Raw genomic sequence first — 60,948 nt, 5'->3', positions numbered from 1 at the left:
AATTTGTTTCTTAAGCAAAATCTCAAAACCCTTCGACAAAGTAGGTATTATACTTATAGGTCTATAATTAGATATCTCATTTCTACAACCTTTTTTAAAAATAGGTGTTACCTTAACAAACTTAAAAGAATCAGGAAAAACTCCAGAGTCTATACAGCAATTAAAAATATGGGCAAGAGGCTCAATAATGTATACCGAAGCAATCTTCAATATTTTAGAATTAATGCCATACACATCAAGACAAGGGCTATTGTTCATACCTAAAATAACATCATAAATTTCATCAACACCAAAATGTTTAAAAGCAAATGTCTGAATAGGTTTGACTCTATTAACTAAAAAATCTTGAGCATGGTGATTTTTTGTGAGGTTATTAACAATGAAATTAACATTATCAATAAAAAAATTATTAAATTGGTCAGCATCAATATCTGATGAAGAAACTTTAGATTTAGACTGGCTGTTTGTAAGACTAGAAATAATTGACCAAGTCATTTTGGTTTTATTATTAGAAGCATTAATTAAATTTGAAAAGTAATTAATTTTTGTACACCTTAAATTTCTTTTATATAATTTTTTCGTTTCATGATAGATATCTTTAAACTCATCAATACCTTGATAAACATATAAATCATAAAATAAAAGACATCTCTGTTTAAGATTATGGAGCTCATTAGTATACCACTTATTATAATTATATTTCCTCGTATTTGGCACGATTGTATTATCAACAAAGGGAAAAGCTTTGTTTATTACATCAATAAAAAGTGAAAGAAAATAATTAACTTTATCATTAACATTATCCAATGTATATATATTAAACCAATTTAAATTCATAAGTAAATAAACAAAATAAGATATACTTAAGTCATTAAAAATACGTATAGGATTTGAATACATTATACTGGGTGTTCAGTTCAAAGTGTGTCATAGCTCGATGTATGCCGTCGTGTGGCTAGCCGATGAGCCTAGAAAATTCAATCTTCCTACACTTCCGCAAAGGTGTATTACCTAGGAGGCAGAGAAGTTGCCTAGCAAGTACGGCGTTCATTCTGAAGAGTACGTACCGATGCGTACGATAACGCCGGTAGTGGCAGGAATGTGAACTGTTTGGAAATACGTACTGTCGGGATATGGGGAGAGGGTTAAGACGATTACTTACGTATTTGTTGACATTAACTTCGACGGTCAACATGGACAGGGAGTATTTGTTTTTTGTTGTGGAATGTTACCGTACGCAACCGATGATAACAAATACCCTGCGTACGACTTGCCGGCGCAAAACACAGTTCGAAAGAGGTTATGGTAGCACACAGACCGTACAGACCGCCATCTGTTGCTACGACGTTCAAGTTATACCATACATGTTCTCAAGTTCAGATTGAAGAACGCCTTGAATAATAGGCAACTTCTCTGACATATAAGCTGAAACTCGCTTCAAATCGGTGACTCAACAACAGTGACGTCATGACACACTTTGAAATGAATACCCAGTAGTATTATCAGGTAAAAATTTATAAGTACTATTTATTTTAAAGCATATCGCCTCATGATCAGAGAATATAGTAGGAACAACACATGCTGTACAAAGATTATCATCAACATTGGTAACAACATTATCTATACATGTACCTATATTTCCATTATTACCAGGGCGAGTTGGTTCAAAAATCGTAAGTCTAACACCAAAACTTATAAATAAATTAATGATATCTTTAGCATCCTGATTATCAGTGCAAAGAAAATCAATATTAAAATCCCCAGCTAATACAATATTAATATTTTTATCAATTTTAAAAGTTGATTCCAGAAGATCATTCAAACTATTATAAAATATATTAAAATCAGTTCTATTACAATCAGGAACTTTATAAAAAGCCACACACAATAAGTTCATAGCAGAAATGGACGTAGAACATACTTCAAATAAGTAAGATTTAATCACCGATGAAAGATTAATTACACTATCAAATTTTAGACTTTCTTGCACAAAAATAGCAGAACCACCATGTTGTTTCGATAGAGGTCTACAAAAACTATCAGCCAAAACAAAACCAGGTATATTCACTAAAGACAGTTCTTCACGATTTAACCAGTGTTCAGGAATACATAAAATATGAACATTGTATTCCTTAATAAGAACAGAAATATAATCAATCTTATTAGATAAACTTTGTACATTCCAATACAAAATGTTAGTAGAGCCATTAGAGGTTAACTTACAACCTTGACTCAGTCACTCAGACGGTATCTGATTATTATTAGGTGGCTATTGTCACTACTACTGGCCTTACTATTGTCACTACTACTGGGCCTACTATTATCACTACTACTGGGCCTACTATTATCACTACTACTGGGTTTACTATTGTCACTACTGCTGGGCCTACTATTATCACTACTACTGGGCCTACTATTATCACTACTACTAGGCCCACTATTATCACTACTACTGGGCATACTATTATCATTACTACTGGGCCTACTATTATCACTACTACTGGGCCTACTATTATACTACTATTAGTCCTACTATTGTCACTACTACTAGTCCTACTATTGTCACTACTACTGGGCTTACTATCGTCACTACTACTGGGCCTACTATTATCACTACTACTGGGCCTATTATTATCACTACTACTGGGCCTACTATTATCACTACTCCTGGGCTTACTATTGTCACTACTACTAGGCCTGCTATTATCACTAGTACTGGACCTACTATTATCACTACTACTGGGCTTACTATTGTCACTACTACTGGGCTTACTATTGTCACTACTACTGGGCCTACTATTATCACTACTACTGGGCTTACTATTGTCACTACTACAGGGCCTATTATTATCACTACTACTGTGCCTACTATTATCACTACTACTGGGCCTACTATTATCACTACTACTAGGCCCACTATTATCACTACTGCTGGGCTTACTACTGTCACTACTTCTAGGCCTAATATTATCACTACTACTTGGCCTACTATTATCACTACTACTGGGCCTACTATTATCACTACTACTGGGCTTACTATTGTCACTACTACAGGGCCTATTATTATCACTACTACTGTGCCTACTATTATCACTACTACTGGGCCTACTGTTATCACTACTACTAGGCCCACTATTATCACTACTGCTGGGCTTACTACTGTCACTACTTCTAGGCCTAATATTATCACTACTACTGGACCTACTATTATCATTATTACTGGGCTTAATATTGTCACTACTACTGGGCCTATTATTATCACTACTACTGGGCTTACTATTGTCACTACTACTAGGCCTACTATTATCACTACTACTGGGCTTACTATTGTCACTACTACAGGGCCTATTATTATCACTACTACTGTGCCTACTATTATCACTACTACTGGGCCTACTATTATCACTACTACTAGGCCCACTATTATCACTACTGCTGGGCTTACTACTGTCACTACTTCTAGGCCTAATATTATCACTACTACTTGGCCTACTATTATCACTACTAATGGGCCTACAATTATCACTACTACTGGGCTTACTATTGTGACTACTACTGGGCCTACTATTATCACTACTACTGGGCCTACTATTATCACTACTACTGGGCTTACTATTGTCACTACTACTGGGCCTACTATTATCACTACTACTGTGCCTACTATTATCACTACTACTGGGCTTACTATTGTCACTACTACTGTGCCTACTATTATCACTACTACTGGGCCTACTATTGTCACTACTACTGGGCCTATTATTATCATTACTAATGGGCTTACTATTATCACTACTACTGGGCTTACTATTGTCACTACTACTGTGCCTACTATTATCACTACTACTGAGCTTACTATTGTCACTACTACTGGGCCTACTATTATCACTACTACTGGGCCTACTATTGTCACTACTGCTGGGCCTACTATTATCACTACTACTGGGCCTACTATTATCACTAATATTGGGCTTACTATTGTCACTACTACTAGGCCTACTATTATCACTACTACTGGGCCTACTATTATCACTACTACTGGGCTTACTATTGTCATTACTACTGTTCCTACTATTATCACTACTACTGAGCTTACTATTGTCACTACTACTGGACCTACTATTATCATTATTACTGGGCTTACTATTGTCACTACAACTGGGCCTATTATTATCACTACTACTGGGCTTACTATTGTCACTACTACTAGGCCTACTATTATCACTACTACTGGGCTTACTATTGTCACTACTACTGGGCCTACTATTATCACTACTATTGGGCTTACTATTGTCATTACTACTGGGCCTACTATTATCACTACTACTGGGCCTACTATTATCACTACTACTGGGCCTACTATTATCACTACTACTGGGCTTACTATTGTGACTACTACTGGGCCTACTATTATCACTACTACTGGGCTTACTATTGTCACTACTACTGGGCTTACTATTGTCACTATTACTGGGCCTACTATTATCACTTCTACTGGGCCTACTATTGTCACTACTACTAGTCACTACTTATCACTACTACTGGGCCTACTATTATCACTACTACTGGGCCTACTATTATCACTGCTACTAGTTCTACTGTTATCACTACTACTGGACCTACTATTATCAATACTACTATTCTACTATTATCACTATTGGGCCTGCTATTAACGTTACTACTAATCCTACTATTACATCACTACTACTGGTTCTATTATTGTCACTACTACTAAGTAACAGACTAAAAACATCTCAGGTTACAGTTATTGACTAAGGTTTCACTTAAGAAATAGGATGAATATTTAATTTCTTATCGTAAGAAGTTCTTATATTATCTTATTCATCATTTACATTTTCTGTGTTGTCTATAGCGGCATACTGATCATATCACGAGTAATTTGCTTTACTTACGAATGTCTTATGTTGATTCAGAATCCCTACAAGAGGGAAAGCAGATGGGTCCAAAGAATCCCAGTCCTTGAAGTTTGGTGACGACGAAGAGTAAGATAAACAGACGTTTTAAATGAAAAAAAATAAAAAAGACACCTCTTTACTTATTTATTGTGACCTATATGAAAGTACATAAGCTAGCCAATCAAAGCACGTTTTTCACATAAATATAAATGAACAATTTGACTTGTAATTTTTGATAATGATTTACATGGGTGGCAGTTATAAAATAGGAATGCCAATTAACAATAGAATTAAAAGAAAATTAAAATATAAAAGAGACATGTGACTTGTAATGAATCAATATTGACGAAAAGACTGAAATGTAATAAATCGATAATAAATTTTAGGATCAAATGAAAGAAAAAATTGATTTATTCCAGAATAATTAAAACTTATGTGCTTTGATATGAATGACTTAGATAATTCTTCTTAAACTTCGCTTCTGAAGGTTTTCTGTGCCGGAAGTAAATCAATTTCCTGACTAAGTGAACTCAAATTGTTTAACATTTTAATTAAATAGTGAGTTCATATTTTTTAACAATCAGTATAATTTATTATAAAAATACATATTAAGTAAATTAAAAATCCATTAAAACAATTACGGTATATAGTGTACAGTAGTGGCAAAAAAACCGGACCGACCCTTGTAGCTGATTTCATAGTCAGATTCAAATTTTTCTAGTCACAAAGCACATCCATCTTGTATAATTAATTATAACAATGAAATTTATTGCATATGTTCCATTCTTACCGTCTTTTGTTTCCTTCAGTGCCTCAAACTTACAGACGAAAGAACTTTGAGAGTTTTATTTTCATCTGGCATCAATATTACATTTCTACCTCTATTCGGCAAAGATAATTGCGTATTTTTACATTAAATAGCAGTACGTACATCTGGCTTCACTATCCATATTGAAATTACCACTATCCATATACGTACATCTGCCTTCACTATCCATATTGAAATTACCACAGTTTGACACAGTACACAGCACAGGATTCTTTTGTATCAGCTACAAGGGTCGGTCCGGTTTTTTTGCCACTACTGTACATTAAACAATAATCAACATGTTAAATATTAAAATAAAAAAATCATTAGTCTACATGAATCTACCCCCGTACGAGCAACGTTCATGGTCGAGGGTTCAAAACTGCACTGTACATAGGCCCTAAGCATAAAGAAGACGAAAGAATGAACAATAAATTTAAGTAATAATAGCAAGGACTACAAACAATAGCCTATATGATAAAATAAGTAATTACAATTGAAACAGGTTATAACTAATATTCATAAGCAAAAAAAAAAAAAAAAAATCAATATTTAGCAATTCATTTTCTAATCCTATGTTAAGTTTTTTAATTTCTTTAATTTTATGTTTATATTCCATCGTACTTATATTTTATAAATCAGGGTACTGAGAAATGAATTTATTAGGTAGGCTATATGGTTTTAAGCCATAGCTGAAACTATGTTTCGTACCCGCAGCCGCTAAAATTTAGGAGTCTGTGAAATGAAATAATACGTTCTCTTTCGTATTATAATGCCAATATGTGTTGAAATGTTTCTTGTTCTTATGAAAGAAAGTAATGTGTGTATGTATATATATACATATATATATATATATATATATATATATATATATATATATATATATATATATCTGCTCCAATTAGACGACGTTAAAATTCGAATAAAGAAGTTTAGTGGAGTAATCAGTGTACTTCTTAGATGAATTTTGATTATTCTCTTTTGCAGTAATTCCAGTGGCTTATCTTTTTTATGGATTTAGAAATAACTGCCTCAGCCGGCGATACCATAACGTAATACATTTTGCACCAAGAATAAATAAATACATTTTCAGACATTAATAGGGGGTAAGAACAAAGGATAAGAAATCTGTATATAATTTTGCGTAATTTATTACATAAAAATTCAATATGTGTGTGCCATCTAAGGTGCTGCCAATTAGTATTCCTTGATATTTAACATTACTAGAATTGGTTAAACGTGGACAGTCACAATTGAGAGAAAGTGTACAAAATGAGATTGTGAATTTTAATTAATATTGTGATTAGAGTCAAGATGTATGGCATTGTGTGATGCTAGTGGAAAGGACACAACCATTGTTTTAGAAATATTTAAAGAGAATGAGTTTGAATTTAGCCATTTTCATATTAGATGCTTTGTGATATGTTTCATTCCATGTTAAATCACTAAAACTAGATACGGTATAATCTGCGTAAGAATACATATTGCCGTTATTTTGTGATAAATCAAACATCAGTAAGTTGGTGATATATATTAGAAGTAAAATAATTCTAGAAGTGATATTGGATGTAGCATCGTCGGTACTGAAATTATTACGAAAACAAAAATATTTTGGTGGTAATAGGTCATACTTTTCTAAATAATTTATTAATCTCTTCTTGATACGTTTTTCTAACATTTTGGAAGTAACGGGCATTGAGATATTGGTCTGTAATTATTTAATTTTTTTCTGTCTCCATCTTTAAATATTGGCATAACAGTAGCTTGTTTGAATTTCTTAGTAAATATTCCTTTTAATAAGCACATATTAAATATATGTGAAAGATGTTTAGCGATTGGTTGTATTATAGTTTTTAATGTTTTGTATGTAATTCCGTCAAATCCTGGTGAAGTGTCGTTCTTTAAATTATTTATTTAATCTGACAGGATTAAGGCCATAAGGCCTTCTCTTCCATCCTACCAGATAGCACATATAAATACAAAAAAGAAATACAAACACTGATGAAAATAATACAAATTAAATTAAAGCCCTATAGAAGATCAACAGGGTCAAAAGAACACTATAGAGCTCTCATCGAGCTAATACAAGAAAAAAAAAAAGAAACGAAAAACAGAGATAGCAATGATGATAGTGATAATTATTAATAATAATAATAATAATAATAATAATAATAATAATCATCATCATCCTTCACAAATTAGGCCTCTGTAGACCTTTTTCGGCCCCATCTAGCAGTCTCTTAAAGGTCTTCCTGGTCGACGATGTGCTCTAGGTTTATATTGCATCATAATTTTTGGGATTCTTGTATTTTCCATTCTTCTTACATGATCTAGCCAATTGAATTTGTATCTGCTGATTTTTTCTTCTACTGACTCTATTTCTAATTGTTCTAAAATTTCTTCATTCCTTTTTCGGTCTAAAAGAGTATATCCTATCTTAGGGAAAATTACATTACTTTCAAGCCTCAAACAAGCAGTATGACAGATAATAATAATAATAATAATAATAATAATAATATAATAATAACATTACATATTAATAGTCAATTTTACAACAGCATAGTTACAATATTTACTATATGTCATTGGTTAAGCCGTAGTTGCGTAGCCTGACAGGTGTTCAACAAGCAATTCCATGAACTAGAATGTGATATTTTAATTAAAATTTGAGCTTTATATTGTCCGACAGTCTCTGACATGGTCAGGGAGAGAATTCCAGAGGCGTCGAATCGATATGCTGAAAGATGACGAGTAGAAGGATGTTCTGTGCAGAGGAATAGAGAGAAGGTACAGGTTCGAGGTAGTGGAAGGTAAACAAAACGTGATGCTAGGTAAGAGGGTGTGGAGGTGTAGATGATTTTAAATAGTAATAAGAGGGAGTTGAAGAATATTATTTCTTTAAGTGGATTCCAAGACAACAATTCTAGTTACAGTGTTACATGATCGAATTTTCTAATGTTACAAACGAAACGAACGCAGATATTGTGAACACGCTGTAGTCTATTTGTATGATAGTAGAAATTAACTCGATTTCGGTAATTGGAAAGAGCAACACTGATGATGCTTATTAAATAAGTTTCTCGATTTTGGGATATTGAATAGCAAATTTCTTCTAGATCTAACTGGAGAGATATAATGAAATCAGTTTCAATGTTTCATTGGAATCAATATTATTATTTGTTAATAGTTGTCTTAGAAATTTAATAGAGTTAGTGATTCTTCTGCCATTGAGCTTATGCAAAAAATCCTAATAATCTAGTTGGTAATTGGAAAGCAAGGTATTTTGAATGTTTTATAATATAGGACTCTATGGAATTCATTTTGTAGCAGTCAATTGAATGAACGTTGTCCTTTCAACGAGAATTCCAAATTAATGTAATATATTCCAACTTGCTTCTAAGTGGTTATAAAATACAAAAAAGAAGCAAATCAATTTTCCCTCTAAATTATACAAAAAAGAAGTTTTCACGAATAATTTCGAATTTCCAATTACAAGTCCCAGTGATTTATAAGCAAAATTAACAATAACTGTTATAATGTGGTCTTTGAAGTTTAAATAATATTGTCAAATTCTGTACCTAAATCTCTTATTCTTGAAATACATGAATATATGAATATTTCAGTGAATTTAATGTAAATAAATAATGTTTTCGAATACTGTTTATTACTATAGCTATAGCTCATACATTTAATACATTCGGTCATAAATTCACATGCAATTGAATCGATTTGTCATCTCTTTTCTTGCTCGATTGATAAGCTAACAGTCACCATATTGATACCAGCTGGAAACCTAACTAGGCCGAAGAGTTATAGTGCATATTAATTACCGTAAAATTTAGTGTGAAATATATTAACTTTCTGTCCATCACCTTACTAATTATACTTTTAATTCAAATTAACAAACAATAATTGATACAGTGAGATAAATGTTAACATGCGAATCTTAACACTTTTCAAGCATTAGAATTTTCTTCCATAGTTGGTACGCTCCTATAATAATTATTCACCTTCCGTGCCAATATGAAACCAATGACTATACTGACAATGACTGCTAGAATTAGTAAGAGCACGGAAAAAACTGTCCCAAGTGCTGTCCTCATCTTATTTTTAGGATTTACATCTATATTCGTAGTAGGAGTAGAGGTAGCATTAGCATCAGAGATCACTTCTTCTGAGTCAGCTGTGAACATCTGAGAGGAAGGGAGTGTTCCTGTTTTCGTTACACTGCTAGTAATCGTGGGTCTTGGTTCTACCGGGTCCTTGACAATAGTTTCTGATGGATAAGTTTTGACAGTTGTATCAGTAGTTGACTCAGCAGAGGAAGTTTGGTTGTCATCTGTGGTGTCCTCATTTGGTGTCGTCTCAGGGAAAGATTGTTCTGTATTGTCTACTGTCTTCATGTTAATTTCGAGCAAATTGTCAACAGTTTCTGTTTCAGGAGTAGTACTAGAGACCGGTCGAGTAGAGGAAGTGTCGCTGCAAGATATATCAAGCTCCGCCAGGTTGTAACTTCGTACATCGCGCCTCTTTGTATAGCACTGCAGTTGACCGGCTGATCTCTGTCGGAGCCAGCAGAGGAAAATGTTGAAATGGCGACCACAAATCCACTTATTTCTACGGAACGAGACATTTTTTACATGTGATAGTGACATCAGTGTGTCATTTGTTGTAGAATGTAATCGGTTTTCGCTCAAATCTAGGTTCCGGAGTTGAGGGAGTTTGGAAAATGTTTGAGGAGAAATGTTGGATATTTTACAGGAGCTGAGATCGAGGTACACCAAAGAAACTGATATCAGTATGGGGATGTTATCTGGCATCATGGATAGAGGATTGCTACGAAGTGATACTGATTTTAGATTGGGATTTTCTGCGAACATGTCAGGGAAAATATATGCTAGAAAGTTATTAGACAAGTCGACTGTCGTCAGACGCCCCAATTGTTGGAATGTGGTGTGGTCGATATTACGTATTCTGGCATTTCTGAGACTCAGTGTGTGCACGTTGAAGTAATGCTTGAGGGAGTGAGACTCCAGTTTACCAATGCTGTTGTATGACAAATCTAAAGAAACTACGGAACTCGTGGCTGCCAATGTGGGAATTTGGGTCAAATCTTGATGGCTGCAGTCTACTTCAAGAGTAAGGAGTTCGGCTTCTTTGGTGTGGCATGAACACAGTGAAGGACAAAGCGCGTTATTCTGTTCAGCCGTGATGTATAGAAGTTGGAATACCAAAATATATGCCATTGTCGTCAACCTTTGGACCACTATCATTTTATTTCTGAAAATATACCGACAGAAAAAGTAAATTAGTACACATAAAGAATTGTAATAGATTTTGTGCGAGATCGTGCGTATTTGCTTGGTTTCCGCACAAAACCAATCCGCGGAAAGTCTAAAATTCCACATTCAGTATTCCCAACCTAACACACATAACAATTTCCCTCTTCTTACCGCTTAAGTGACATATTGATTTTACTGCTTTAGGCTTTTAACATATTATTTTTAGAGACGTTCAATATAGTAATAATTATAAATTAGAAACTTACCACTGCAATTTCACCTAAATTGCACTGTTAATTATTGTTTTTAAATATTTGCAAAAATTAAGTAAACTCTACAACTTCACTAAAGTTACTGCATTCGTGATGCAAGTAACATTAAGGAAGCCGTGAAAAAATCAACAAGATTCCAGACTCATCGTAGACTGGGGGGGGGGAAAGACAGAGGTATATCACGGCCTGCTGGAGTATAGTAAACACAGAAAACATTTTAAAGGAACAATGTTGAAGATAGATATTTTTGTTTTGCAAATTTACCGTCATTGAACAGAAACCAAGATGGAGATTTCATTGCAACTAATTAGAAATTCCTCTTTCAGGCATGTAATAAACGATCTTCGCACAAAATAATGTACGATACACGAGCGGTATGTTTTCTTTCAATTCTCGGAAATTAAAAGAGCTCAACTACGTTTCGCTTTTTCAAACTTTTCCTCGAACATGAAAACTTCAACATACCGCTCTTGTAACGCATATTACTATTAATACACAGCATGATTTACGATGTTTTACTGACATCTACTGAGCTCATTTACGAAGTTATTTTCTTATGAATATGCATCCGTTTATAAATATGAAGTATTAACTGTAGACCAATCTATAAAACAATCAAACGTAGCCATCTTGCTTTACACAACGAAAATGGTTCTATCAGACAAATCCATAAGATTGTGATGTCTTGGATTGTTAGTTACGGAGAACTTTAAAACTTTGATATATTCAACTAATATTAAGATTTTATTAATTTGTCCTACAAAATAATATCTGTAATATTGACAATTAATATTTGAGGAGAAAAATTCGCTCCGGCGCCGGGGATCGAACCCGGGTCCTTGGTTCTACGTACCAAGCTCTTGGTACGTAGAACCAAGGACCCGGGTTCGATCCCCGGCGCCGGAGCGAATTTTTCTCCTCAAATATTAATTGTCAATATTCAACTAAGTTACAATTAAAAACTTCAAGACATTGCATCAAGTAGTAATACGACTTACGAGTAGTAAATAAAAGGTTGTTCAGCGTCGAAATTCAATTTTCAACAATTTATTGTGGCATCTACGTGCCATTCATACTCGTGCCATTTATAATGACTTGATTATATATTGAAGCTCTCCCTAAGAAAAATTGTTTCTTGGAAAATGAGATGTACAGAAAAATTATACAGTTAAAAAAAAAGAGGATGAGTTTTTGAACTCATCTTTACAATTTATATTTTTCTCTTGGTCTTATAATAACTGTAATTTCAAATTTGTTAAAATTTTTTCTAATGAATTTTATTTCTTATTTTATAATTAATCATTGTCTCGCATCGTAGCAGCCGTTTGTTTCTTTGTGAAAAACAGGTTTTAATTTGAAACAGTGTTTGTACGTTGGAATCTGGCTGTGTAAGTTGGCGTACCTTGCTGACATCTTCAGCAGACACATTGATGTAAACAAGGTACTCCAATACAAACTGTAGTCGCTATAAGATCATGCAGTCAGACGACTATAAATGAATTCTTGAAAGAACTTCGTATATGATCCATGATAAAGTAAAAGCACCGACTGAAAACTTGAATTGGCAGCGAAGGAAGTTATCAAAAAGGAATGTTGAAGTTTCATTATCTTGAAAGCTTTATTGAGGAAATTTTATATTTGTCTAAATCCTGAACTGGTGGTCTGAAATAGAGAAGCACTGCCATTAATTTAATTCAATATAATTTAATTTAATTTATTGTACTGCATGAGTATTTTACATCACCATTGTAGCTTTGAAATATGGAACAAGTAAATTACTGTACACAGATTTGTATAAATCATAGTAGGTAGATAAATTCAGTTTACAAGCATAAACGGGCCTATTCATCAGTTGAGTAGAAGATATGGATATGGAGAAATTTGGTCAATAGTGTTCTAAACTTTCTATCTCTATCCTTCAAAGTTTTAAGACAATTAGACAGTGCATTGAAGACCGTAATACATGAATAGTGAATTCATTTTTTATAACAGCTGAGACTAACAGACGATAGATGAGATCTGATTTGAATCTTACATGAAAATTATGAATATTTTGACTGGTACTAAATGTATTTTGATTTTAACAAGAAACAACATCAGGAAAAGAATGTACACACAATATATTGTGAAGGCTTTTAAATTGTCAGTTACTTTTTCATATGATGTCTTTTTAAGCACACTTAACGTAATTCATATAATTTCCTTTTGTAATATGTATTTAGTTTCAGATGAATGAATCTAGATTATTAATTAATATTGAATTTTAAATAAAAGTAATATACAGTATGACAGAGTTCTAGAGTTTATTTACGGAAAATTTTAATTTAAAGCTTTGAATAAAGAATCCATTTTTACATGCAAAGAAACCATTTTCCTTCAAACTTACTACCAGAGCAGACCCGTGCATGCTTTGCTCGTACGATCGTACACTTGCTCCTGAAGAAGCAATGAAGGTCGGCCGCGCAATGAACGTAGTGTTGCCATACCTACTGATTTAGCAGGAGATTTTCTATTTTTCCATTGAATCTACTGCTCTACTGATTTTTATGTCAAAAGTCCGAATTTCTCCTGCCTTTTTGGCATGCTGCAGTAACCTAGTTCTATGCCCGGATTTTCAACTCATTACTTTAGTACACATAGGCCTATATTATGTCATCATGTCTTATTTTTGCATCTTACACACAAGTCAATGCTTTCATTTGTCTCCCTGCTCATATTGCGTCGCCAAAATGATGCTTGCAAGAAGCAAGGAGACGGCTCTCGCCTGGAGTCCAGCGGCGGATTATGATATCAGCACACGGCAGATAAAGACCATATTTTATACACATGGCTCAGAGTTATGGGTCTCTCCAATCCACACGATAGTCTAAACATAATTACAGATCGATAGAGAACGAATGTTTGAAACCTTACCACGAAAGGATGCAAACCCTTTTCCTCACACACACACACGCACGCACGCACACACAGACACACAGGCACACAGAGACACACACAGAGACACACGGACACACAGAGACACACAGACACACACAGAGACACACAGAAACAGACACAGACACAGACACACAGACACAGACACACAAGTATATAATCTTCATGCAACGTAAGCATGTGATAACTGTCGTCAATTTGCAAAAGGAGACATATCGGAATTAAAGTGCTGGAAAATCGCAAAACTATAAGTTAAATTAAAATGTTCATAATTTTTATCTAATTAGATCACTATGGATACATATATTCAGGATCCATGAACATTTTAATATTTTAAGTTTATGATTTTTTGTAGCGATTTTCCAACACTTTGTTATTTTGGACGTATCCCCTTTTGCAAATCGACGACAGAATTAAGTTATTTCATTATTGTTTTGAGGACTCGGGGAACAGAGGAGGAACAAAACTTATTCAGTATAGTGAAGTTTGTTTCTGATTGTGTGCACGTGAAACATTGAGAGAGTGAAGTATAGGTAATGGCATTTTAGTGTTACATATCTTGCACAGTGATCTTTTAAAATGAGTGAAAGTGTCCCAGAAAGAAAGAAAAAAAGTAAATACTCCCAGAATATTATAAATTATAATAGGAAAATGGTGAACAGTTTAAAGGATAGTTATGTAAAAGCAAGGGGATAATTTTTCGTCTGTTATAGTCGCAGCTAATGCAGTACTGTATTTAATATCACCTTTAAAATAAATCTTTCGTGAATACATGAAAAATTCCAGATTTAATGCGAAACATTGTCAATAAGGCATTACTGTGTAAAAACAAAATTGCATGACTTTGATACGTACGCTGAGTAGAGATAACAGTAATTATATTTAGCACAATTGTTCCATTTCATTGGTTAGGGAAGTGCTATATAGTAATACAACAGTATCATCTTTCTTACAGTACACTGTTTTGTAATTAATATTATAATACAAAGAGGAAATTCATGTTTAATTAATCTACTGTAATCTCCTGTTTTTTTCGTGATTTTCTCCTGATTTTCGTGAGTAGGTCGTGGCAACACTGAATGAACGGGCTGCATGCAGCATCAGTGGCTCTTAGGCTACCACTGCAGTAATCAGACACGGTGTGAAGTGTGTTATGCAAGCATTCTATTCTCAAACATAAATGATATATTGTTTTTAAACTATTTTAGTTTTAACTATCTGCATAGAAATACGGTAACTCAGCCTAAGAGCTGACTCATTGATAATCAAATTCTGATCGTTAATCTAAAAATGAAAAGAAATTAAATACCTATATGTCAGCAAGAAAGATCAGTCTAAAAAACAAAAGAGAACTGGAAAATAGGTTTCCATATTTCGATTTCTCGTCTTTTAGGTAGCGGTACAATAGAAGTTTGGCGGTATGCAATGGTTTGGATTAACATTATCATTTCCTTAGCAAATATTGAATTGAAATTTTAGTCATTTACTGCTAATAGATACTAAAATACGCCCTACCAAAATTATTAATATATCTGCAATACTATGGGCATAGGGCATAGCTATACCAATCTCCACCGTTTTCGATTTTACTGGAATTTGCATATTTCGAACACTCTGAACCAGTTAAAAGATTCAGTCTAAGGCTAAGGCCACACAGAAAGCATTTTGAAGCAGCAAGCAGTACTAGCAGTCCTGAGCAGTTGAGCGAATAGAATCACATCAATGTTTGGAGGTGGGCATGGCCAGACAAAGAGCAGAACCGGCTTTACTGCTCACAAGCTTACTGCCCTACGCAGCTGAAAGTCAGATCAGTTTGATTTTTGCAGCTCACTTGTAAGCGTGTTGTTCCAAGTTCGTCATGTCTTTCGACACAGAGGAACTGATTTCATCGGTTTTTAAAAGAGCGGTATTGTGGGACGTATCTCACAAATATTTTAAAGATAGGAAAGTTACTTCGGAAGCATTGGAAAGAAGTCTGCAGGGAACTAAAGACAAATGAAGGTAAGTTACAGTTAAATGAATATATTTTAATTGATTTAACATTAATGTAATAGAATTAAACGAAACAGTAGACTATTATTACAGACAAAATGAAATTCTAATAACAATTAAACCAAAAATAAGTGGAACTATAATAATAAAAATGACAAATACTTGATAACTAAACCGAGGTTATACTCGTAGACCGACTAGGACAGAGTAAAGTAATTGAACACCAAACGTGAAATTATTTGTGGCTACGTGTTTCTATGTTGCATTGTGTAATACATTTGCAGGTAATGCATAATCATTTTGCCAAGGTAGTGCCCCTTCTTTGCTATTAAAATACTCAGTAAACTTGTGCCTAATTGACTTAGCTGTAGTGGAATATGCATTACATGATTTTCTATTCAGTACTCTTCGATCAGTATTTTGATGCTCTAGGTTCAAACTGTGACTGTCTATTCCATCGTTAATAATCACATAATTATGCAATACACAGGCAGCTCGTACAATAGCGACAGCAGTTTCTGGTCATGTCTCTATAGCTTTCCTTAGAATTTGCCATGTAGCGGTTAAAATTCCAAACGCACATTCTATTTTTTTTGTCTACATCTTGACAATCTATAGTTGAAAACATGTTTAGAATTGTCCAATGACTTTCGAGGGAAAGGTTCATTAGATAAGTTAAAAGAGGATAAGCTTCGTCACCGACGAGTACAAAAGGTACTTTAATCAGTGAATTGGGTAACTCAGTTGGTGGTGGAATATTTAAACGATTAGTTTCCAGCAAGTCAAATAATTTCGAACTTCTGAAAACACCGCCATCACTTTGTCGCCCTTTACAACCAACATCAACAGCTACAAATTTACAGTCTGCGTCTGCCACCGCTTGTAAAACGATAGAATAGTAATGCTTGTAATTAAAATAATCGGATCCGCTGTCACTCGGACATTTTATTCTAATATGCTTTCCGTCGATGCTGCCAATGCAATTCGGGAAATTAGTTTTAAGATGCAAGTTATCAGCAATACTTCTCCACATTCTTTCATCAGGGAAAGGAAGGCATTCTTCCTTTAGTAAGTCCCATATTGCTTTTGTGGTGTCTTTGACTATTGAAGCGACGGTAGTTTTGCCCATCCGAAATGCGAAAGCCAGAGAACGAAATGACATCCCAGTAGCAAGAAATCTGTAAAAATAAATTAAAATTAAATACGCTCAATGATAAAATAAATATACAAATAAAAATAAATAAAATAACAATAAATAATATTATTTTTCAAGATGCTCATTAATTTTATTATTTTATATTGATATTACTATTTCAATATACAGTACAGTAATTTAAAATATTTATATTATGTATTATAATATTTACGTGTTTTACAAATATACTTAATTATTTTAATATTACTATTTTATATCAGTAGTAATTTCATAGGTCTGTTACCCCACTAAAATGCTTTGCGTAGACGTAATTAGAACTCATCCGTTTTATCTCTTTCAGAAATCCTAGTTAAAAAGAAGTGGAAAACACTGAAAGACTATTACAGATCAGAAGTAAACAGACTGGAGAAACGTAAATCAGGTTCTTCCGGTTCCCCCAAAAACGCTTCTACCTGGCCATATTTCAAGCAGCTGGAATTTATGTGAAAAACCTTGGGAAATAGTAAACGTCTCTGTAGCCTTCAGTCCAGTGAAACTGAAGCACAAACCAGTATAGACGACAATGTCGACAGTGTGAATGAAGACGATAAGGGCGATGAAAGCCAACAACCACAACTACAGCAGCAGAAACATGTCCAAAACGACGTCTCACCCGCCAGCAATGAAACAGAATTTTCCGGGAAGTCCTGCAAAACTGGTCAAGGAAAGAGACAATCACGTAAAAGAAGCAATGGCAATGAGTTCAGAGACATGTTCCTTGAAAATGAAAGGAAAAAAAATTGCGCTTTTGGAAAGAGCCTCAGAAAAAGATGACGACATGATGTTTTTACAGAGCTTATTGCCAGACATAAAATCTCTTCCGAGAACAGAAAAATTGCGCTTAAGAATGGATATGCAGAAACTTGTTTATGAGACAGTTATAAGAAATAATACACCTCTACCGCAATCCAGTTGGGACGGCATCTATGCTTCCTCGACTGCGGTAAGTTCTCCTGTGGCAATGTCTTCCCATCATGAAGAATCTAATGCGTTTATGAACCTGAGTGAGGTGATGCAAAACAATGAACAATTTTAATTTTTTCCATTGGAAACGTTTTCTTGGACTTTAATACTTTTTTTCCTCATAACCGATTTAATAAGGTTGAGTTGCAAAACAATGGACAATATCAGTTCTTTCCATTGACATTAATATATCTTCAACTTAGGCTTTTTATAGCTGATTTAATGTTTTACTTTTCTTTATGCAAAATTATGTTCCCTTAATCAGTCAATGAAAACTAATAAAGAATATAGTAGAACTAGTGCTGATATTTCACTTACCTCAAAGTAACAACAAGCCTCTCCTCCGCCGTGATGCTTTTTCTGTAATTTAATTCTATTCTCTGCAACCTGGGCTCCAGTATATGCAACAATTTATCAAATGTCTCTATAGTCATTCGCAGATATTTAAAAAATCGTTCACTGTAGTTACGTAATTCTTTGTACAAGTTATTATATTCACCGAGTTCTTCCCGTCGTAAATTAATTTCATGAGTCCACTTCTCTAATTATCAACCACATCAAACAATACTGGAGAAACGTCGCTTAGTAATAACAATCTTGCAAACCGTGATAGCACGGGCGGCATGATGCTGTCTGTCGAAATGCTGCCACAGTAATGCTTTCTGTCTGGCCTACGTTCCAGCTCAGCTCAGTGCTGCTCTCCTTCTTGCAAAAGCTTGTTACTGCTCCAAGCTTAGTCCTGCTTTCTGTGTGGCCTCAGACTAAGAGTACAGACAAGACGGAGCCAGGTTGGTTACTGAGCTGGTCGCTCGTAACACGCTCGTAACCTAGTTGGTCGTTTGGCAGAAAGTCGGGGTGTACAAGACGGAGCCTGGCTGGTTACCCAATGGGTCGCTCGTAACCTGTCAACCTGTCTGGTGGCTTGGCAGAAAGTCGAGGTGGTCAGAACGAAATTTGTTTGCGCTTGCCAATCAATGTAGCTGAATTTATTCTGCTTTTTCAAATTTCTCTTTAAAAAAACAATAACAATTTGTAAAAATGTCATGACGGATTGTATTGGTCTTTAGGTTCTCCTAAACGTACCCTAGATATTTGGGCATTTTCAGTATGGAAACAACCACGTAAATAATTTCACTTTTCTGGAAAACGTCATAATAAAACCTTGTCATTAAATCCCATACATAGTGGAAGCTCTTAAGTTCGACATCCTGTAGTTCGACTGCTTACGTAGGAGAATTAGACAGGCCCCTATATGGGCACTAAGAAATGGGTTTGCCATTTGAATGGGAATTGGTTCTGTGTCTTGTAGTGATACTTTTGTTATAGGAAAACAGAATATTTTATTGATTAGGACATCCATATTTAATAACTTTTGTATTTGAGAATTGTGCCGTTTGTGAGACGGAACTGTCGAAACCCACTGTGGTACTAAAAGCGCATACACAAGTCTCGGAGCGGGCAGGAAATGCAAGTACAGTACTGTATTCGTTGATGGATAACTAATAAGAATTTGTATTCATTTCACCTGCCACACCTACTGTCCTTATTGGACTGAACTTTCAATTCTGTTCAGTCGAACTTAGGAGAGTCCACTATAGTTCATTCTGATACACACAGAGCATTGATAAAATTAAGAATTAAGAATTAGCCACGCAATCCCGTGAAGGGCAAGGGCCTCCTGACTATGCAGGGTGGCTTGTCAAACAGTTCCCGGTTAGCCACTCTGGGAATGATGGTCACTTTTGTAATGTCATATCTGAAGGGTCCACTGTTCACTAGTCACTCTTTAGGTTGCAAGTCACTTTGTGATTAGTTTCCATTGTTGTCGGTCTTTCGCTGTTCTTGACCATAGATGGCCGAATCTTGCTCTAAGTTCGTCTGCCCATCTTGTCTTCTGTCTTCCAGCGTTCCGTTTGCCAATCCTTGGGTCCCATGTCGTAAGGATGTGTGTCCACCGGTTCGCGGTGAGTCACATCACGTGTCCTGCCCATTTCTTCTTCAGCTTGTCGGCCGTCTTTGCTGCGTCTTTGAGGTGTGTTTGTCTTCTTATGTCTTCGTTACGTAGTCTGTATTGATAAAATAATATGTATTAATTGCCAAAACGTCAATACCGGTCATTATATTGTTCCTAAAATGGTCACTCTGTAAAATATAAATTATTCATTTACAAACTTAGTTATTATTGGTATACATTTCACACCACCTCTTTCTAGTGGCGAGATCTAGAAAGCATGGGGCTCTAACTCCATGCCCCTCCCCCAAGTGCCTTTCCAAGTGCTTTTATGGCATGTGAAAGAGCTACCTTTACCTTTATTAGTATCAATTTCAACTCCTACTTCATCTCACAATTTCACAATAAGATATGGGATTTGGAGGTGGGGTTGAGCCTGATTCCAAAATTTGTAAACACTGATTTTCCTACCGAAAAATTGTTTTTAGAATTTAAAGTCTTGAAAATACACAAAATTTATATCAATGCATTATTAAATATTATATATAAAATCACACATTTTTCAGATCATATACTCACAAACAAAACCAAAAGCATGGATACAATACGTTTGTTTGAACCCAAGTGTTTAACGAGCAGTGCTTTAAATCATAGTAGGTACTAATATCCGCCGTAGAATTTATAACAAATTAATAAAGAAATACGCACATCTATTTACCTCCAACAGTTTGAAATTAAAAAATGTATGTAAGCAATTTGTCATGAGTAATTATTAATTTTTAGATGTTATTATATTGTAATTTATGTGTCTACATTTATTATGTATCGAATCCTTCCCTGAGCACGAGAAAACTCTCTTTTAGGGGAGTGCTGGAATGTTGTAAATTTACAATTTCTTTGTATTGTAATTTTCTGGCAATAATAATAATAATAATAATAATAATTATTATTATTATTATTATTATTATTATTATTATTATTATTATTATTATTTTAAATTAATCTTTCCCAATCCATTACGCGTCGAAATAGATAGCAATAGGCGTTTAGCACGTGGGGAAGTTATACGGATTCGCAGGACGCATGCACAATAAAGACATTTTGGTCCCTGGTTGCTGGAAAAATGAAGGGATTCATTCTACCAGCTACCAGCGGAACAGGCTAGATAGCATTCGACTGAACAGTCCCCGTCTTGCACGCTTCCATTGCGTAACGTTCAGGCATTCCTTTCAACTAGGTAACCAGTCAGGCTACCAGTTACCAACCAGACTCCGTCTTGTACATACCCTTAAAAACATTATACGTTGCATAATAGTAAAGACTATGCTGAAATGAGATGAACAACGTGCCGTATAATTAGATCAACTCAAGGCAGCACTGACAACACAGAACGTAAGAATAATCTCTTTGACCTTAATGTACATTTCTGTTCACTGTAATTTTATTAAAGTATTATCCATATTGTTGTGATCCTCTACTTAATGTGATAATTTCATTCATTCACTTATTTATTTATGTGTTTATTTGTTTATCTATTTATTTTGGCATAATTAAAGCCATGATACTTTGTCTTCTACACTGCCAGAAGTGACATATTTATACAAGTAATAATAACAGTAGTATTCAGTTACGTAATATTTACTTAAGTGTATTTTATACCGTCAAAAATGTATTTTTGATTGCATAGCGCATTTATGAAAAATAAGTTTTCCGTCTATGGCTGGAATCGGAACAAACGGGAGAAATATCCCTAAAAATTGAAAATATCAGTGTGTGTGTGTGTGTATCGAATACACAGTTCAGATTTTAGAAGCTACTTTCTGAAAAAAAAAAAAAAAAACAGGCACATTTATAGCATTAATTGTTTGTCATTTTATAACCTCAAACATTTTTTTTTTAATTTTATGTTTTTCTGTCTAAATAGAATATAAATATATGTTTTTAAACATATGAACCCAGTTTTATCGTTGAAATTGGCACGGTTCATAAAATTGACAACATTTTGTTTGCATTATAGAATAGATGCCTGTGCAGGTTTCATACAGTCCACTACAACAGACCAGTGTTGCCATACCTACTAATTTAGCAGGATATTTCCTGTTTTTACATTGAATCTACTGCTCTACTGATGTTTTTTGTCAAAAGTCCGAATTTCTCCTGCCTTTTTGGCATGCTGCAGTCACCTAGTTCTATGCCCGGATTTTCAACTCATTACTTTAGTACTCATATATTATGTCACCATGTCTTATTTTTGCATCTTATACACAAGTCAAACAATGTTTTCATTTGTCTCCTGCTCATAACGTGTCGCCACAATGAAGCTCACAACAAGAAGCAAGGAGTCGCCTCTCGCCTGAGTCCCTCAGCAGATAAAGACCATTTTTATATACGTGGCTCAGAGTTATGGGTCTCTCCAATCCACTCGATAGTCTAAACCTAATTAAATAATGATGGAGAACGAATGTTTGAAACCTTACCACGAAATGATGCACACACACGCACGCACGCGCGCACACACACACAAATATATAATCTCCGTGCAACGTAAGCATGTGATAACTGTCGTCGATTTGCAAAAGGAGACATGTCGAAAATAAAGTGTTGGAAAATCGCAAAAACTATAGGCTAAGTTAAATTAAAATGTTCAATTTTTTTTTTCTAATTAGATCACTATGGATACCTTGTACATTCAGGATCCATGAACATTTTAATATTTTAAGTGTGTTATGATTTTGTTGCGATTTTCTAACACTTTGTTATTTTGGTCGTGTTCCCTTTTGCAAATCGACGACATAATTAAGTTATTTCATTGTTTTAGGGACTCGGGGAATAGAGGAAGAACGAAACTCATTCAGTAGTGAAGTTTGTTTCTGATTGTGTACAGTGAAACAGTGAGAGAGTGAAATGTAGGTAATGGCATTTTTGTGTTACGTATCTTGCAGAGAGCTCTTTTAAAATGAGTCAAACTGCCCCAGCAAGAAAAAAAAGTAAATACTCCCAGAATATTATATAGGGTAGGGTGGGGTTAGTTGAATCAAGGGGCTAGTAGGATCAATTTAAGCATTTGGCCTACTGCGCACAAACTGTTGAACATACAGGCAGCCATTACCATTGAGAACTTGTACAGATCAGTTGGCCGTGTTGTTCAAGCGTTTTTAAGTCATTACATACATTTTTCAAGCTTCAGGAGAATTTTCAAAGACATATAGGTAAGCGCCATTTGCGTTGTTTTTAATGCCATACAATCTTCAAACGTTAGTAAATAAGGCTTAGTGTTAAAATTACGTAGTTACTCCGTATAAACTATCTGTTGTCAAGTAACATACTACTCCATTCGTTCTTTTACGGTGCAACTAGCGCATTCTGTTGCGAAACGTAGGAACTACGTGAGTTATACGTAAATCCAAAGGATGGGGTTAGTTGAATCATTTTTACTGGGGCTACTTGAATCATATGAAAAATATGATAAAGAAAAATGTAAACAGACAAAAGCAAGCTAATTCTCATCTGACATCCTCTGAAAATATTGAGAAAACCAGAGTGAAGAGAAAGTTACAATTAGAGAAGAGCACACCTGTTAAGGAATCAAGAAACTAATCCACAAAAGGCAAGAAGATAGTTTGAAAAAAAAAAGTGAAAACCAGCAGTTCAGATGAAGAATCATCACAAGAAACGACTGAAGATGACAGTGAACCATGTGGTTTTTGCGGTGTCAATTATTTTGATAAGAATTCGTTCACAAAAGGTGACTGGATAAGATGCCAGTCATGCAAAACCTGATACCATGAAATGTGCGTAGGAGCAGCCGGACGAAAACAATTTACTTGTGGAAAATGTGTTTAGTTCGCCTATGTTATAAGTAGTTTCATGTTCTGAGTTTATAATATTTTTATACTATTATGATTTTATTAGTTTATAACATTGTGGGTTTGCATTTCAGTACAGTGTTGCAACAAAACATGTAATCCAAATAGCCCCTCTAGTGATCCAAATTACCCCACCTTTTGTGAAAAATCAATGTTTTGACATGTTCTATAATATCTTGTTTATCTTGGAATATACTCGCGTATGAAAACTAAATTTGCTATTTCTTAATAGAAAACACCTCACTGCAATGTAAAATGATGTTCCAATTTTGAAAATGGGAATTCTTTAGCTGTGAATTGAGACTGAAGTAAAATTGATTCAAGTAGCCCCACCCTACCCTATTAGAGTGGGAAAATGATGAATAGTTCAAAGGATAGTTATGTAAAAGCAAGACAGGGGATAATTTTTCGTCTGTTATAGTCGCAGATAATGCAATACTGTATTTAATATCACCTTTAAAATAAATCACGTTGTATCGAAAATATTTTGTGAATACACGAAAAATTCCTGATTGATATATTAATGCGAAACATTGTCAATAAGACATTACGGTGAAACGAGCGTTGAACGACTTCCGCCGATTTTGGAATAGACACCGACGCACTTGAACTGCCAACATAGAAAACAAAAAAAAATCACACTCAATCACTTCCATCTTCATCTTGACGGGATAATAAAAGCCTAAACTAACCTAACCTAACCTAACCTAAGTGCGTCGGTGTCCATTCCAAAATCGGCGGAAGTCGCTCAACGCTCGTTTAACCGACATTACTGTGTGAAAACAAAATTGCATGACTTAGTTACATATGGTGAGTAGAGGTGACAGTAATTATATTTAGCAAAATTGTTCCATTTCATTGGTTACGGATGTACTATATTGTAATACAACAGTATCGTCTTTCTTACAGTACACTATTTTGTAAGTGATGTTACAATACAAAGAGGAAATTCATATTTAATTAATCTACTGTAATCTCCTGTTTTTTTTTCGATGATTTTCTCCTGATTTTCGTGAGTAGGTCGTGGCAACACTGCAACAGACCATTCCAAGTGGGTAGCCCCCGAGATTCCCCGTGGCTGCCCTGGGTTCGGAGGAGCTGTGCCGAGCCCCAGAGAGAGACAGCAAGTGAGTGAGAAAGAGACAGAATACCGATCGCTGAAAGGGTTGCATGCTTGCAATGGGTAGAGTGAGCCAGTGAGGTACATATACGGGTTCACAATCAGAGTGAACCAAGTCCTTCTGGAATAATTTTGAGAAATTGAGTCTTAAAGTTCCTGGCTCATGCTTAGCAACTTCACCTTCCATAGGAAATGCTGCCTTCTGTGGAGTAAGAAATGAGTTATGGACTTGGTTCGTTATGGCAATGAATAAATCTAAGTTTTCTTCATCTGAAATTGTATTAATCCATAAACTGACCAGTGGTGGACTTGGTCCACTCTGGTTGTGAGCCCCTAGATGGATTTCACATTTTATAACACATAGAAGAATTCAAGAATTACAATAATTGGCTATTACAAAATAATACAACAAAATAAAATGGTCCTTTCTTCTGTAGTTAGGAAGACAATCTTTGATTTCTTTCTCTTTCAACTATATCAGGGAAAATTTTTTGAGCAGAATGAATGCGTAACACTGATTCCAACGCAACATCGAACAAACAAGACCTAGTTTTACTCCTATTCAGGTTCATGACTGAAAATATGTGTTCGCAAAGGCATGTACAGCCAAACATAACAATTAACTTGCATGGCAATGCGTGGATAAGCGGAACTTTTTTTGTTCCAAGTTCTTATAAAACGCAACGAGGCCGCCTGGAATATTGTAATAACTATCTTTCAAAATTGTGTGTCACTGAAGCCTTATCAATTCTCTTTGGAATTTGACTGGAGCCTGCTCAACATTTACAGAAAAGGGCGTCATAAAAATGTTCACAAAGTTCCTACACGCGGCAACAGATTGTTTCTGGAGAGAGACTATTTGACTCAAATAACTTCACCAGGAAAGGACACAATATCTCTGAAGTTGAACTCATACTGTCCTTTACAAACATTCCTTCCGTAAAAGGACGGCTATTTTTGACAATATTTAGGACAACAATATAGTTTGCATGGACAGCTCTTTCGGAACTCGGCTCAATGTGCTACGAAAGAAAGGGAAAATGAATTTTTAATGACATTGTCACTATACAAAAAATATACACATAGTTAAACGAACAGAAAATCCTTTAACAGTTTCCCATACATTGTTGATAAACTTACTATAACCCAACCATTAATTTAATTATATTACCCTTAGAGTACTTAACTAGTTGAAATGATATTTATCTCGTCGTAAGAAGACTGCATTTCGACCTTTAGTTTTGTTGTTAATGCCTTCCTCTCTTCGCCGATAATATGAGCGTGGGTATCAGAATGTTTAACTTCAAAGTGACGCTTAATGTTGTACGTTTTTACCCGTACATTAATATGGCATATAAACATTGAACATTGTTGTCGTCAGATTAGACAAGATACAAGCCCTCCCAAGAGCGGTTAAATCCTGAACAGACTGTCCACGCACTTCTCTTCATTCTTATTCAAAACAGTTAAGCACAAACGATACTACACCATATGGATGAATGAATGACTGATGGAACGCATAACCCAGCAATGTCTGCAGAATATCATCGCACAGACGAGAAGAGTTGCTGATCGTATGCATTCGTACACCACCACATCTGCAGCGACAGAGAGGAGTGGGGGTCAGCCCTGGGCAGACACAGGGCAGCGTCAGGGCGCCCTAGCCCTCAAACGCTGTGTTGGAATGGCCTGCACTACAAGAAATCGGATCACTGACTGTTGTTTAGTCGCACATCGTCTTTTGACGTGAATTCGTCTTTAAAATCAGACCGAGATATAGGGTACCAGGACGGTAACAACATCCTTTTGAGTTTCTTCCGGAAAATGCTAACAAATTGTTGTTTAAAATAGTGCAAATTTAATTTCATGTCCGCGAAATGAAAGAGTACTTACCTTCCATAGCATACGGCACCTATTCTAAATTTCCATCAATTCTTTAATACGAGGGCGAGTAAAAAAGTAACCTTAATATATTAGTACTCCAGGAATCCAATCGGAGTGGATCAGCCAAACAATTGGAGTGCTCCAAGGGGACCCTCTGAGTCCGATACTCTTCAATATACTGACGCATGATATCGCCAACAAGTTAAAGGAAGAAATGCAGAACCTTTCAGTGGTCCACACCTATGGAATAACGGTCAGCGCGTCTGGCCGCAAAACCAGGTGGCCCGGGTTCGAATCCCGGTCGGGGCAAGTTACCTGGTTGAGGTTTTTTCCGGGGTTTTCCCTTAACCCAATACGAGCAAATGTTGGGTAACTTTCGGTGCTGGACCCCGGACTCATTTCATCGGCATTATCACCTTCATTTCCATTCAGACGCTAAATAACTTAGATGTTGATACAACGTCGTAAAATAACCCAATAAAAAAACCTTTCAGTGTACATATATGGAGATGATATGGCACTAGCGGCGGATAGCATAACAGACCTTCAGAAAGGAACAAATCTCATCAAACAATGGGCAGAGGAGAACGAACTGGTGCTAAACGTCCTAAAAACAGAATTAATGGTATTCAGAAGAGGAGGACGGCTGAGCAAGGATGACTACATCGTCTGTGGCGGACAAATGCTAACGCCGAAGCGGCAATTCAGATATCTAGAAATCACTCTGCAAGTCACCGGGACAACATTCACGATCCGTCTACAGGCGAGACAAGCAGTCGCGCTCAGAAGTATAAACGACATCAGGCAACTACAAAAAATGTCAATGGAGTCAGCAATGAAACTTTTCCGGGTCAAAGTTGTCCCCGCACTAACATATGGACTAGAGGTCACATGGGAGTACTTATCCTGCAAACAGCTACGGGAGCTCGAGAGTTTGACGCCTAGGTTCTTGAAGAGGGTGCTAGGGGTCTCAAAATTCGCTTTATCACGTTACGTGTACGTACTGGCAAGAGAAACCTTCCTGGTAGAAGACCTCAGACTACAATTGGTCTTGCCATCCACACCAGCATGCGAAAAACTACTACGGGAGCTGAGAAGGAAGAGAGAGTCTATTAGCGACAGTTTCTACAACACGGATGCTATGGTAAACAGAGAATGGATGCGAGCAGAGTACGAGCTCAGACACATTGTAACAAAATTTGCGATGCATGGATTTCACTACCGGATATGTATCAGGAAGTTTTTCCATCAGCCCGGCCATGAGTGTAGTTGTGTATTGTGTAACAATCAATGTGTTACGTATCATGCTTTGGAGTGCAACAAGAGAACAGTATCTCTGGTTCAGTTCTGTCTAGTTATAAACGGAGAACACTTTACCTACTAGTGTTTAATATCGTGCCCATTGGGCGCTTATTAATATATAAATACGAGTAAAAATCAGACTCGCATAGTAGATCGTAGTAATATATATATATATATATATATATATATATAGTGTTATTTATACTTATTCACTTAATAAAACAATTATTAAGGTTACTTCTTGATTCGCGCTCGTACACTGGAATGAATCAAATTTCTATTTGTCAAGTAATGTCGATTAGAAATCAAGTTGCATTAAATATCCGCCGATTTTATCTCCGGCTATTACTGTATGTTAATATCTTTTGGTCTTGCAAACTGCTGATCAAAGTACTTCACAGTGATAAGGTAGATCATTATATTCATTATCAAGATCGTCAAGAGTCTTATGATACATTGAACATTTTGCAACACCATCCACTTCTATGAATAAGAAATCTTCTCATTCATCTTTGAATAACAAAATCGAAGACCTCCGTTTAGTGCCGCTTGTACTTGGCTGAGACATCGTTGTAAGGTATACTAAACACGATTCTGCACGGGACTGTACTAGAGAGAAAAATAAGAATTGATCTTACTTGTGACAGTGGTCTTGAGATCTTCTTTTTAGATCAATCCTTCCGGATTTTTATATTCAAAAGAAAAATGACTATAAAACTACCTTAATCCACTAGATTTATTACAGAGAAGAATAATTAAAATACCGGTATGTCTAAAAAAAAAAGCTATTGATTATCCTACCAAAAATTGTTTTTAGAATTTAAAATCTTGAAAATACATCAAATTTACATCAAAGTATTATTAAATTTTATACATAAAAATCACCCATATTTCATACCATATATTTACAAACACAAAACCAAAGACATGGATACAATACGTTTGTTTGAACTCAAATGTCAAACGATCACTGCTTTCAGTCATAATAGTAATATCGGCCCTAGAATTTATAACAGTTAATGAAGAAATACCCTAATCTATGTAAATCAAACAGTTTCAAATGTAAATGAATATTAATGTTTAGATGTTATTTCTTGTAATTTATTTATGTAATATTATTATGTATCGAATCCTCCCCTGAGCACGGGATCACCCTCTTTCAGTGGAGTGCTAGAATTTTGTATATTTGCAATTTCTCTGTATATTTTTCCAGCAATAAACATATTATTATTATTATTATTATTATTATTATTATTATTATTATTATTATTATTATTATTATTATTTAAAAATAGTACAAGCCATCGGCTATAAAAGCAAATAACTTCCTTTTTTTTAGGACAACATACTTTAAAAAAATTGGTTTTTCTTTAGGGTTTCACGTTGAGAGTCACCTGAGATTAAACTTAACAATATGTTATTCCTGACATTAAAAATTTTGTCCTCAAAATAAATGCCATGCTTCTCATTAAGAGCGAATTTTACAATTTACAGATCTAATCAATTTAATTATGAAAATACTTAAATTCACGGCAAATCCCTATATTTCCTCTGATAATTGGTTCTCGAGTATGGAGCACACAATTGGTTGTATTTCTCGAAAAATATGAAAACTTTTGGTTTGGACTAACCAAATAAATACTTTTTGTAGGATATCTGCACCCTTTGCGGCATAGGAGAAAACGTGTTCCGTATAGGCCTTGTATTAGAATGTCAAGAAACAGACAATACAAGGAAAAAGTGGTTAGACAAAATATTTTTGGTGTTAATAGATATGTAGCATATAAGAAAATATGTAATACAACTAATATAAGCTAGTTAAAAAAATAGGCAAATTTTTAATGATAGTGAAGCTGAAATGGGAAGAAAAAGTTAAAACTAATGGTGTATTAAATTGATCTTTCTTGTAGTGTGTGTATGTGTGTGTGTGTGTGTGTGATTAGATAGTAGTTAATTAAATGTGTTATATTTTGAAAAAAAGTATATTTGATTAGTTTTTTTATGGTAATGTAAGACTTGGCATAGGTAAATAAAATTGTAAAGTAAGGCAGATTTGGAGCAACATAGAATTGTAACACATCTGTCTTACATAAATATTATGAATGAATAAATATCATATCATAGCATAAATGAACACTTCTTGTAATGTTGCTTCCATAAAATTAAATTCTTTGACACAATTGTTTCTGGAGGCATATGGTGTACTACACTTCTTCACTTATGGGAAAACTGTATTCAAGATTATCCTTAGAATAAATTTTGAGTAAACCGTTATTTCATTCCTTTTAATAAAGACCTGTCTAAGTAGTAAAAATTATTGTTTCGTATGTATCATTTACTAGTAGCTGTTGATGTACAGTATATGAAAAAATTGCCTTACAGCTTAGAAAAATTGCCGTAATGTACATATCAGGCAGAATCTCAATCAGAGGTAATACCTGCATTATAGTAAAAAGAATTAGGTAGTAGTACATATTAGAAAATAATAGTAATAATAATAGTAGTTATATAATAACCGTAGTAATAATAATAAAACTACTAGCCTATTTGTTATGAGGAATGTTGAACATAACATATGTCTTTGTGTAAGTCTTGAAATTAATATTGTGACATAAAAGTATTTTCTCTTTATAGTTCGTATTACAGAAAAAAAAGAAATTGAGGAAAAAATAACAAATATAGGTTTCAGACTGTTATATTCTCCATTTTGTACTTCTATGTTCCTGAAGTTAAAATTCTAACTTTTATTGAAAGTTTATTCAAATTTTTAGTTTACATGTTATGATACAAACTATACTCCTCGTCAGTAGAAAATGCATCTGAAGGTCAAATCCAATGACCTGCCTCTCCACCCCGCGAACCGTAAAATTTAGCGCGATGTTGCGAGTGAATGTGTTGTCTCTACCTCAACCCACTCATGTCTTGAATCAGCATAGGTCACGCGGTGTCAAATGGTGGTGCTATATGCGTCTTTACCGAAAGCCGTATTGAAAGCAGCGTGTTAATTGTGCAGTGTCCTTGCTCTTTAAATTCGTGTCTATTGTATTGTTTTATTATTTTTCATTTTTATTTTGCTAATTTAGTTTATTTCTCATTTTGGCATTATCGAGGGTGAGGCTGGATCATCTGCTATCTACATACACCAGTTAAAAAAGGAAAACGAATGGAACAATCTGATTTGCGAAATCACAGCAAAAACACTGTTTACAGTGTTACAACCTTCTTAAAGATCTTGCGTAACATCGCGAAAAAATTGCCACATTGATTTTAGAAAATCTAAGGTCTGACTGCAAATATGTGTGGAATTTCCAAACGAAATATAAACAAAGTTTCGAGAAAGAGCTAAAATCTATAGAACATCTTGTGAAATTTTCTTCTCCTAGGAAAGCAATCAAACGACATTACATCGTCATGTGACAGATCTCAATGACTTCGATAAAGACATGTTGCGCCATTGTATTGCACTGGGAATGAATATATTTCGTGCAGGCATATTGCAGTGAGTACATTTTATCTCTCCACGCCCGCATGTGGACAGCTGCCGTTTCCGCACTTTATGTTATGCACTATATATCTAACATGTATGGGCTAATGTTTTCGTAACAGGTATATTTCTCATTTATTCAAAGAACGGTTTTATTTTATTGAGATTAATCTATTTTGCGCAGTAATACTATAACAGTATTTAACATATTATATGGACGAATATCTCGAAAACCTATATTTCTGATTTTTAAAGAATGATTGTATTGTACTGGGGGTTAATCTATTTTGTGGAAGAGTACATTAAACATGTATAAGCCAATGTTTGCATAATGTACATATTTCTCATATTTTAAGGAACGGTTGTATTAAACTGTTTTATGCAGATATATTATACAGTATTAAACATTAGGGGTCAATGTTTTCATAACGGGTACATTTTTTCAAGGACTGTTATATTGTACTGGAGATTAATCTATTTTATGCAGGTGTCACTTTTGTAGTAAAAATATATAGGTCAAAGTTTTTATTCAGGGATATAGCATGCAGAGCATGAAGTTCGCTGGAAATTCTCTTTCCGTAAACATCTTATGACTGAACCGGAGCGACAACTATGCATTGACGTTGAAGTGCATATTCAATTGATGCAAACGTTCGCACTTGGGTGCAGTCTACTGGAGTAAAAGTTAGGACTTAGTTAAATACTCGTATCTGTAATGTTGTTTAGTCAACTGTCCGAAGACAGGTTTGAACCTTATAATTGAAACCAATAAGGCATCACTCATGGGGTGACTAAGCCAGGAGATCATGGGGTAGGGTGGCCAGTTACTTTCTCCCACCATTGCATACATCTCTCGCTAGTTACATATTACACTAATCGGCCTTCAGATGTATACAAACAATAATTGTTCTTCCTCTGACACATATCGTCAAGTGAGATATATTGCCTGATAATAGATATACATATCAGGTAGAATCTAAATCAGAGGTACTACCTGTATTATATTTTATTAAAAATAATTAGGTAGTTGTACGTATTAGAAAATAATAGTAATAATAATAGTAGTTATATAATAACAGTAGTAATAATAATTATTATCGTAATAAATTAAAACGTATTCAAGTAATTAATTTTACTTTATTTCTAACTTATGAAGATGTCGATTATTTAGCTCTGGATAATTGTTCAATATAGAATTGTATAAACGATATTTATAATTCGTACTATATCTTAAAACCAGCAGTTGTATAACTTTTAGATTTAGATAATAGAGTTGAGACATACCTTCTAGTATTAAGTTCAGTTGCATCGGTATTGAATTTCATTAGATTTTGCGAAAATATATCAGTAATGTATATTTATATATTTGATCAATTTTTACCACTTGAAATTCAGATTAAATTAAATTTGTCGGATAAACCCTAAGTATTTTCCGGTTCCTGTGGAATTTTGAGATATTGCGGTTTGGCTGTATTCGGATTAATATTGATTAGGCCTACATTAACATAATCTATACAGGGTGTGACAGAATAACTATTCCCAATTTTCTGATGTGATAGAGGGCATGAAATTAAACATTTTTCTTAATAAAATAAGTCCGGAAATACTTCGTTTTCAAGTGTTAGTGATATGAAGGAAGAAATGAAAGAATCTCAACTTGGAAAGTTATTTTATTTACTTTCTGTGGTTACACAGTAACTTTTTTTTTATCTAATACCAGATATTAAGAAAATGGTATTGACAAACTATAGAAACTGTTCAAAATTGTGACCGCCATTGTTGACACACAAAGTATAACGCCGTATGATTGAGCGACGAATCCTTTGAAATATCTGTGGTCGGTTACGAAGAACGTCAAAACCAAGAATTATTATAGCAACTAATTCTTCTGCTTTGTCGATGACTATTTCATAAACAGTTGATTCAATATGACCTCAAACACAAAAATCAACTGGAATAATATCTGGGGAACGTGCCGGCCAAGCAAATGGACCTTCCCTCCCTGTCCAACGATTCGGAAAATGTACACTTAAATAATTTCGACAATTTAAGCCGAAATGTGCGAATGTACCGTTGTTTTGAAGGATCCTGCTTCTCCTAATATTAATCGGGACACCTTCAAGTAGTTTTGGAATATGGCGCTGAGGATGTTGCTCCTAATAGCTTCGCTTTGCCAAATTAACATTGCCGTAAGCTACTCCAAATGCCTTATGTATGTCTGCAATTTCAATACTTGTATACCGATGCATTTTAATACCATGAAATTAAATGAACAGGTCTCACAGACGATAATTTGTGACATAAAACAAGAAATTAATTTTAATTATTATTTCCATGGTAGCAAGAACAGCTGAAACATAAATGCAGCCATAATGTGAGTGATGAGCTCTGTCTTTTATACGAAGCATTTCCGGACACTACTTTATTAAGAAAAATGTTTATTTTCATGGCCTCTATCACATCAGAAAATTAGGAATAGTTGTTTTATAGTACAGAAATATATATATATATATATATATATATATAAGTTAAATCATAAGACATATATCTTTGCTATGAAGGTATTAAATATATATTAACGTTTTCGTCTTATTTGGTATCATCAGATATAATAAAATACGTGATCTGAAACTTGAATGAATTGACAAACGAGCAGTATAATGTACATGGTAATTGAATCTTCATGAGTTTTATGTATGAGGCTATATATAAGTTTGTAAAAATTGATTTCAATACAATGCAAGTTTGAAAGAGTCGAAAGTGGTTGTATATACATATAACTCATGTTACAGGTGTACATACATGATTAAAGAGTGAGCAATTGAATTATACAAAATATCGGCGATGTTATAGACATCAATTAAAGTTTGATTATGAATGAAAAATGAAGAAATATCATAGATTTAAAATTTGCGAAGGATAAAATATATTAAAATACTATATAATTAGTGTAGTACTATGTTATAAAATCTTGTGTTGTTAACAATTAATCATTATCAAGAACATATGCTTGTGGCTTCTGCTGTGATGTAGTATATGTACGCTTGGATTTTGGACATGGGTATTCTGTCTGATTTAATGCGTGCTGAAAATAGTTGTCATTGGTGGTTTGTTGTGCGTAATCATGGCTATCAGGAACTGTATATATAGATGCTTTGTGTGTATGTGCCTCTATTTGTTTGTAGATGTGTGCTACTCGGTGGTTTGGAGCGTACTGAGGACAGGGTAGCTTTGTATAATTCAATTGCTCACTATTTAATCATGTATGTACACCTGTAACATGAGTTATATGTATATACAACCACTTTGGACTCTTTCAAATTTGTATTGTATTGAAATCAATTTTTACAGCCTTATATATAGCCTCATACATAAAACTCATGAAGATTCAATTACCATGTACAGCTGTCAAAAGAAAAAATGGCCGCTCTCCTGAAACAAAGTTCCCTTCGGGTATCTTCGCTACAATTCGGAGACAGGCGATGTTACATGTTGTTGGACCACGTTGCCTGATATCTACAGTTATAATTGAAGTATACTGTGTGTTATTCGATAGCATAATGGTAGCGTTCAGGCCTCTTATTCATGAGGTCCTGCGTTCGACTATAACCTCGTGCTTTTATGTCCTTTTTTGTTCTGTTTTTGAGAGAGACAAACTAGACATAATGGCTCCTTTCTCTTTTATGATTATTTTAGTAATTAACATCAGGTTCATTAATATATTATGCCATGACTTTATCATTATGATATTTTGGCTGCAAATGGAAAGAAAAAAGATTTTATTCTCAACAAAATATCTTTCGTGGCATAAACAAAACAAATTTACTGGCGTCGGCCTTAAAACATTCAAACAATTAAGCGTTCAAAAAACAAAACAAAAAACCACAATTCAATATTTAGTCTATCTTCCTCTTATCTCGATCATCTTGCAGTCGAGTGGGCATGGAATTGACTAGTCTTTGCAACTAGCGACTGTTCTTAGACACGATATTCCAGGCATTCTGAACATACACATAAATGTTCTGTCCATGGGCAGGTCTTTCATTGCAAACCCAGCAATCTCCAATCTTTCCTATTTTCTGCCTTCCTCTTAGTCTCCGCATATGATCCACATATCCTAATGTCGTCTATTATTCTTTTCAACCAGAGACCCAACCAATTCCTTTTTCTATTTCTAATCAGTTTCAGCATCATTCTTTCTTCCCTCACTTTTTCAAACACAATTTTATTTCTTATTCTGTCTGTCCACTTCACACGCACCGTTCTTCTCCACATCCACATTTCAAATGCTTCAATTCGTTTCTCTTCATTTCGTCGTAATGTCCATGTTCCTTCCCCATACAATGCCACACTCCACACAAAGCACTTCACTGGTCTCTTCCTTAGTTCTTTTTCCAGAGGTCCGCAGAAGATCCTTCTTCTATTAAAAGCTTCCTTTGTTCATGTTTGCAGTTTTTCTTGGGAAGGATAGGCCTAAATGCGGTAACATCCCGTTGCTTTCCGCACACCACTATCTCTTTCGCATCTTATTAAATTCCAGGGGGCCCAAGCGTGGAGATGAGGAGAGTGGATTTAACTAATTGGGCCCTCCGGACTTCACCGAAAGTGACGGCAAGGGTTAAATATTAATTCTATCAGGATGTTTGACCCGGTCAGAGACCGGGAAATCTCAATTAGCCTTTGCCCCCCGCATCCTGGACTAGCTTCTACGAATCATCAGAAAATCTTGGAGTGTGATTGGGCCAATTTTTCCGAAAATGTTTCCACACTTTTGCCCTCGTAGCTCAGCGGACTAACGTCGGAATTTAGATGTCAACGTCTCAGGATCAATTCCTCGTTACTCCTTTTCATTTTATTGTGGTTCGAGATAGTATAATGTAATAATAGAAAAAGAAAAACTAATACCAGTATTATGCAACTGGATTTTTCCAAACCTAATATTAAATTTATGTTATTTACATCGCTAAAGAACGATTAAAATATAAATAACTTGAATATTATTTACACAGTATCACTAAATAACGATAACAGAATATAAATGATAAATATCGGTTTCTTTAATTAATATATTGCGAAAGAATAATAACAATATAAATAACTTGAATATTGTTTTATAATGCTAATGAAGGAAAACAGAATATAAATGATAACTTGAATATTATTTAAATTGCTAAAGAACGATAACAATATAAAAAACGTGAATATTATTCATATCGGAATTTCACAGATTTATTACAGATGTATTTAAGAAATTGTAGAAGAATAGTAATTAGTAACAGTGTCCTATTTATTCTCCTTGGAGCCAAATTTGTAACTTTTAAAAGTGTGGTTACTATGTTGAAGTGTATGTGTTGTAACGGGTGCTTGATTTGTTATGTATGTGAGTCAGTTATGGGATGCTTGGATGTCGTCGCAATGTCGTAATTATAGTTTGATTGTGTTTGTGTGACTATTGTGTATTAATTTATGATGTATCGTGTGTTATAGAAGTGTTACGTGTTACGTATGTGTGTTGTTAATGTTTTTGTATGTTTCAAATTGATACCTGATATTTGTTTTGCAATCGCAATGCCTAATTTACGGATTGTTTGTTTTGTTTACATCGCGTAAGCTAATTTAATTTTCTTTTCCATTTCTCTTTATGCTTATATTTTTTGTGTATAAAACTATAGCCCTAACATACATATGTAAAATAGGGCTAACCCCCATTGGAGATGCAATAATAATTATTATTCATATCGTTATAATACGATAACAGAATACAAATGATGACCTGAATTTTATTCATATCTCTAAAGAACGATAACAAAATATAAATAACGTGATATCCATAAAGAACGATAACTGGATATAAATGATAATTTTAATATCATTTACATCGCTAAAGAACGATTAAAAAATAAAATGAAAACTTGAACAAGGCCCGAACCCAAGACCTTTGAATCATTAAACAAGCACTCCACCGCTGGTCTACGAGGCGCAGATATGGAACACTGTCATAGTTCCGGAACTGCTTGTACAAGCACATGCATCGTGTAATATCGCCGCGACCCGAAGTGGACTTTGAAAATATTCTCTGTTCACGAGTGCGGCCACTTTTTTTTTTTGACAGCTGTACATTATACTGCTCGTTTGTCAATTCATTCAAGTTTCAGATCACGTATTTTATTATATCTGATGATGCCAAATAAGGCGAAAACGTTAATATATATTTAATATCTTCATAGCAAATAAACATTTGCAAAGAGATATGTCTTATGATTGAACTTATATATATATATATATATATATATATATATATATATATATATATATATATATATATATATATATTGTACTATATTACCAGACCTATCTGAACATAAAAATGAACTGCAAATTAATAGTTGTTTTGTTACACTCTGTATAAGTTTTCCTCTCGAAACTAATACAAGCATTAATGCATACAGGTGCATGAACTTAAAAACAGAGAAAAAGAAGAGATAACAGTAAAATATTTGATAAGTTGGGAAGTCAGAATGAGGATACAGAGAAAGTTTTCAAATAATACGAAGCTCTACAGTTCAGAGGATTATACACATCTGTGATCAGATAAGTTTAGCATATATTATATAAAACTTGTAATACTGTTTCTTGTGAATTATTGATAGTGTTTGAAGGATCGTGGCTGCGCGTTTTAATTGTTAAATAATAACTTTTTGGTGTTGTTTTCATCTTCAGTAATAGACTAAAAACTTTATTGTTAAATTCTATATGATAACAGAAATAACAATCACAAAATATATATTGTATCTAAAGTTTAATATAAATTTTTCTAATGAATAATAAATATCAGAATGACAATGAGTCAATAGTGTGTTTTGAAAGTCCAGTTTATAAAACAACATGTAAATCGAATTTGGGAATTAAGATTCATGTTGGGAAATCGCAGCCATAATCCAGGAGAAAAAAATCAACTGCTAAATTGTAACAAAATTCGCAATTAGCTAATGATAATGTTAACCATAACACCTCTGAAACCTCCATTAATAATTACCACCAACAAGATAGCCCTACTGAAAGTTATATTATGCAAGAATGGAAAACAAAACTTTCTGACATATTATTAGATGGAACTAAAGATGATTTCGAAAGATTAACTGTTGATGTGCTAACGTTTTTTGTTAATCAAATAGCGAACTGTCAGGACCTGTTCACCTACAATTAGATATTTTAACTGTCGTAAATCTAATAAACACAAAAGCTCGCATACTTATAAATTTTCTTGTAATCCACAAAGGCCAACAAAGAGACAACGGGGAAAAATAAAAGTAAATATGAGTTTCAGGTCGCTCAATACAATTTCTACAATCATAGATGCCGAGTTGCCCGAAAAATCTTGACAGCGTTCGTGCCTGTCTCTCTACAACTCTGGCAACATACACTCTCCGCATCTGGAACATTTCAAGGCACAATCTGTTTCGAACATTTCGCCGTTTCTTCGATACATGAAGACTTGTAATTAACTAGCAATCAACTCCATTTAATGTTATCTTGTAACAACTCTCCGGAACTAATTTTTTGTATATTTTATACATGTTATCACCATTCTACAATCCTGTTTCATTTACCTGCCAACACATTTGTATCTGGTGCTTGTACATTACAAACTTATGTCTCATGATATTGCCATATAATGTCCTTATTCTACCCACAACACCTTCCTCTAATACAAGTTCCTCAATGATTAATTTCATTACGTCCTACCAATAGGTAAGTTAATTGTACTACCTCATTTATATAGCTAGTTTCCTTTATTACAATTGTTAATGTTTTATGTCTTATTATATTTTAATCTATTTTAACCTATTTTAACTAATGGTATTTACATGCACCACTGATATCTACTATGTTTTTTCAATTCATGAATACTTCACTATTAGTTCGCATTATATAACTGTATTCTGTAGGTTCACTTTATTGACTTGAAGATGGTTCCTTCGAACCATAAACGTTTGTCATTTATCTTTTAATATGAGTAAATAACATCTGTGTATTCATTCACAATTTCATACAGATAAGTTTGACGGTTATAACAATAAATTTGAATATTATTGCATAGATTATCGGACCCAACATGGTTTTCAAATTTACTGTGAGTAGTTTTTGTGATTATCATCACACCATAGTTTACCTTGTCATATCGCAGTAAAATACTCCAGGATGAATTCTTTATATTTTATGACCCGAAGTTCCATATCAAGATTGAGAAAATATCTTCTTTGCTGATATTATCAGGACAGAAGATCTGAAATAATATCACATTCTTGTCAATGCTGAGTTTAAAATATTCTTCAAATCATGAATTTGAGATAGTGTTTTGTGTAATCTGAGACCTTGAGGTAATCATAAAACCATCGAAAGAAAGGTTGTGGCTTATTTAGTGAAAATTTATACTCAGTCCATTGAAAAAATGTTGAATTGAATTTATCTGCTGCAGACAGAAAATGTTTGACTTATTAAACGCATAATAATTATGATGGTGAGGAGTGTTTGACGCTATGAAGTTCGGCAGTGTGACTCACCTAGTTTTCTCTCGTAATAAAAAAGTACACTTCTCTCTTAGGTTTCCAAGTTAGCGGAAGGCAGTAGTTATGAGTAGTTATTTTACGTCTTGCTTTGTATACTTTTCCAAAGGTTTATAATTTGCTCTAACGTAGTTTATGTTTCCACTTCTTGCAACCCTTTAGAACACTTATTCTGATGCAAATATTTTCCAACTTGTCGACAGGGCACTACAGACTTAGACTGAAGGCTTACTGTGTGATAATAGAACAGTGTAAGGAATATCTTATCAGTGAGATGTTTATCATGTTGATCCAGTCGGTTCTAACGGTAAGAAGGTGGATGGAAAGACTATTTCTCAAGACGTTATTATTAGAAACTACATCATTAATTCCCTGGCAACATCCTCAACAGAAGATATTCAGATTTGCCTAGGTTCCAGGATGATTATGATTTTGAAAAAGGGGAAGAATGTGCAAGGAAGCAACTATGAGCTACTGAACATAATAACGAACTTTGTATTAAGAAGCCAAAGTGAGAGACCACGAAATATATTAGTCGGTGTGTCCTATGTTGTCTAATTGTAATTTCTTTGAGAAACAAACAAAAGCAAGTTGTCATTTGAAAGAAGTGAGATAGTTTGCATTGCCACTCAGGTAATAAGGTTGCCTATGACAGGACAATTTATTATTGTGAAAAATAATTTTTGAAATATATTTTTCATCGAAACGGTTATTCGAACTACAACATTAATAACGTCATACATGTTAAAAGTAATATACGATATATATATCTGTATATATATAATATACACTGTATGTTCTTTATATATAATATATATACTGAAAATTTATATATAATTATATATGAAAATTAATTTCATGATCAACATTCCTCTTGTCAATATCTACCAATTCTTATCAGCAGGACATCAACCAAACGAAGTTATTATTTAGTCAACTGTCCGAAGACAGATCTGAACCCTACAAGTGATATCAAGAAGGTATCACTTATGAGACAACTAAGTTAGGAAATAATTTGGTAGGGTGACCAGTTTTACTTTTATCATCATTACCGTTATGATTATTGTAATTATCATTGCTACTATATTTAACACTCGTTCTACTCCTCAGCTTCATGTATCTGTTAATCTGTTCCACGTTCTAATTGCGAGGTATTATTCCGGATTCGTTCCAATAATCTCATTTCCCAAATGTTTCCTAGCTGCTTTTCTCATTACCAATGCCTCAAATTAGTTTAGAAATAGTAGTATCTTGACTGAACTACAGAATTTGATTTGGACCTTCTTTTCTAGTTCCCTCGTCACACATTTAAATGTTGCCATTTTATCTTAATATCTGTCTCAATATGGTACGCAGTCAGTGGACTGTAAATCATAATATATACAGGGTTTCATTAATCACTAAATTTGTTGGGAAGTGTCAATGAAATTTGAATGTATATAAAAATACGGAAATTATTATCTATAAATTGTCTCGAAAGTTGGTTTAGGTAATAATTACCTAAATCATTCTTCAATATTAATGCACGTTCCTAAAAACCATTGTGTAATATTATGAAAGTTCCTTTGAAAGCAGTCATTTTTATGATCATCTCTACTAATGCCAGTAAGGACAAAAAGGAATATGGAGTGACACATGGTAGAAGAAATTATATTTATTTTCTCTGATAGAATTGATACATAATTTTATTTTTTAATAATAAAAAAGTTAAATAAAACGTTACATAAAAGTACCTCGATAGAGCAAAGCACATTACATATAATATTTATTTCTTGTAGTTTATACTTATTCTTGCATAATTGTACAGTTTGTTGAAAAACTAATGTTATTACATAAAAATTCATATTTAATTCCGAACAGCGATTTTCCTCATGTACTCAGAAAACAATAGTTAATGTGAGATATATTTACTTTTGACATATTTCGATATGGAATTATTTATATGTAGACATCATGAAACTTCTTCCTTAATGGTTCAGAATCGCCTATCTCCACAAAGTTAAATTTCACCAACTTCATGACCCATTTTCTCAGAAACCTTCATATTTAGGAAAATGAAACATTTACCACATATTACAGGAAGCCTATTGATGATTTAGACACGAGTACGTTTAGTTATTATAAAAACGTTACAAATTTTAAATTCTTTATTATGTATATGTTCTGTATTATTATATAAACATATAATTTAAAAAAAAATGTGAGTCATAAAAAACTGAATTTTGGAAAGAATAAAGGAGAGAATTAATTTTTTATTTTTAAAATATCCAACATAGAAACATTTCCTTGTTTCAAAAGTAGGAAATTCTTATGGAGAATATGTAGTAAAAATTTAAGCTTTGTATCTTAGGTAGAAGCTGAGGTAAAGTTAAGAAAATGAAATTTTTGGGTCACTTCACTCAAAGTTGACATTTAGAATCATATCTTTAATGCATCCCCGTACCTTTATTTGGGTCATCTGAGTTTTCCTTCTCGTGATACAAGTTCTCTAGCTTCCTTTTGGTATTGTTTATGGACTGTCTAGCTTTTTTCTGGATCTTCTGCACGCTCGGTCTGCTCGGTTGACCCAGACGTCATCCAGCTTTTTCATTGCACTTATACAATTCAGTCCTATCTTTATTCCTAGGTGCTTCAAAATTAAATATTTTACAATATTTCCCTTATTAAAAGTTGCCACAACATCATACACACCCATGTGCAATGTTTTGATCCCATTAAGCACATTCTTTGGTAGCAGAGTCCATTTGACATTATGCAGAGACTCGTTAGTATTCTGCGTTCCACTATACAGACATTTCTTCAATAATTATGGGTCTGCTAACTCTCTGAATACTGGTTTCATTTCATTCATACATGCTAACTGACGATGAAAGTGCCTCTTGTGATCATATTTTTCATTTGCTTCTTTGGCCTTCAAAAATTTATACCATGAAAGTTACAGATATTCAAATGTTGACATATGTTTTATGTTTCTTGTGAATTTTGAAAGATGCAACATAAATGAAGAAGATAAAAAACATACTTTCCAATTTTCAGAACAGAAAGTGTCATATAACATTGTAATTCCTGAAGTCAATGGAATAGGGTAAACATTGGTAATTTCGTGATAATTTCATGAAAATTAATTTAAAATGCAAATGTGTAAATATATCCTTATTCCGATTTTTTGATCTAAAAGACGATAATTTGCCGTACAAATCTGGAGACATAAAAGATTGGACACGTTCTTGAACAAGTGCCAAAAACCACTTTTACAACTTAAGCTAAAAGGTTGGTTATTTCGTGATAACCTTGGTAATTTCGTGATATTACATTGATAATTTCGTGAGAGGTAGAAGAATTGTGGAAAAATTCATTAAAGTCAAATGAAATTCTCATTTATTGTTACAAGACTTCAAACATAGTAATTCCGTCTAATATTCATAGCAAGAAAACATAGAAATACATATCAACCCATAATAAGAACGAAATCAAAGTAAACATTGAAATTTAAAAAGGATCTTCTTTGCCCTGAAAGGATGAACAATTTTATTACGGACTTTACTATAGCCTATATTACTAGGGTAACTCCAAAAGTAATGCATAACATTTGTTTAAACATTATATTTTTATCCTACAGCTTTGCTATTTTCACAGAATGTAGATGCATCCTTTAGGAACAAAATGTGACTTTTCCACATAATCCCCGTCCCTTTCAACTGCCTTACGTAACCTAGGAACGAGGGCCTGTAGATCAGCACGGTATAAGTCTGGACCAACACGTCTGAGCCACTCTTTAGCAGCGTGCACAAGGGAGTCATCTTGTAACCTCATTCCGTGAAGGGATCCCTCAGTTTACCAAAGAGATGGTAATCGCACGGTGCCAGTTCAGGACTGTAAGGCGGATGTTTCAGTGTTGTCTATCCGAATTTTCTGATCTGGTCTGTGGTCTTGTGACTGACATATGGCTGTGCGTTGTCGTGCAATAACAGAACATCCTGCTTCTCCCGATGTCGTCGAACATGACATGGTGGTTCATTGTGGCATGATGTCCACAAGCAAGAGTCCTTCTGAATCGAAAAACGCAGTAGCCATAACGTTTCCTGCCGAAGGTGTACTTTTGAATTTCTGTTTCTTTGGTGAATTTGCATGATGCCACTCCATTGTCTGGCTCTGTCTCTGGTCCAAAATAGTGGAGCCATGTTTCATCTTCTGTCAAATTCTTGGACGTAAATCATCTAGCACTTATCATTGACACTTAGCATGAAAACAAATCGAACAGAAGCTACACTGAACTCATTGCGTCTCCCTTTTCTTTTTTGTTATCACATCTTATCTTCAGATTTCTAAAATTCGTATTGTAATATAATTTTTAAAATACTATAAATGTAACGCTTAATGCTCAACAAAATTTCGCCTCAAACAGCTAAGATTTCTATCAGTAAAGCTATGCCTAATGGCAACTACAGCTGTATCTAAAATTCCAAAAACATTTCCTAAAATTTCATGAAGATACAATAAATCTTTGTACCAAATATCATATGCTTACCTTTAGTAATAAGCCTGTAATGTAATTACAAACATCCACAAAATTTGTATGCCTGAGAAGTCGACGCTAACTTGCTCTCTCCAAACATAAAAGCTTACTGAAGCAGCTACAATAGTCACACAAAGCGTAGCTGTATGTTTATGGAAACTGGGCAACATATGCAATCCCTTGGCGGAAATTTGAATCTCGTAAAATCATTGGTTAGTTCACGAAACAGCCAGGAAAAATGTCACGAAATAACCACTGCCACGAAATTACCAATGTTTACCCTACAATGTGACAATAAAATAAAATGTCAAAATTTCGTCTTTTTTGAGGTTCCGAACCCCCTTAAATGTAGAAAAGTGAGTGCACTTAATAACACTTTTAAATTCTCATAACGTTTGAAACGTATCCATTCAAGAGAGTAGTTCAACAACATTGTATGATACTAAATAGTACAAAATAATTATGTAACAAAGTGAGAAACTATTCAATAAGCAGTGATACGAACATACCTAATTCGAAGATCACAGTTTTCTCTGCAAGGAAAGCAGTACCCCTGTTCTAGTACCTAGTCTTACCATAATGTTGTTACAGCATTTTTTTTATGAAATATTAGCAAAGTTTGAGGATATTTTAATTCAATATCTCCATCTATATCCCATTCCCTTCCTGATTACTATTTTCTTTGCTTTATCCTGTTAGAAAGATAAAGAAGGATGTGAAGATGGATAAAACATTTCATCTGAACATATTATTATTTTTTTTCAATACAACGAATGCACTCTGCGTCATGCAATTAATTTTTATGGATGATTTCTTTGGTTAAGAGAGAGAGAGAGAGAAAAAAGAAAAACCTTCAGGCACCATTTTGTCGTGTTTAGATAGTTTTCCATAAAGACGTTCAATTTTAAACACTTGAATTGTGTCATTGTGCAAAGTTGTAATCGGTGCATAGTAGTCTGTTGTTTTGCGGTGAATAACCCCTTCACCGGATGTATTTCGAATAGGAAAGTGGGAGGTCATTGCCATATAGGTTCTTTTAATGTAAGAAAAATACAGATGTTGTACTGTTTAATTTTTCTGTTTTAAGCCTGTAGAGAGAATCTGCAAGTATGTTGTTTATTGACTTTACTGGCTTTGAGCCAGAGGCCGTCTTAGGGTCTTATACGCGCAGGATGCCCTCTCCAGCCATTGTACATAAATAACAATAAATATATATTTACATACTTATACACTATTTCTGGCTTAAGTGCCAGTAGGTGTGTGAGTGCGGTGATTGGCTTTTTATTTATTTTATTTTATTTTTACTTTATTTTTTTGTTTTAATTATTTTGGTGTAGGCCTAATTTGTTAATTTGGAATGCTTAAGGAATGGTGAACGGGACAAGAGTTCGGGTAAAAGACATAAGTTGATAGACAGCATTAAAGTATTATATGGGGAGATTAAGAGGGAAGCAAGAAAGGGAAATGCTGGGTTTGCAGTTAAAGACTTGCTCTTGGGCAGAACACTGTGCATACATACATACATTTTTGAGTTTCCCCTTCCGGTGGCAGAAGCGTCTGAATCGTTATGGAGACTTTCATGGTGTGGTGTTATTTTATTCATCTGCCTCTCTGTTGCTGTCGTGTGTCCTCTCAGACAGTATTCAAATTTCCATCACGTGTTTGTGGTTTTGTTTGTGTGTTTTAGTTTGGTGGTGGGGGCTGGTGGTAGTTGCAGAGGAGTTTCTCCAGTGTTGTTCTGTTGTTTGTGTTCGGGGGATTTGCGAAGATGTGTTGTGTATATACGCGATTTACTGCCGAATGTGTGTATTTCCTATTTATGTTGTTTAGGTGTGTGAAGAGTGGCTTTGTTTTTGTGGTAGTGTAAACTGTGTTATTTCTGGTGCGTCTGTGCAGGTGGAAGATTTGGCGGAGAATTCTTCTTTCGCGTGCTTCAAATTTCAATTGGGTCGTTGGAGGGGCTTGTGCGAGGAAAATGGAGGGATATATGCATAGGGATCTAACCAATGCTTTGTATAGGTGGAGGAGTGTTTCGGTTATACAACCGGGTCGATTGATGCCACTTAGGTAGCTTATTGCTCTGGTGGCTGCATTATATTTCCTCCAGGTTTCTTTAGCTACTTCGGTCCAGGAGAGTTTGGAGGTGAGGGGTATTCCTAGATATGTGAGATTCCGCTGGAGTGGAAGTTGAGTGTTGGCTATTGTGATTGGGTTGTTCTGGAGGACCCGAGTCCGGAGTTTTGGGCGGAAGACGCATATCTGTGTTTTGTCTGTGTTGACTGTGATCCGCCACGTGTTGGTCCAATTTAGATACTGCCTGAGTGTTGCGTTTAGTAACTTCCTAGCGGAGGGGAGTCGGGGGTGTGTTGCCCAATATGCGACGTCGTCTGCATATTGTGCCAGTCCTACTAGCGGGTTATTAGGTAGGGGAATATCTGCCACATAGATGTTATACAGAGTGGGAGATATGACACTGCCCCCAGCTTCTATTCGGAAGGTCCGAGAAAGTTCGTTCCTTCCGAGTCTCACCTGTCCTGTTCGGTTCGATATGAAGCTGGAGAGCCAACGTGTGATTTCGTGTGGCAGGTTTAAGGATGTGAGTTTATATTTTAGGGCGTCTATCCAAACTGTGTCAAAGGCTCTCTTGGCGTCTAAGGCAATAAGGATGCTGTAGTGTCTGCGTGTATAAGCCTCTTCAATGGGAGTGAGCACTCGTATCAGCTGGTCGTGTAGCTGCGCTCCCGGTCGGAATCCGGCTTGAGTGGTCGGGAGTAGATTGCGGTTGCGCATATAGACGTGTAGTCGTGACACGAGAACTTTCTCAATTAATTTGGCTAATGTTGATGTCAAACTGATCGGTCGGTAGTTTTGTGGGTCAGACGCGTCTTTGCAAGTAGTATTTTGCTTAAACCAAACAGAAATAGTTGCCTCCTACTTCAATTTTGAAGTAGTTAATCAGTCCACTTACATAAGAGGAAGTAAATTCCAGAACTGACTTCAAATTTTATGTTTACATGTACTGTTATATTTCTTGTCCTCTGCTGCATCGCAGTAACGTACACGCGAGCTGTAGTACATTCGAGGCAATAACCTTTTACAGCAATGTCACGGTTCCGTACGATTTAAAATTGCTCTGAGGAACGAAAATTTACATTTGTTCGGATCAAGTTTCTGAACATTTGAGAGACAAAACTAAAATACTTTCAATCATTCACCAACAGAATTCACTGCTTTCTTAAATTGACTCAGGAAATATTGAATTTAGTCAATGTTTTACTAAAATACGCTACTAACGTTTCATTTAAAACATTTTTTTTTCTAAAAACTTAAGCAAATTATAGCAGAATTATATTTCACTTTTCTGTTTGAATATCTCCAAGATGAACTCCCTGAAATTAATTACATGACTTGGTTCGTTCTGTATTGTGCTCATATCCAAGAATAATTTTTCACACTTACAGGCCTAATGCTTGTTGTTTAACTAGAAGCAGAGGAAAGGATGCATAAGTTTACCTCGATATGGACTACAGAAGAATATAAAAAAAGGAAGGAAAATTAATTACTAGTTGTCCTTCTAAAGAAATAATACTACTAACACTACATACGACTTCTGATATGAGGCTGGAACCGGGCATGGGTTCGAATTTTGACTTGGTAGATTACCTAGTTGGTTTTGTTTTCCCAGATGTAAGGCGAATGTCAGATAATCCATTGCGAATTCTCGGTATCCTCACTATGACCTGTTCTATCGACGCTAGATGACTTTGCAAGTGGTACACTTCGTTAAACAACTGATTTGAAATTAAATACTAGTGTTTAAAATGTATTATGTGAGAGTGATAAACCAAGAGGACACAGAGATCAAGGAAGATCAAGACATCGATGGAGAGATCAAGACTATCTTTCTTAGATTATCGTTACAGATCACATGGTCTAAAACGAAGAAGTTGTTGTTGTTGTTGATGATGATGCTGCTGCTGCTGCTGCTGCTGCTGATGATGATGATGATGATGATGATGATGATGATGATGTGAGAGTGTAACATGTATAAGTAATACTACTTAGCCTATTTGTAGATTTGTTTAATTGAAATCTCTTTATAGTCATTGGTCCATTGGTCAGGCATGATTCGTGACGGTATTGGTATTGCAACACTACTCAGTTTTTCTCAGGAAAGTTTAATCTTATCTAACATAACAGAATTAAAAGAAAACAGCTTTATCAGATATATAAAGTACAAAAAATAGACTTTATCCTATGTTTGAAGTACAATAGGTTTAACTAATTATTCCACATATGTGTCTTAACGCAGAATCGTTTCTTATTAATTATTAGGCACACCTTCTTATCATATTACGCTGAATATTCGTATAGATTGCTCTCCTCTCAGTGGAATCTGAAAGATATTTATTCTTGCTATTAAAGTAAAAGCACTAATATACTACTATATTAATGACATCTATACTGTAGTACAGTCATGTCAATTGATACCCATAGGAGCAAGCGCGCGCTTTAGAGCTCAGGAGAGCCTGAACGCTTTACAGCGGAAAAGAAAGAGACAGACGAAAGAGGTAGTATATGCCGCTTGGTCGAGCTATATTCAGGGATGGCCAGCACTGATTCAATAGATAAAGGGAAGAGAACTTATTAAAACGGTAACCATGTTAATTTTTAGATTTATCTGAGAAGTGTAATTGCATTATAAGAATGTAACTTTAATTTTAATGCTCATTTTTCACAAGTTTGATTTTTTATTCAAAAGAAATATTTTCTCAACTTTTTTTTATAGCAAAATGAAATTTTCAGATATAGGCCTATTTATTTAGTAGCCTTACAGAATGTTTTCGTAAATCTAATGTACTGTAAATCGTATTACTGAAAATAGTGTATTGAAAATTTTGAAAATATTCGCATGGAAATTGTTTGTAAGGAAATTAATTAACAAAGCAACTACTGTTACATCATAAGCAAAAGATATGTGCCCATGTGTTGTAAAAATGTCAGCTCTATAGCTTCAGCACATTTCGAGAAAATAATTTAATATTCTGATGATAGGAAGTTGCTCACCAATATCACCTTTGAAGCATAATACGATAAGAATTTTGTTATGGAACATAAGTTACACTTAAAGCATATACAGCACCTAGGTAACTTTGCTTTGTACTGTAATATTGTTTTGATTAGTTTATTGATTAATTATATAAGACTAAAGGTACCATCAATATCAATTCCAACTTATCATGTCATACTCAATCTCTTTTTTTGGGTGGGGGGAATATCACTTTCTTTATGAATGATGTGTTTCATCCATTTAGTACAGTATAATTGTACTACTATGGAATTTATGTGAACATTCCTTCTTAACTTTTTATTATGTTATTAACATATAAAACACAACTGCAATATTAGTACTTTTGTTTTACAGACAATATAGTTAATATGAAACAGAAAGAAGCCATATAAAAATAATGACATAACATTTCAATTTCCGTTTGAAGTTTGTACACCACTGCTTTCTTAATCCAACGGGCTGCTTATTCATATACACAACCCTTTCTCTTTCCATACTTAGCGCTTGATGCCCGCGCACGATGTTGAGTTCAGAAAAATGTGTTTGCTTTGACATCAATGCTGTTGTATGGCAGTTTCGATATAGCCTAATATTTATTTTTCATTTGGTTTATATTACGACGCTTTATCAACTGCTATGGTTATCTAGCATCTGAGTGAGATGAAAGTGACAATGGCAGCGAAATGAGTTCAGGGTCCAGAGTCGAAAGTTACCGATCATTTGGTTGAGGAAAAACCCCAGAAAAACCTAAAGTAGGTAACTTTACCCAACCAGGATTTGAACCCTGGCCCTCTCGTTTCACAGTCATACATACTAACCATTACCCCACACACATATAGGGTGATTCAACCACCCGTAACAGTAATTTATTTGGGAAACTACTGCATTAAAATTTTCGAGAAAAAATATTTATCACTAAACCATATGTGAACTTTCACTTGCGCTTAATTTCATCAATCGGTTCTAACAGGAAGTAGGATCAGTGGCGTATCACTTTAAAATTTCAAATGGGAGTCTGGGTTAAATAGGGTACCATTTGATAGAGCTCTTCAAAACAAACAACTTTCATAGGAAACGTTTTTATTAGTTCCTATTATTTCAATGAGAAAACATACGAAAAGGCAATGGGTGATTCGGACCACACGTTAAGTCATTTATCTCGGAAACAAGTGCATTAAAATTTTCGAGAAAAATATTTATAACTAGACGACATATGAACTTTCCCTTGAGCTTGATTTCATTAATCAGCTCTAACAGGAAGTAGGGACAGTGGCGTATCACTTTATAATTTCAAATGGGAGTCCGGGGTGAAATAAGGTACCATTTGACACAGCTCTTCAAAATAAACAACTTTCATAGGAAACTTTTTTTACCAGTTCCTACTCTTTCAATGAGAAAACGTACAAGAAGACGATGTCATCAATATTAAAGAATTTTAAAAGACGTAAATGTAAACAAGGCAATTAATGTTGAAATTTTACTGAAAGGCTGGACATTTTTATAAATGTTCGAACTGTCTGCCGTTCTGAGTAGTACACACCCGTACTCTTCTTCTAACACTGTCAGTGACTTGTAACACTTCGGCGTGGTCAAATGATTGACAGGTCTCCGGGATTCGCTGTTTTATGTCATATCTTACTGTGGGACAATCTTGATAGATGATGTTTTTTAACCGTCCCCAAAAATAGAATTAATTGTCAGGTAAAGTCTGTCGGTTTCGTCACTGTATTCTTTGCACAGATGAAGCGACATTCAAGAGCAACGGCGATGTCAATATCCATAATGGTCACTACTGGTCTCAAGTTAGTCCTCTCTGGCTGAGAGAAGTGGACAACCAGCATACGTGGAGTGTCAGTGTCTGGTATGGCATCTTCGGACACTGAATCATTGGACCTTATTTCTTTGAAGGTGCTCTGAATAGTGTCATGTATGCTGACTTCCTGAAGAACATCCTCAACCAATTTAAGGAGAACGTATCACTGTCAACACGAGTAGTAATGTGGCTTCAGCAGGATGGTTGCTTAACTTATTTCTCTTTGGTGGCATGTGATACAGCCGATCAGCTCTTTGCTGGGCGATGGATTGGGAGATGAGGTTCTGTGGCACGGCCAGCACTATCTCCTGACTTCAATCCTTTGGATTTCTATTCTTGGGGACGGTTAAAAAACATCGTCTATCAAGATTGTCCCACAATAAGAGATTACATAAAACAGTGAAATTTTAAAGTGATACGCCACTCACCCTACTTCCTGTTAGAGCTGATTAATGAAATCAAGCTCAAGTGAAAGTTCATATGTCGTCTAGTTATAAATATTTTTTCTCGAAAATTTTAATGCACTAGTTTCCGAAATAAATGACTTACGTGTGGTCCGAATCACCCACTGTCTTTTCGTACGTTTTCTCATTGAAAGAATAGGAATTAATAAAAACGTTTCCTATGAAAGTTGTTTGTTTTGAAGAGCTCTATCAAATGGTACCTTATTTGATCCAGACTCCCATTTGAAATTTTAAAGTGATACGCCACTGATCCTACTTCCTGTTAGAGCCGATTGATGAAACTAAGCTCAATGAAAGTTCACATGTGGTTTAGTAATAAATATTTTTTCTCGAAAATTTTAATGTACTAGTTTCCAAAATAAATGACTGTTACGGGTGGTCTGGATTACCCTGTATATTGTATAGAACGGTGGCGGTATACGGAAAAGTGGTGTACGGAACTATGTGTCCGTTTTCCGCAAATAATTTGATTAAAACTGTCATTTTCCTTATATTATGATCCGCTAATTTCATGGAGAAATTTTTAATATTGGGATCGGTATGACCTATTTCATAATATAGGAGGACCCAATCCCATAAGGAATAGAAGTTTCATATTCCAACAGTGCTGTACCTTAAACTTAATGCATCCAAAGTGAATGATAATAGATGTCATTACAGATCTCTAATAGAACAAGACAAGACTTGGATAGAAAATATGTTGAAAGAAGATTAAATTTCCTTATACCAGTACTATAAAGTGACCAGTCGTACAAAGCAACAGAAGTCTTTCCTAATAGATGGAGACAAAAATTGAATAGTAAAGATGTTTCATTAAGATTAAATTCACTTTTACCTGTATTACTGAGCCTTTTTTTTTTCCTCTCTATGAGGCCGGGAGGGGAACATCCCTATGCACCGCGACCTGAGGTCTATTGTGCGCCCCTGGGATGAGTTGTAGCCCAACGACCTATCCCCCAACACTCTAACGACCAGACCCGGCATCCCTCTAAGTCCGTATACCATTCCATCCCAACAGCCCCCCACATTCCCCCCTCAAACGGTCTGAGGTGTACCACCCCTCCCGCCTGGCCAACGGTCTGAGGTGTAGGCCACTCCTCCCGTCGGGAGGATAGTGGATCCGCTGCTAGGTCACCAACTACCATACTTATTACTGAGCTTAATAAATTATGAATGTTCTTGAAAAACTGCATTTTAAATGATAATGACTATGTTCTTTGGAAAAAGGGCGCATTCAACTTTCACACTACATTCCATCTTCAATCTTTGTTATATACAGACCTACTATTTACATGCTTTAACATATGAAGCACAGAGCAAATCCAAGTACTGAGCAACCCGAAATTAAGATAGTCGTTTGCTCGGTCCTACACATTTACATTGATTTGGTTTCAAGCGCTCTTGTTTCTATAGGCTACATTTCCAGTTTTTTCGATGTGTTTCTGTTTCTCTGAACAGATCTGATCAAAGCCGCTTCGGTCTGCCTTGGCTACTTGTATTAATAATAAATTGGTTTTAATGTCTTAACCATTTTCATCCCGTTTTATTTACAACAGTTCTGTTCGTCCAGAGTTACTATCACCCTCAACATCAACATAGGCATTCAGTGTTCTTGTACGCTGGCAGTTCCAGCTATAAGATGACGCTATATAATAATATGAATATATGATAAACATTTATGAAACGTGTATTCTAAATTATTACCACACTCAATATGGACATCTTTTACAACGAATTTATCACAAAATCCTTAATAAATTGTCCTGAAAATCTCGCACAAATTTAGCCAACTCCCATCCTCAGCTACTTATGGGATGATTTTCAAGTAGGATTCATAACAAGTAACAAAAAATTTATGATATTAGTATATATAGCCATTTTTTAAAAAAAGTTTGAATTTCTTTACCTTAACATTAATTTATGAAATGACATTTTTTGTGTACCCATTCGCTTACTAGTCACATGTGTTGCTATTCCGATTTCAAGTGATTAATTCCATGACATGCGCGGGATATCTGTTCCTGTATATGTAATCTCTTCTCTCTTTTTTATTTGGTTTCTTTTAAAACGCTTTATAAATCGCTATGGTAATCTAGTGTCTGAATGATATCAGTGTATTGAAGTTAAGAAATGCTCCCTTGTAAAATGTAAGAAAAGTGACTTAGGACGTTCTTTCCGTGGATCCTTCAAGTATGTACATTTTTCGCATCGAAGGCTATGCATTATAAATTCCCACTTTATCACATTATTAGTCTCTTTATCACTTAATAATAATTTTAATTATTATTATTTCACACAGTACAGCACATGATATACTTGAACATATTGCAGGGCCTATTAAATTTAGACGATATGAGATGACATTTATTTGTCAACCAATTTTACAGTTCATATTTATGGTGGAATTTTACACCATTTAACTTAAATTCATCACATTTTTATGATATACAATGTAAAATGCAAGTAGTTGTTAATAATTTAATTAACAATTACTGCATTAAAATGGCAGTAATACTTAATATCTATTTCTCAACAAATTTAAACAAAACTACAGCAACGACAAGCGAATACTAACGAATACAATGTTATTTGTAAATGACAAGGAACAAACACTCCTATTATATGGCTGATGTGAAATTCTACAGTCCTCGTCAGTAATCGAACGAAATTCTATAGATTCGAAGCCACATGCATTACTTAGGCCTATGTATTACAGAGCCAAAATAATATCAGCTTCTTACTAATTATATTATTATTCACTACACTTCTTTTCGTAGTTTACACCACTACTACAACTACCTTCATAATCTAACGTTGCATTGGGGATGCGTAAATATGAAGGATTATTCAGTTAATCCACAAATTCAGAGTAACACGTCAAAATTGCAAACAGGTGCAGAATTTTGCTACGGTAAATGAAACTCATATATTCACAATAGTTCGAAATTTATTTTGCAGTGCATAATTTGACGATTGCAATGTCTCGATGAATGTACCCATATCGTAATCCTTAACTTCAGAGCAACGCGTCAGAACTGCAAATAGGTGCAGAATTTTGCTACTGTAAGTGAATCTCATATATTCACAATGTAGCAGTAATTTGCAATTTATTTTGCAGTGCATAATTTGAAGATTGCAATGCCTCAAGGAATGTACCCATATCGTAATCCTTAACGTCAGAGCAACGCGTCAGAACTGCAAACAGGTGCAGAATTTTGCTACTATAAGTGAATCTCATATATTCACAATGTAGCAATAATTTGCAATTTATTTTGCAGTGCATAATTTGACGATTGCAATTTCTCAAGGAATGTACCCATATCGTAATCCTTAACGTCAGAGCAACGCGTCAGAACTGCAAACAGGTGCAGAATTTTGCTACTGTAAGTGAATATCATATATTCACAATGTAGCAATAATCTGCAATTTATTTTGCAGTGCATAATGTGACGATTGCAATGTCTCAAGGAATGTACCCATATCGTAATCCTTAACGTCAGAGCAACGCGTCAGAACTGAAAACAAGTGCAGAATTTTGCTACTGTAAGTGAATCTCATATATTCACAATGTAGCAATAATCTGCAATTTATTTTGCAGTGCATAATGTGACGATTGCAATGTACACATATCGTAATTCTTAAGTTCAGAGCAATGCGTCAGAACTGCAAACAGATGAAGAATTTCTCTGCTTTAAGTAAATCTTGTAGATGCACAATTATGGCCGGAAAGCGGTAACTTTGGTTACCAGAGGACGTGCTCCTACACATTGGTAACGAACTGCGCAATATTGTAGGCCTATATGTATTTCGACAAACCACAAAATGCAAAATATCTTAGATATACAGAGTGGCTGATTCAAGCCGCTTATAAATTATTTTAGGTATCACGCACAACACTAGGAATTGACAATTTCAACGTTGAAATTCTCTAATTCGCAGCGATTGTATTTCAGTTTTAATAACAATTGAAATCAGCTAAAATGATAAATAAGCATAGACGAGTGGATTGATTAATATATTGATTCCTACCATATTTTTTTAGGAAAGAAATATCCATTTCTAATATGTGGATCTTTCAAGGTAGTTCATAACTGACATCTAGAGTAATGGGTTCTATGCATATTCCGACTGCCTATGAGGGTTCGATCCTCGGTTCTTCTTTTGGTACTCTTTCATTTCGAACTTCGATTCCAGGTGATTCTAGAACGTTCTAGTTAAAACTACTTAAACATGAAAGTGCCTATGGAAGCTGGAATCCTGTCTTCGGGTAATCATTCACGTTTCGAATCTCTGACACTCATGACAATAAAGCGAAAGATAGTGAGCGAATAATTGAATATAAGATGTTCAAGCAAGCAGAATACATCGACATGGTCCAGCTCCATGCGGTTGATCTCGTATGTCATAGACTATTTGGTATGTCATAGTCGGAATCCAATGTTTTTCTTGGTCTACCCATGATGTGACGTTCACATGGTGATGTCGCTAGGAATGACATACTCGAAATATCTTTAAATTAATAAATGAAGTGTGTTAAAACTGTACACTGTCTTTTGTTTAAAATTACTTTTATGATGTTCGTTAGTTATTCAGAATGAAACGAAACAAATTAATCTGAGAAATTGGAGATAACTTACGCATTAAGAAATAATATCGGGATTATAAGAAGAGCAATTGACTCAATGGGTACTATTCAGTGATAAACACGACTTGAAGAAATATTGGAAAGCCGTAAGAAAATAAATTAATTAACAGAGTGATTGTACATTTTTATCATAAAATTATCATACGTAGACATTCACGTGGATGCTAATACACACCCCTGACTCCGCCTGCGAAACAGTTAAATACCTCCCACATGTCTGGACTGATATTTGGGCTGCGTAAACAAAAATGAACAGATTAAATCAGACACCCTATACAAAGAAAAATGTTCGGGAAAAGATATCTGGCAATTTTGGAACCTCATTTCTGAAGTTGTATGAAGGAATAACGTTTTAACTGCTTATATTTGGTAATTTAATACTTTATGTTTTGTCGAATATCCGTTACTGCGTTGTCTTTGTAACCAGTTTGTGGAAGAGCTCCTGAATAGCCATAATTATTGCTGTTCTTCTATCGAAAGAGAATCTGCTCATTTAGTACATTACAATACTGTAATTGACTATTGCATTGTCTCAGGGATAGTAGTAAATTAATCAACAATTTTAGAGCAATTTGTCAGTATTGCCAACATGTTGCAAATGAATCTCATAGCTTCACAATTCTGGCATTAATTTGCCATTTATATTTATTTTAACGGTGGCGTGAACAGTCCGTGAAGGACTAAGGCCGACCAGCCGGCTACTGGCTCACGTCCACATGCCTTAACATAGGCGAACGATCATTCAACTGCAACGGAGGAATAGTGCAGTCAGAACAATGACTCGCAGTATAACGGTTTGAAAACCGATTTCGCTACCTGTTGTAGCTAACAAAATTTACCACGATCTGGGTGGGCACCGATCCCATGCACTGGTCAAAAATTCATGAGAAAATACTTCCCCATAAATACTCAAACCAGTGCTAATTCCATAACGTGACCACCTTAGACCATGACGTTACGGTCATTTATGTTGCAATACAGTAATTGACGATTGCAATTTATAAGGAATTATAACAAATCCATAATTTCATAGCATTTCGCCAGTATTACCAAAATGAGCCCACTCCTGTGTTTTGGTTTGGTTTTAATTATTTACTTTATTGATTTTTAATAGATAGTTGCAACTGTAAATTTTTGTGTTAAGGATTCCAAAATTCTAAAGCCTTAGCGCCTGAAACAGCGTAACTATTCTCAATACTTGAGTACAAAATTCTACCATTTTATCCTGTTAAATATCAACGTATTTATTATTCATTCATAGTTTTATGTCCAAGAGATAGTATTTCACTGCAAACCCATCATTATCCAATCTTTCTTTCTTTTAGTTATCGCATACGAACCACTTTTTTCTTGGAAAAGATAAATGCGGTAGCTTCCCGTTGCCTTCCGCACACCACTCTCTCTTTCGCATCTTAAAAGATCCCAGGGGGCCCCAAAGTGGAGGTGAGGAGAGTGGATTTGACTAATCAGGCCCTCCGGACTTCACCGAAATTCACCATAAGTGTTAAATATCAGTTCTATCAGGGTTTTTGATCCGATCAGAGATCGGGAAATCCAAATTAGCCTTTGCCCCCCCCGCATTTATTACTATTATTATTATTATAATTATAATTATTATTATTATTTATATTATTATTATTATTATTATTATTGTTATTATTGTTATTATTTTTAGTATTATTATTTATATCATTATTAGTATTATCATTTTTTATTATTATTTTTATTATTATTATTATTATTATTATTATTATTATTATTATTATTATTATTATTATTATTATTATTATTATTATAGTAAGTCGACTCTTGCAGCACATAAGTAATGCATGTGACTTGAGGGAACAAAATGCTTCTTCAAGTACTGTTTTTGATTAGATGTGTTCTCTTATCTTAAAATAATTCTATTCCGCTCATGAAATTATCTTACGAAAACGTACTGATACTGCTAAACCTCTGATGTACACTCTTATTTTAAGACAATAACTATTCGTCATTGTGAGAGTTATCTGATATTGCAGCTTTATCAAAGACTAAGGAACGTTCTGAATTATACCAGTTGAATTTATCCCTTTCTTTCCTGCTTGAGTTATTTTTCATTTTTATACGTCTGTATAATAGAATCACACATAACAAAAGTAAAATGATCGGTACAATACAAATTATAATTATTAATACAAATCCACTAGACATATTGTCATGACTCAGAATAGTTGCGTTAGTAGTTGGTGTAGGTATGGTTGGAAACAAGATGAGTTTAGTGGAGGAATGGTCAGGTATACCATCATCTTCAGAAGATTCTTCAATTGCTGAAGTATTGTAACTGGTTCCAACAGAAATATTTTTCAGTGGAGCGTATTTCATAGGTAGTGTCGATCTGTCTGAATGGTCAATAGCGGTAGTTAGAAGGATAATGGGAAAGAAGGTTTCTACAACTGATGAGGTGGTTTCGTTATTCTTGGGTGATTCTGATCTAGGGATATATTTTTGACACATTTTTTCTTGATCTGAAGGGCTGAACACTCTTCTGTGTCCTGTTTTAAATTCGCACATTAGGTGAGAAGCTTGCGAACCTGGCAACTCATACAAGAAACACACGAGTTTATTAAAATTAGGACGACATTTAAATAAATTGTTGTTGAAGTTGACTTGACTGATGCGTAATAATGACACGGTAGTGTCTTGAGATATCTCTTTTATACGATTGCTACTTAGATCCAAGAATTTCAAGGTAGTGAGATTTGGGAAACTTTCTGGGTATAATTTTGTGATTTTTCTGCGGCTGAGATCGAGAAATGTGATTGAGTTTGATATTATGATCGGAGAGTTCGATTGTATCATTGAAAATGGATTATTGCTTAATGACACATTTTCCAGTTCTGTGTTCTCTTCGAATATCCGTGGCGAGATGTAACCTAAGTTGTTGTTAGAGATGTCGATGCTTTTGAGATGTTTCATCTCATGAAATGTCGAGGGATGAATGCTTGTCACTGCAGAGTTCCTTATGTCCAGTTTGAACACGTTGACGTAGCCTTTGAAATCATGAATATTCAGCTCGTGTATTCGGTTATAGGATAGTAGTAGGATATTCACATTGGAAGCAGATGAAGTTTTTGGAACGTAATAAAGGTTTCTGTTTTTGCACTGAACAATTAAAGTTAGATTCCAGTCATTTTTAATATTCGGACAAGTGCATTCTGCTGGACAAGAAGAAATTACACGTTGCGTACAAAACGTTACCATCATTGCATGAATCAGGATAAATCTCCTCACTGCATTCTTCATAATGTTGATAAATCTGAACAGAGAAAATAGAATCAATTAGATATTTAAATTCATCACTAAACATTAAATGAAGTCATATTAATAATCCTGTGTTTTTAAATGTTTATTTTTCTGGCAGAGTTAAGGCCGTGAGGCCTTCTCTTTCACTCAAGGAGGGAATAAAAAGGAAATACATGATAATATAATAATAATAATGCAAAAGAAAGTTATAGGTTTACCCAAGACAAAATCGAAACAAGAAAAATATGCATAAGCCAGAGGATTATCGAACGTAAATACTTATTTAAAGTAAATGACACATATAATTATTTATTGTATGTTTTGCCGTCTGAACAGCTTATCTTATGCTAAATGAACAACTGTTCACTAAATATATTTGTCATACACATCATGCTAATTTAGTGAACAGTATTTCACTTAGCATAAGATGAGCTATTAAGACGGCAAAACATACAATAAATAATTCTATTCATTTCACCTTATCGGAACTTATACAATTTGCCTATAAAACTTAAAAAATAAATGACACGTCTTGTTTCACATGTTTAAGAAAATATCACCCTTCGGTCAGTTCCATCCTCAATGTTAAGAAATTAAACTAACGCAAGATATACAGATGTA

At 34.5% G+C, this 60,948-nt stretch overlaps 1 protein-coding gene across 2 annotated transcripts; it reads right to left on the bottom strand.

Annotated features, from left to right (window-relative positions):
- Positions 1-5,040: 5,040 nt before the first annotated feature.
- On the bottom strand, positions 5,041-40,774 carry LOC138711947 (leucine-rich repeat-containing protein egg-6-like). Of its 2 annotated transcripts, XR_011335543.1 has the most exons (4): positions 40,531-40,774; positions 40,140-40,253; positions 18,678-20,425; positions 15,352-17,379 (listed from the first exon to the last, which is right to left on the bottom strand). XR_011335543.1 is itself a non-coding variant. In XM_069843249.1 (3 exons), the coding sequence occupies exons 2-3, from the start codon at positions 40,145-40,147 to the stop codon at positions 9,678-9,680; spliced, it is 1,332 nt and encodes a 443-aa protein (XP_069699350.1). In that variant the 5' UTR covers positions 40,148-40,253; positions 40,531-40,772; the 3' UTR covers positions 5,041-9,677. The 2 variants fall into 2 exon arrangements, 1 of the variants encoding a protein (XP_069699350.1); XM_069843249.1 differs by lacking the exons at positions 15,352-17,379; positions 18,678-20,425 and adding an exon at positions 5,041-11,001 and having other exon boundaries at positions 40,531-40,772.
- Positions 40,775-60,948: the final 20,174 nt, after the last annotated feature.

This window comes from Periplaneta americana, chromosome 13 (assembly GCF_040183065.1).
Source record: "Periplaneta americana isolate PAMFEO1 chromosome 13, P.americana_PAMFEO1_priV1, whole genome shotgun sequence".
Taxonomy (NCBI): domain Eukaryota; kingdom Metazoa; phylum Arthropoda; class Insecta; order Blattodea; family Blattidae; genus Periplaneta; species Periplaneta americana.
This window is presented reverse-complemented; position numbering and strand designations above follow the sequence as displayed.